We start from the raw sequence: 72,089 nt of genomic DNA on the forward strand, positions 1-72,089 counted from the left end.
AACTTATTTTTGAAGAGAAACAGAAACTTGCCAGGAAACTCATTAGGAAAAAGAAAAGGGATTTTATGAATTACAAATTAAAAAGAGCTGAGAATGACCGTACCACAGACTCCAGAGGATTTTTCAAGAGCATAAATATGTTTAAAAGTGGGAATATAAAAAATTATGGACAGTTCATAACAGACCCAGATGGCTCCTTGCTAACAGAAAGAAGTGACATTGCTAACAGATGGAAGGAATATTTTAATGAGTTACTAAATGCTCCAACTATAAGCGTCTCTCAGGAAGATGACAATGAATATCTTACTGCTGACCCATCGGACGAAGAGCCCAGCTTAGCAGAAATTAAAGAAAGCATCAAGAAGCTGAAGAGACATAAAGCTCCTGGAAGTGATGGTATAGACACAGATATATGGAAGCTCAGTAAATTTCCTTTTGTAAACTGCTTACACAAAATCATCACCAACATCTGGAAGCAGGAACAGGTCCCACATGATTGGAAAGAAGTAGTTGTGTGCCCTATATACAAGAAGGGGGACCCAACAAATTGTTCAAACTACAGAGGAATTGCGTTACTAAACACAACATATAAAATTCTGACAAATATACTGTTAGCAAGGATAAGCCCTTACGTTGAAGACTCCCTAGATGATGCCCAATGTGGATTTAGACCTAACAGATCGACTATTGACAATATATATGTCCTAAGGATGTTGGGTGAAAAGAAATATGAATTCAATCAAAATGTACATATGCTTTTCATTGATTTTAAAAAAGCTTTTGACAGTGTCAACAGGGAATATTTATGGAAGTGCATGAGGCAGATTGGCATCCCTAACAAATTGATAAATTTAATAAAATCTTGCACTTTAAACTCAAAATACAAAATAAAAGTAGCTAGCAAACTTTCTGAAGACTTTGAGGTTAAAACTGGAGTCAAACAAGGGGATTCACTCTCACCAGTTCTTTTTAACATAGTAATCAATAGAATAATCCAAAAAGTAAAGCTACTACAAATTGGAGCACAACTGGAAAGCAAAATTAACATTGTAGCATACGCTGATGACATTGCATTATTATCTGACAGTGAGAATGATTTGAAGCTTCTTACAGCACAATTAATTAAAGCCACAAATGGCACAGGCCTCCAGCTGAATACAGACAAAACAATGTACTTTATCTTATCCCGCTATCCATCAAATAATAATGTACTGCAAATTAATAACACAGCTTTCACAAAGACAAATGAATTTAATTACCTTGGTACAATAGTAACCTCTGACAACTCCATAAAAATTGAAATAGAATCACGAATTCAGAAGGCTAACAAATGCTACTATAGTCTCTTGACAGTTTTCAAAAGCAAGTTAATTTCTAGGAACACCAAACTACAAGTATACAAATCATTGATTATACCAGTACTCACCTATGGATCTGAAACCTGGACTCTCACAAAAAAAGAGGAAAACAGATTAAGAGTATTTGAACGAAAAATTTTGAGAAAAATATTTGGACCCATAAGAGATAGGATCAGTGATGAATGGAGATTGCTAAATAACAATGAAATTTACAAATTATATAAAGACTCCGATATAGTGGCCAAAATTAAAGCCAAAAGACTGAAATGGATAGGGCATGTCATCAGAGCACCACCAAACAGGACCATCAAGAAAGTGACTGAAGAGATTCCCACCGGAAGACGACCTCTTGGACGCCCACGCATGAGATACTTGGACAATATTCAAGACGATCTCAGAAAACTAGGACATGACAGACAGTGGCAAATTACTTGTAAAGACAGAGCAAAGTGGTTCAACATTGTCCATTCTGCAGCAAAAAGCCTTCATGGATTGTAATGCTTAATAATAATAATAATAATAATAATAAATTTCATGGCTTATGGAAGTTAAGATAGATCTACAGGCATTGGGACTAACAATCTATCTGATTACATTCTACAGACAAAGACAGAGGAAACATAAAAATCTTAAAAGATTGGTGCTCTGCAGCTTTCAGGCATTTACTACAGGATATCATCTATACACAATGACCTGCACTAGAAATTTCTAGTGCGGCTCTTGGCGGCTAGATGATGTCTTTTTATAAACACAGGAAACAGACATGAATTCAGGGAAAAGGTACAAAAAAATCAAAGGTTTTGAGAAGAAAACACGTAAGAAGAGAGGAGTAACATGGCCAGAAGGAAAAAGAGAACATCAGAGAGCAAGAATGAAGCCAAAAAATGGAAGCGAAAATGATGGCATCAATCAGATCAGATGTTCCATTCTAACCTGAGTTGCCCAAAATCAAATGGTAATAATAATAATAATAATTTTCCCGTGGAGGCCCAGGAAAAGAATAGGCCTCCGGTATGTTCCGCCAGTCGTAAAAGGCGATGAAAAGAACAAACCACTAATAGGGCTAACCCCCCTTTTAGTGTGATTAGTTGGTTCAGGACAGAACTAATGAAGCCTCAGACAAGCGCTGTCACGGTCGGGGACGACGCTTGAACCCTATCCCTATGCCTGTCCACAATGGTAACAACACTGCTAGCCACACGGAAAATGATTTAAATCCAAATAGAGGTGTTTTACAGGATATGCTTCCTGCAGCCACTCTAGAAGGAAAACAAAGACAGAGGATGAGATGGTCAGATGAAGTTAACTGACACCTCATGTTCTGTTATTACCAAGCAACAAACTTAGGAACCAACACAACTGGATACAGAGCACAAGTATACACAACATTTATTACCAGATACTCAGAATTAAAATTTTTAACAGAACAATGACTAGCTAATCAAGAATTAGAAAACATCAAACAACAAGTACAACAAATACTGGAACAAAATAATGTACAGTCAAAAGAAGAAGAAAATACAGTAATGGACTCAAACATCCCAGAGCAAACAAACAAAGACCAACACACATCAATTAAACAATCAGAACAAGCACAAATAGAACACGAAGTGACACACATGTTAGATATAGAAGAAAAATTTCAGCTGTCATATATAGAATACAAAGATACAAATACAGACATTAGACCATTCTTGCATAGACCACCAAATAACCCACAAGTCGAAACAACAATAACAACTATCAACACAATCATACACAACAAAATAAATGAAAATACAACTACGGAAGAGTTACAACTGCTGGTTTATATAGGAGCACTCACTACACTAAATATACACACTAGGCAGAGATCAGAACCAACCAACACACAGAAGAAACCCACAAAACCAGCATGACAACACAGGCTACAAATCAGAATAGAAAACTGAGAAAAGGCATCAGACAGCTAACACAATTTATAAGAAATGAAATATCAGACAAAAAACAAAAAAAGGTTTGGTAAAATATCACAACAAGAAGCAATAGAGCAATTAAATGAAAAGAAGCAGAAATTACAAGCAATGGCCAAACGACTTAGAAGATACAAAAAAAGTGAAAACAGAAGGAAACAAAACCAAACATTCAACACAAACCAAAAGAAATTTTACCAGACAATAGATAACACACACATTAAAATAGACAATCCACCAAACATAACAGACATGGAAAACTTCTGGAGCAACATATGGTCAAACCCGGTACAACATAACAGGCATGCACGGTGGATACAAGCAGAAACAGACACATACAAGATGATACCACAAATGCCTGAAGTGATAATTTTGCAACATGAAGTCACCCGAGCAATTAATTCTACTCACAATTGGAAAGCCCCTGGAAAAGGTAAAATAGGAAATTTCTGGCTAAAGAACTAAATTATTTAACAGTTACATTGCAGACCCATACACATTCCCTGATACACTTACACATGGAATAACTTATCTGAAACCTAAAGATCAAGCAGACACAGCAAACCCAGCTAAATATCACCCCATAACATACCTACCAACAATATACAAAATATTAACTTCAGTCATTACACAGAAATTAATGACACATACAACACAGAACAAAATTATAAATGAAGAACAAAAAAGCTGTTGCAAAGGAGCACGAGGATGTAAAGAGCAACTGATAATAGATGCAGAGGTGACATATCAAGCTAAAACTAAACAAAGGCCGCTACACTATGCATACATTGATTACCAAAAAGCTTTTGATAGTGTACCCCACTCATGGTTACTACAAATATTGGAAATATACAAAGTAGATCCTAAATTGATACAGCTCCTAAACATAGTAATGAAAAATTGGAAAATCAGACTTAATATCCAAACAAATTCAAATAATATCACATCACAGCCAGTACAGATTAAGTGTGGAATATACCAAGGAGACTCATTAAGCCCTTTCTGGTTCTGCCTTGCTCTGAACCCACTATCCAACATCCTAAATAATATAAATTATGGATATAATATTACTGGAACATACCAACAGAAGATCACACATTTGCTATACATGGATGATCTAAACCTACTGGCAGCAACCAATCAACAACTCAACCAATTACTAAAGATAACAGAAGTATTCAGCAATGATATAAATATGGCTTTTGGAACAGACAAATGTAAGAAAAATAGCACAGTCAAAGGAAAACACAACACTAAACAAGAAGATTACATATTGGATAACCACAGTGACTGCATAGAAGCGATGGAAAAAACAGATAAATATCTAGGATACAGACAAAAAATAAGAGTAGATGATACAAATATCAAAGAATAACTAAAAGAAAAATATAGACAAAGACTAACAAAAATACTGAAAACAGAATTGACAGCAAGAAACAAGACAAAAGCTATAAATACTTATGCTATAACAATATTGACCTATTCATTTGGAGTAGTGAAATGGAGTAACACAGAACTAGAAGCACTCAATATACTTACACGATCACAATGCCACAAATATAGAATACAGCACATACATTCAGCAACAGAAATATTCACATTAAGCAGAAAGGAAGGAGGAAGGGGATTTATCGACATAAAAAACCTACATTATGGACAGGTAGACAATTTAAGAAAATTCTTTATAGAACGAGCAGAAACTAGCAAAATACACAAAGCAATCACTCATATAAATACATCGGCTACACCATTGCAATTTCGTAACCACTTCTAGAACCCTTTAGATCACATAACATCAACAGATACAAAAAAAGTAAATTGGAAGAAGAAAACACTACATGGCAAGCATCCGTATCATCTAACACAGCCACGCATCGATCAAGACGCATCCAACACATGGCTAAGAAAAGGCAATATATACAGTGAGACGGAAGGATTCACGATTGCAATACAGGATCAAACAATAAACACCAGATATTACAGCAAGCATATTATTAAAGATCCCAATACCACAACCGATAAATGCAGACTTTGCAAACAACTAACAGAAACAGTAGATCACATCACAAGTGGATGTACAATACTAGCAAATACAGAATACACCAGAAGACATGACAATGTAGCAAAAATAATACATCAACAACTTGCCACACAACATAAACTAATAAAACAACATGTTCCCACATACAAGTATGCACCACAAAATGTACTGGAGAATGATGAATACAAATTATACTGGAACAGAACCATTATAACAGATAAAACAACACCACATAACAAACCTGACATCATACTCACCAATAAAAAGAAGAAATTAACACAACTAATCGAAATATCCATACCCAATACAACAAATATACAGAAGAAAACAGGAGAAAAAATTGAAACATACATCCAACTGGCTGAGGAAGTCAAGGACATGTGGCATCAGGATAAAGTTGACATTATACCAATTATACTATCAACTACAGGAGTCATACCACACAATATCCACCAGTACATCAACGCAATACAGCTACATCCAAACGTATATATACAACTACAGAAATCTGTAATTATTGATACATGTTCAATTACCTGAAAGTTCCTAAATGCAATGTAACATATACCGTACAGTTAAAAGGAAGTCACGCTTGATCGAGGTCCGCGTCACTTTCCATTTTTAACCAGACATAACGTCTGAGAAAGGAAAGAAATAATAATAATAATAATAATAATATCATACTGGAATAATGAGAGAGATGATAACAATAAGAAAAAGTTGTGTATTTTCAATGGCTGCAAAACAAGACAACAGAAAGAGAAGATGAATACAAGACACTAACAACAGAAGTGAAACATCTCTGCAGGTTAATTAAACGGTAGTTCAGGGACAGTTCCATTCCAGAAGTAGAAAACAATTTGCATATAATGAATTACTTGAATGACAATACTTGTTTGAGTCCCTCAAAAGGATGTTCAGCTGCTGATTGTAAGTTCTTTCAATTGGATGCCACTTCAGCAGCTTATGTGCCTTTAACCTACCCTAAGGACTTCAGTTTAAACTGAAATCCAACAAATGTGTCATTCCTGGTACATCTTTGTACCACTGAGAAGGGATGGCTAGTGTAAAGGCTGACTGAAAAATTACAGTGTCTGACCTGGATTCAACCCTATGACCTTACAATCTCCAGGTTTCCACTTTACCATTAGACTACTGAGACCAGTTTAATAGGGATACAAAAGAAAACATGGACATTGAAGTTATAAGTAAGTTGCACTGGTTAGATTATTACGAGTGTAAAACAAACGGAAACTTTGAGGAACAAGTTGTGACACTTGAAGAGAATGAAGTAAGTGTGGACAGAATAGGAATGACAGAATCATAGGATGTGCAATGAAACATAAGAAACAGGAAGACATGAGAAAGCGACAATAACGCCAAAATGATCGCGTATCCATCACCCCTTATGATATCTTACTCTTCGCTGGACAAGGAAATAAATTCCCAAAAGCTGGAAATCAGGCACGGTAGCACCTATATTTAAGAAAGGAGCTAGGAAACACTGTTAAAATTATTGGTGCATTTCTTTACTCAACACTGGATATAAAGTATTCCAACACATTTGTCATGGCCACACAACAGGCTTGCTCTGAACAGTAATTTATGAATACTCTTAGGTGGTGCACCACATTTTCATTTTCAGGGGCTTTTGTCCTGTCAATGTTGTACTCTCACTTAGCATTACAGTGAGCTTCTTGTGTTAACGTCATGAATATGATAGCTGAAATTGTAGTAGCTGAAACTGTGTAAATAAGTCTGACAACTCACTTTTTAAGCTACAATCATCACTGGTGTTTCTGGAGTTGAAGCACATTCCGACAGCCTACATTGCAACTTGTTTTAAAATGAGATTACTCACTATAAATATCCAATTTGCTATTACTTACATAGGATTCATGAAACATGGAAATTCCCTCTCGTCAGTAACAAAGATCTCATTTGGTATGGTACAATAATGTGCAATAAATTATGAAGACTACAAAGTATTACTTCTATGAATTGGCAACTGTTGTGGACATTTGTGAAAGTTTTGTTGTTCATTTTGAGACAGATCAACTTCAGACAAATAATGAAACAGTTGATATTTTTTTATAGAAGACACCATTGCCTTGATTAAAACAAGGGTACTGAGATTGGCCTTAGTTTGAAATTTTACCTGGGTCACCCTCTCTGTACACCTGCTTTAAGTGCAAGTCTGGTAACATCAGAGTTATTGATTCAGCATCTTCTTACTAGTAATAGACAGCACAGGTCATGCATACAAATCAGCACTCAGCTTATTTGCTGATCGTTATCGGTTGTCACCAAGTCATTTTTAATATTCTCCCTTTTAGTTCACAGTGGTGTAACTGGTAGCAAATTTGACAGCAGTTATAGACCTATTGTGATGTGATGGATTTCACCTCCAGCACTTTGAACTAGCCTTTGAATTCTACGGGAAAAGAACTACAAAAAGTTAGGTTTCCTTCACTGTCCCTTGATCACATGTTATCCTCTACAGTAAGGCTGGCTGGCTCTGAGCACTATGGGATGTAACATCTGTGGTCATCGGTCACCTAGAACTTACACTACTTAAACCTAACTAACCTAAGGGCAGCATACACATCCATGCCCAAGGCAGGATTCGAACCTGCGACCGTAGCGGTCACGCGGTTCCAGACTGAAGCGCCAGAACCGCACGGCCACACCGGCCGGCTCCACAGTAAGGGTTACAAGTTTCAATTAATGTAATGTTCTTTTTTTTACTTCCAGCTTTCTATTAATCCTTTTGGCCCATAAAAATTGTACTAAATTCCCTTAAATCCCAACTCAGGGGATATCAGCAATTAACTAATCTGTAAGTCTCCCCTGACCCACAATTCTGGGTAACTTTCCCAAAATCTACCCCTTCTCCTAGACCTCTCCAGTAGTTTCCCTTTACCCTTCTTCCTTCCCCTTTAACCCTTCTGCCAGAAGGAGCCACTGGCTCCAAAAGCTTGCCAATCACGTCTTTTATGCGTGTTCTGCCACCACTTTGTGAGTAGATTTTTTTATCTATCCAATTAAATAATTTTATCACTAATTGATTGTTTTCATACCCAGGTTGACAGGTAACGCTAGCCTGATGGGAGAGGGCTACACAGATAAAGGAACCTCATAACAAAGCTCCATAGGTACTATACTGAAGTGAAAGGCCTGGTTCAAGCTGTAAGATCAATTTTAACTTAATAAACCAACCAAACTAAAATTATCTGCCTCTTTAGCCTGGTGAGATACCAGATAATTATGTTGCCAAACAAGCCCATACACAGTTCACCAATAATTAATTCTCAGTCAAAAACAAAGGTTCACAGACCAGAGAGATGAGGTATTGGCCTACAATGAAGATATCCATGTAGTTACAAATGGATAATAAACTGAACGCTTATGTATTGTGTAATAAATTTTCACTTGTTTTGCACACAAAGCTGAAAATTGCTATACAAATTGCAGAAATACAGAGTTGCATTTATCTGCAACTCACCTCCAACAAAATGTATAAATTTAAAGCTGTCCTCAGACAGCCAGATACACTGAACTTCACTTTACATGTTGCTGCTTTGCAGTGATATACTGTAATAGACCGAAGTAACAAGTATGTTACTGTACCTGAAAATATGTACCCTCTACAGGAATATATTCACTTGTTACATACAAACCTAATGCTGAAATTAGATTTAGCAATAGGCACATTCCACTGTGCAGGAAACTGTAAAATAGTGTTCAAATTATTCTTGCTCAAGCCAACTGACTGTCGCACATCCCTGGCGATTAATCACACTGATGTCCACAAAATACTATGAACCACTAAATATGTCTTTCACTGAAGAGATTGAATTACTGTGAGATCAAGTGTAAAAGTGAAAAAATTTGTAATTATGGCATCTTTACCTGACTATGGTGTTTTACAAATGTCCTTATAACAAATGTGAAGATAAGTAACAATACATCACACAAGAAATACAGAACATGGGGGGAGTGGGGGTGCTGTGATCACACTGAATTCAGAAACTATTGTGGTTCATCCATTCAATGGGTGATATGAAAGACTAGTGCATATTGTACCCCAGCAAGAACAGACAACTCAAAAATGCAGTGCTACTACTGCTCAAAAGAATTGTATAAAACATTGAAATATTACAAGCTTCCTTTTCAGTTTGAAAGAAGTATTGTCAGCAGTAAATGGCATTTTTTTGGCACATTAGCATATTTCACACATTTTTCAAGGCAACAAACCTAAGATGCTGTTATGAGTTTTCATTCTCGCCATGGTGTGATAGCAACAGCAGATATACAGCAATTCATTCCAGCTCAGAAATGCAAGCACTGACAGGCAATTGATGAATGTAGGTGAAACGAATGTGCTCAAAATTTACCCTAAATCCAACTGCCTCAAACACCTTCAGCATTTCCATGGATGCAGATATATATTATGGCATCTAACACCAATACAGCTCTCCTACACAACACAAACCATTTGTGCACACGGGCTGCTTCACCATGCCTACAATTTTGCTTTTCTAGAATAGCACACACTACCCTCAGCATCCTTTTAACCAAATTTTTAGTTTCACACAGCTATAAACTGGGCACTGCACAAACATTTAATAATTTAGAATCTGGTTATTAAACACCACTGCACTACCATAGTTTTAGTATCACATTAAACATGAGCAAATTTGTTGAAGTGTGGCTATATTTCAAATTTAACTCAGAAGCATGGCATCTGTAGCAAATTTTTTTTAACTTTTTCTTTCTACACTACTGAATGCTTTGTGGCACAAATGACTACATCTACCTACATGTACCACACCCACATTTCCAACTGACACCTGCATTTTGCTATTAACTTTTTGTACCTTGGCATAAAGGAATTGGGCTAATGAGGCAGTGTGTACTTCTTAAAAGACCATCTTAATCAGGTTGAAACGGATTAATCAGTCATACCAAGATTAAAAATTTGGCACACCCCACTGCAGTGGAATTTTCTCACAAAAACCAGTCACTTAGAGTTAGCTACATTTCCATTACTAGTGCAATACATTAGTAAATTGTTAATGTAACAAATGTTATTTCCCCTACTTACAACGTTGAAGCCAACGTTTTTTTTTTTACCTCTAATACCCCTTTCCATTCCCAGTTTATGATAGATTAACACATTAAGGTAATCATGTATCACTTGCACACCACCCAATTATTTTACATTGTAGTGTTAAACATTTCATGAAGGCACTAATTTTTTCAATGGACCTTCGTAACTAATTTCCACTACTTTCAGACACATTCAATGCAAACTTATTTCAAAGTTTGATTTACCCAAGTCATAAAAGTTGCAGTTGACACTTGTTAACATCAAACTCATTGAAAGAATTCAATTAAAAAAGCAATTTACCACTTTCACAGGACAAAAATGAGAAAGGTACATGAAATAAAACATTCATGTTTTAAATAAGTTTTATTTTCCCACTAATTTCTTGTCTGCACATGGGAATAAGTTAATACTTTGGCTATTGACATTTACTCAGCACATCTTTAATCTCAAGACAATGCCAAGTTGCTTAGAAAGGAAACTTGCACAACTTGTGAATTGCTTAATAAATGCAATACAAAAGTCATTTCAAATACAAAACATTAAGAAATTTACATTCTGGTACAGGAAGCTTATCCACTTTCTTCAATTTTAACACAAGTTATACATCACATTTCAGTTACTCAGTCACAGAAACACCAGGATATAATGAGGTGATTCTTAAATAGAAAAATGCAGCCTACCTTCCTCAATTGTAAATTGTAACGAAAACACTTCGAATCTTATAATACAAGGAGTTTAAACTGTTCAACATAATACAATAAAGAAAGTCTTTTGGCCACACCTGGTGGTGCCTGAAATGGTCTGGCAATGATAGAAGTATAAATACTTCACCTGAACAAAATAATTAGGCAACTGCTTAGAAGCATTTCCTGTGGACAATTGATGGACCAGATTCATCATATTCTTGCTTAGAGATCCACATCTGCTGGAAGGTGGAAAGAGATGCCAAGATGGAACCTCCAATCCAGACTGAGTACTTCCTCTCAGGTGGGGCAATAATCTTAATCTTCATGGTGGAAGGTGCAAGGGCAGTGATTTCCTTCTGCATCCTGTCAGCAATGCCAGGGTACATGGTAGTACCACCAGAAAGTACTGTGTTGGCATACAGATCTTTCCTGATGTCTACATCACACTTCATGATAGAGTTGTAGGTAGTTTCGTGGATACCATTTGCTTCCATACCCAGGAATGAAGGCTGGAACAGTGCCTCAGGGCACCTGAATCGCTCGTTACCAATGGTAATTACCTGGCCATCAGGCAATTCATAGGATTTCTCTAGAGAACTGGAGGATGCAGCAGTAGCCATCTCCTGTTCAAAGTCTAGTGCAACATAGCACAACTTCTCCTTAATGTCCCTTACAATTTCTCGTTCAGCTGTAGTGGTAAAGCTGTAGCCCCTCTCAGTAAGAATCTTCATCAGGTAGTCTGTTAAATCACGGCCAGCCAAGTCCAATCTGAGGATGGCATGGGGCAGGGCATAACCTGTAACGAATTTACATTGTTTCAGATGCAACGAATGCAACAACTTTATAGAATATCTACTGCTGAATTTCAGTAAGATTCCTTTCAGGGAAACATTGTTCGAATAAACTGTAAGCATATACCCGTATTTTAAATTTGTAAAATTTACTTCCACATAACGATTAAATGTTAATGACAAGTGGTATATAGTATTCAAAGGAAGCTTACCTTCATAAATTGGCACAGTGTGCGAAACGCCATCACCAGAATCCAACACAATACCAGTTGTCCTACCAGAGGCGTACAGGGAGAGCACAGCCTGAATAGCTACGTACATGGCTGGGGTGTTGAAAGTTTCGAACATGATCTGCAAGCAAACATTAACGTTAGCAAAATGTTAATAATCACCATAAAATTTAGTTTAATAAACTCCTGTCGTATACTATTTATTAAAAGTTGTTCACTGCCGGGTGGCAGTGTTAGAATACTGCGACTTAAATGTCATGCTCCTGTGATAGGAAGAAAAGACACTCAAACGTCGCAGAATTTAACACTGCCACTTTTATCGAAAAAAAAAAAAAAAAAAAAAAAATAGACGTAGAATTTGATAATTACCTGAGTCATCTTCTCCCTGTTTGCCTTTGGGTTCAATGGGGCTTCAGTCAGAAGAACGGGATGTTCCTCGGGCGCCACCCTAAGCTCGTTGTAGAAAGTGTGGTGCCAAATTTTTTCCATGTCGTCCCAGTTTGTGACAATTCCGTGCTCAATTGGATACTTCAGAGTAAGGATACCTCTCTTAGACTGGGCTTCGTCACCAACATAGCTATCTTTCTGTCCCATGCCCACCATCACTCCCTGCGAAGAATGAAGTACGAAGTTAGTACTATATTCACACTACCGGTTACAAACTTCAGAACAGAATCATAAGTTCCGCCTTACCTGATGCCTTGGACGACCAACAATTGAAGGGAATACGGCCCTTGGTGCATCATCGCCGGCGAAGCCAGCCTTGCACATTCCGGATCCATTGTCCACAACGAGAGCAGCAACTTCTTCGTCACACATGTTGAATTATTGGAACTGTAACCGCGAAGATATAAATTACAAAAAATTCTAATTCACTTTATATTTACGATTCACGAATAGCAAAAGTTTTTATATTTCTGTTGAATCACTTCGAAAAAGCACTAAATTGAATACCGAAGAACTAAACACCTAAACTTCAACTGCCCACAACTTACTTGAAATAAATATGCACAAAAATCCTAATACACTACACAGCAAGCACACTCCACCAGCTGAACCACAAGACTGAACGGATGCCACCCAGCTGCTGCCCAGTAATATAGACAGCCGACCCCCCTTCCCCTCACGCCCCCCACCACCGCCAAACTAATAAGGGCATGGCAACCTCGACCAATGGCTGCTTTCTTTACCATATATGGTATTGAGTCGGCGGCGTGCTGCTATACGTAGCCTACCGGAACACGCCCGGCGAGAGGGAAAAATGAGGAAACACGGTCAACGGAATTTAGTAAAATCCAGCGACTAGTACGCTAGTACCCGGGCGATCGTTAACACACACAGAGAATAAACCTCACCGCAAAATGTTCACGCGACAGCTTATTTTCTACGATTTCTGATTTCGGTTTTGAACTTACCGCGTTTTCAGAGAGCCGCGGCGCACCAGTGAAAATGTGTTCTATATTTAAACGCTACAAACCACCTGCTACGGGGAAGAACTTTCTTCTGCGCTTTAAGAATCCACCCGACAAGCAAGTGTTTGATACGGACAAGACACCAAACCGGCACTTCACAAGTAATGAATTTAAACGCTTATATCACACTCTTGATGATCACGGAACAAAATTTATACATGAATTGTGCTGGAATACATTCGATACGACCTGAACTCAAGTACAATTGCTGCATTCAACAGAAGAACTTACCTTGACGGAGACCACTGCACACACCTTCCGTACTCCACAACAAACACGCTGCAAGTGAGCGATCTAACCGTTAGGGGAAAGTCTCGGCGGAATAATGGACTCTTCCACGGGTATGTTCTAACTTTTAATTCACGTTTTAGTTTGATGATGATGTATTGTAAACGCTTAGAAAATTGTTACTTTCTATGAAATTGTGAGTGCTTGCTATTTTGTCCGGTATATTTGTGATAAACTTATTAGATTTGAGAATGTATAGTGCCGAGCGTAGCGGACTCCCCTCGCGCGCTTGGACTCTTCCAACTTCTCCCTCCACGCCGCCAGCTTCTCTGCCACATATGGGCATAAAACGAATAGAGATTTCTGATTGGCTGACGGCTGGACGGTGCGGTTTGATTCAACTAAACGCGAGACACAGTTGGAAAGGTTCAAAGTATGCGGTTCCCGTTTTCTTTGAAATTTCTGCGTGTCATAATTACGGAAGAGCGTGAAATGTGAATATTTCGTTTGTAAAGCTATATAGAAATTCAGAATGTACCCTGTAATTTGACATCACTTACTGAATTGCGTACGTAAAACTAAGTTCATTTTAACAGTACCTGTATATATTGTTTTTAGCGTTGATGAAGGAAAATAAATAGAATTGACATTCCTCAACATATTAAAACCTGTCACTCTACCCGCACAAGCAAATAAATTGATCCTTTAACGTCAAAATGTGTGGCACAGTTAAGAATTCTAGAAAAAGCGAATTTTCGAAGCATGAGCACGGAACAAAGCAAAACACCGAGTGTGGATAGGATTTCAGTACAAAACTAAGATAGTAACATGTGTATTCGTCTACTAATTGTACGTTAAGTCACTTGAAAGCTACAGCAGATTAACTGTTCTTAGTCGTTACTTATAACAGTCTTTAAATTCACGAATGCCTTTCGAAGTCAATTTCTTGGAACTGTCAGCGTGTTACACAAAATATAACTCTGTAGCATCTCCACCGAAATGTATCTGTGGTTCTAACGGAGAGGACTTTCTTATGTAGACTGTCCAGTCAGTGATGTTAAACAGTTAAACATTGAAGTTGTCAGCTTGACAGAAAGCTCGCTTTATTCATCGAAACTACGTTAGTACCTCCTTAATGATTACTCCATCCATAAATATACGTGTACTTTGCAGACCAAATGAGCAGTTTTCTTTGAAAACTGTAAAAGTTTGCCTATCCCAAAGTGGCCAGTCGGGCAGGAATAAGTAGCGCTGATATTTTGCAGTACGTTTCGTAAAGCTTTAAAATCATCCCTTAATACAGATAATTCTATGAGCAAATTAAATCTTGTGACGAACTGTACTCACCCTGTAGTTAAACAGCTTTCGTAGTTACAAGAACGGTTACAAAAATGATTGCAACTTAACACTGAAATTTGTCTTTGCGATACTGTTTTGTTTAATTAAGTTTCTGTGCGCTGTTTTGACACTTCTGGTAGCATTTTCCATGCATTTGGAATCACTATTGTCGTGACTTTCCGCAACTTGTTGGACCAATATTTAACGTAGTTTCAGAAACGTAATTTAATTTCACGGTGGATGACATTCCGTATTAAAAATTTGTTAATATCGAGGCTGTAAACGAGAATTAGTTTTCCACGCTTTCAGAAAATTATACTCATTGTATGGCTTTATTGCCCTGTGAGTATTCGTAAGTCGTACATAGCGTTATCTTGGAGTGCAGCTTATGAAGGATATAAGATTCACTTCAATCAGATATTACCCAATATTTTGTGTTAGCGTTCGTTGCTTGTTATAAATTTGCTAATCTTAATACAACTGTTCTGCCAGTTTGTTGCGAAAATGTCACAAGTACAACCTAACCAATTTGATAGTGATTCTGTACTGTAGATAGAATACTCGCATTAGTCCTAGGAAAATACGTTTTGCAGAGAAAACAAAGCTAAGACACTAAAGTTTCCCGCGCATGCGATGTAAAGGCAAAGGTACAGTAGCATATGCACACGTTGCTGAGTAAGTTTGTTCAAAGCATGAGGCGGACTGCATCGGCATGACAGTAATCCGTGCATTGCGCCGGTGAATCAAATGGGTGTCTAAAATCTTCTTTGAGCATCATAAAATCAGTAATCACCGGCAAGAAAAAAGGCGCGGCTTAAATTCTTTTTTGCAGTTTACTTTAATCCCGTTACCATGAGTACTGGAACAAGTGCCTACAAACATTATAAAATACTACTATTTATTGTTTAGATACATGCCGCGAAAGAATCCAAGGAAAGATATTTTCTTATCGCGCAATTGTAGCACACTGTCTACCCAAACTAGTGCCGTCCCAATGTAGAAAATGCACCGAAACAGAGGTTATTTCCTGTGGGAGTTACCACCAACATTTGACATCGTTTGTCGGGCACGGAAATTCCGTGTTGGGCGTGTACTCAAAGCTATGCGTAATCGTTAAAGGGGTGTGTGGAGTGGAAAGCTGTGATTTTTTGACTAAATTAAAATTCAAAGTGTCACTTTAAAATAACAGGGTAATATTTCCCACTATCTTGATGGCAGTTACTTAAAGATGGAGGCCGTTAATTTATATCGTGAGTAGATCTCCACATGTTTAACAGTTAAAGCTGCGCAATTTATGATGGGTCATAAATGACGAAATATAATTACATTAACCTACACTAGAAATTTTGTTGCTGGCAGTTTTTGCCGGAACCAGCAAAGTGAAGAGGCGGCATTGCTTTATTGTACCCCCTTTACACACATTGTACTTGGATTACTTTAAATGATTTCCCTGGAAAATAGTTCTTCCGTGAGTCCGAGAGATCAGTCTGAGCTTCAAATAAAAGCTAATTAGACTTTCTAAGCAAGCAGAATGATCATTAAATGCTGATCTCGTCGATCATTAGTGAATGAAGTACAGGGGCAATTGCTTATTGTGCATAGGATTGAGCTTCTCATAACACTGTCATGCAGTAGTTTTGAGAGCTTGTGACTGGGGCTGAAGGACGACACGGTTGTCCCTTCTGGTAGGAATATCACTAATGACCTCATTGGTGCCACCACTTAATTTCTGCATAACATTAAAGTTCGTACGCTACGTGTAATTGGATAGTTCAAGCCTCAAATTATTTTTTACTTTTCTAGATATATAATGACCAAACGACCTCACTTTAAAAATCCCTTTGAGAACAGAAAAGCTGAAAGGAAGACAATACACGTTACATAATACAAAAAACAATTGGGCTGTTCGGTTAGCATATTACGGATTTCGCTCGCTTTGTATTCAATTACTGCGAGCTGCGCAAAGTAACTAAGAGAACAATTTTGTAAACAGTTCTAAAAAAAATTAATTCCAGCGGGCCACAATAACATGGCGAGACTACTAAGGTTTAACGAAAACAGTTAGGACAGATTGGTAAATACGTAAAGTGAAAAGTGTTTTGTGGCTAATATTCGTAACATTTTTATCCATAGATATTTCAGTCGTGATTTTCGAAATCGAATGGCATTAGAATTATCGGAGACATAATGGTTGTTAATGTGTGGTTCGAAACGTTTCCTAAAATAGCTTACCGATGTGGTGAAACCAGTTAAGACTGCCTCCAAAGTACAGGAAGGATGCAGGCGCGTAAATATCGGACAACGTGCTGAAACTGTGTAAAATACTAGCATCCTTCGGTCTGACATTTAACATATTTCAATAATTTTTAAATGCTCATGTAAACGCTCACTGTGTGGGTGTATTCTTTAGAGGTAGAATCCTCCTGCGAAAGGAATAACCCCTTCGATAAATCATTGTTAGTTCAGTAATTAAGGATTAGCACTGCAGAATCTTCCCCTTTGTGTAAAACTTCACGATGTTTCGAAATCTTGAATAAATTATGAAATATTAAGATTGACTTTTCCAGTAACACCCTGTACTTTGATTCGCCGTAGTAGTAGTAGTAGTAGTAGTAGTATTTTCTGAAGATAGAGTTAAGAGTCCATTGATTTCCGAGAAGGGGATTTATTCCGAAAACTCGATGTGTTTGTTCTACCTTCCGCCCAGCGAAACAGAAAAACTCGTTGCCCTTGGCTCATTGTAAGCCGTAAGGGAGTGCAGTCATTTTTTTTTTTTTTTTTTCTAATGCAAATAAATCCAAATTTCTTAGCATTTAACATAGATGGGGTGCCCGACCAAAACATTCTCGTCCCTGGTTCGTGTTGGATTTAGCCTGATTTCCCATAAATCTTTAGTTAGCTGAGACTTTGATAGTACGTATTAAGTAAATGACATTGTGCTACTACAGCGTGTACGTCAAATAAATAAAACTAGGAATGCTTCCTACCACATTTGCGCACTTCCAGCGTCACAACATTCTTTTCTGTCCATCTACATCTACAATTATACTCCGCAAGCCACCCAAAGGTGTGGCGGAGCGCACTTTAAGTGCCATTGTCATTACCTCCCTTTCCTGTTTCAGTCACGTATGGTTCGCGGGAAGAACGACTGCCGGAAAGCCTCCGTGCGCGCTCGAATCCCTCTAATTTTACATCCCTGTAAATATCCATAAAGGTAGAAATGTCGGCTAACACGCAGACCTTGCTTGCCTCCTACCAATTCCGCGCCCACCAGAAATTGCCGGTAAACAAAGCTGGCGCTAAACAGCTTGTAAATCATAAACAAGGCAAAGCAGTGCAAAGACCAAATGTTGATTTATCGGGAAAAAATGCGCTTAACACACCGGTTTTCAATTTCATTTGGTATCCCTAGATTAGATTTACTTTCATTCCAATTGATCGGTAGTGAATTTGTCCTCCAGGGTGTAGAACATGTCAGAAAAGCAATAATACATGAGAAATATTTACAACTAAAACAAATGAGCTAATGTACCTTCCACAGGTTTTTTTAGCTAGTGATATGTAACTTGTACAACTATTTTTGTTCGCATCTGTTACCACGTTCCACACGAGCATATTCCTTTGTAATGCTGTTTTGGGTCGGTAAGAAGTGACTGGGAGCGTTGGTTTGTTACCGTAACCCCTTTAGAGTTTATGCGGTATTCAGTGTTAGAAATTAGAATAGTTGCATAGGGTACTAGGAGGGTGGTTAAAATCCGTACAAATGAACTACTGAAATGGTCAATGGTTCATACGTGTCTCGCTTTCCGAACTACTAGAAGAGGGAAATTGTTGTAACCATTTTTTCTTTAAAAGGAGAAAAGTGATAGTTTGAATACGGCATCTAGAGGTGATATTTTTCATACACAATATAGGGCAACTTTTCTGTAATACATAGTCCACTTGATTAGTAGGCGACAACTCACACTGTGGGATTCGTAAAGGATCTTTAGGATCAATTGCACTTTGTGCTTAATTGATTCAATACATATCGACTTTCGTAGATTCCTTCACGGAGATACGTAATGTGATAAGAGTAAAAACGTTAAATGACAAGGGAAGTATAAAAATATTTGGCCAACTGCACTATCAATAACATACCTGGTAAAATTGACTTGTAGCACAGTTCTTAGATGGATAATAAACTTCTGCTTAGGAGGTCGTACTTCGTCATTTTTTTTTACCCGAGTGTCCAGAACACTTAGTGTTATATTACATTTTTCACGATGTTTACCCAAAAAGTAAGCTAGGTTGTTTAGTTGATATATAGCACAGGTGTTCATGATCGTAAACTAATTTCTCAACAATTAGTTAGGGGGCAGTGTGAAGCGACATGGTGATTGACAGAATGAGCCCGGGAAATTCAGTGCATGTATTAAAAAACAACGTGTAGACTACACGCCGAGCGTAATGAAAGTACTTCAGTATTTGGGTCGTTATCGAGCAATAACAGCGGAAGAGTAGAGACTCAGATACGGGCTTAGGTACTTGCTGGTATAGCCCATATGAAAGTGTACAGATGTTCAGTAAATTTGAGATAACTGTCAGAAGAGAGACTGCTCTCACGAAACACTGCACGAAACTCCTAGAAAATAGATACATGATTGTTTCACGCACTATTCTGCATCCATAGTTAATTTCCCACAGCGATTGTAAAAATATAGGCGCACGGCATACGGTAAGAAGTGGATAGGCATGTTTAAATATCAGATTCGGTACACGTGGGATCGATATCTGCATCTTAAGTTAGATTGATACCTCGATAGTATCGCAACAAAAATTTCGATACAGACGGTATCTTATTTAGAACAGAAAACGAAACAGGAAAACTGTGCGCAGTTTTAGTGAACAAACTGTAATGAAACACCAAATGCAAACTTAAATAGTAAGGGACAGACAAAATTTGACCTTGACATAAATTTTATGTTGCTCATACCAGCAATTATTTGTGTATCGTTACAAGCTTCCAAGACAAAAGCTCTCGTTTACAACAGGTTTGTCAAACCTAACTGTTCATTTTGAATAGCAGGCAAAATGTCGGAATTAATCTAAATTTTCATGATCCAACTCGAGAATAAAACCAGTACTCCAATTCACTTTTCCAAAGTAGTGGAAATATGTTGCCAAGTGTTATTATACGCTGCACATTGTAATTTTTACTACCGGTTACCGCATTCGTTTCCTGTCTACCACGTAGATAATGCATACTTTTTCGCATTTAGTGGTAGTGAAAGAATATTCCATAACAAAATCCTCCGAAACTTGTACTCTTTCTTTAGGTACAAAGATATTATCGAACGTGTAGTATCACCGGTGTTGCATGTACTCGCCTCAGTCGGCTGACACGATCTTGGTGGAGAGATTTGCTCGTTGTCGGAGAGAACTACATTTCTCGCGCTGCAGTTGAGTATTCCGGCACTGCGGAGGGCGTGTATCGTGCGTATACGCAGTGGGTGTCACCGCCGCACTTCCTGGCATCACAATCCCTCTCCTCTCCTTTTGTCGCAGCGGGATAGTTAAAGTACGCAGTGTTACGTCATTGTGCGTACACTGGAATATCCGTCTACTCCACAGCGGAGCACAGGGGAGACGAAACAACCTGAAAAGTCGTTGAAAAACACAGCGGCGGACTTCGGTATCTCTTCCAGGCTACTCAGCCAATTTATTCAGTTCGCGAAAAGTCTGAGAAAAATCAGTCACGCAAGTGACTGTGGTTAAGCTAGTTTTGTAATAAATAACGCCTAGGCTGCAATGTACAAGTAATTTAAAGTGAATATAGCTATTACCAACGTAACTATAAATGCATAAAGATCCTTCGATAAGAACTAGAAGTACTGTAAAAGTTTAGTTTTCTACAAGTACCTTATAGGTGCTACTTTATTTTTTTAATTTTTTTATTTGGCCTTTGAGTGTGTACTCAATTTAGCCATCGGCAACACATAGTGTAATGTACACATAATTGAATAAACAAATACAGAAATGCATATTTACAAGACTAAAAAGCTTAACTGTTAGTTTTGTACATAGTGTTTTAAAAATTGAATTGAATTGGAAAATAATTGTCTTGGCTTACAATTCACACCAATTCTGAAATATCTTCATCAGCAAGACATATTTATAATTTACGTACACTATTAAAACCTATAGATTGTAACCAGTAATCTTGAAGTCAACTATCACTTTATATAGACGAACGTCTTTAGTACACAAAAGAGAAGCTGATTGAGGGAGATGGTAGCCCATACTCAGCAATGTCTTCAGAAAGACCAACCGTTCACGGTCAAATTTGGGGCACATAAATAAGATGTGGTTGACATCAGCTTCCGACTCAGGATCACACTCACATGCTGGTGAACTGTAAACGTTGATCCTATGTAGATGTTGTGGGAAAGAGGCATGATTGAAGCGGAGTCTTGATGGTAGAAAGCGTGGATCGGTCCAGATGTGTCCTCATGAACCACGGTTGTGATAGGTTCTACTTATGACATGTGAGCGATAGTAAATTTCACGCACCGAGCGTGCTGGCGCAGTGGTTAGCACACTGGACTCGCATTCGGGAGGACGATGATTCAAATCAGCCTCCGGCCATCCAGGTTTAGGTTTTCCGTAATTTCTCTAAATCACTCCAGGCAAATGCTGTGATGATTCCATCGAAAGACGCCACTGATTCCCGTCCTCGTCCTAACAATCAGAGCTTGTGCTCAGTCCCTTAGGACATCGATGTCGACGGGACCTCAAACCCTAATCGTCCTTATTTCATTTCACGCCGCGCATTCCGAGGCACACGTTGAGTCGCCGAGCGCATTAGAAGTAATTGATTTTGAATTCTGGAATTGTTTTCGTCAAAGGTGGCGCACATATCACCAGAAAAAGAAATCGAGTGTCCGATTCGAAGATTCAGGAGGCTAACAGAACAACACGGCGCCGTATTCGGTACGATCGATCCAACGGTTTAGGACATGTTGATAAAAAAATTTGTCGCTTTCAGATTCACTGAACTTGTGCAACAATCGAAGTTTTGAGTTTTCTTTTATATTAAGGGGCTCCGGAACGCCCTATACTTGCAATGTTAAAATAACGCTTATAAATTACATCTTTCCTCACAAAGTATTTGAGGTAGGAAGTTGAACTTTTTACAGATTATTTATTGGAATATGGGCTATAACTTAACACAGGGATTTTACAAAATTTTAGTTCAGTTATTAAAGATGATTTTTTCAATTGTAATGAAAATTCACAACATTTTTTTGCAATTTTTTATTTATATATTCAAAAATATACAGTTTTTTTGGAAAAAGGCTGTGTTAAATTATGCAGAAGGTATTGTGTAACATTTACTGAAAGTTTGAAACAAATATGTTTGGAAGATCCTTAGAAAACATGTAATTAGTATGAGAAAATAAGTTTTGGGAATCGAGCGACAAAGATTGGATTAACTTTTTAGTGCATTCCAGGTCCATAGGATGGATTATCTTCATCCTCTGCAAACTCCTCCTCCAGCTTCCTCTTGTTCCTCCTCCTGTTTACTCTTGCTTGTATTTCTAGACTCTTTACAGCCCTGTCTGCAGCCCGAAGGCGTTCCTTGTCTAAAGCAAGCATCGCTCGTTGTTGTGTTCGTAGATTTTGCTACCATTTTCATCAGTTGCAGTTACTGCAACACTGTTCCAAAAGGTGGTCATGTATGAACACTTATCACATTTCAGTTGTATTTCACTAGCAAGTCCTACGTGCTTTATTATGGAGAGTTCCAGACCAACTTCACTACAATGAATACATCTTACACAGTTTGAAAAAATTCCCTTGAGAACCGACATATCAAATATTTCATTCACATCCGATTCGCCCATAAAACATTCATAGTTTTCACTCATTAAACCAAGCTTCTTCTGTGAAGTATTTTCTTTCCCACTTTGACTGCTATGGGCAGGTGTACTTGAGAGGTTAGGTTCACTCACTTGGTTATCGTCTTTATTGTTTACAGTAATAACACATACCTTTGGCTTTCCAACATTTCTCCTTTTCTTAAAAGCCTTCAAAGGATTTCTAATAACTTTACTTTTACTCATTATTATACTTCAACAAAACAGAGACTCAAGAAACAGAATTAATTACGAATATTTTCGAGATAACGACAGAGTAAATAAACATGAAACAATCGACAATCACACCAGCGATATATATTGAACCATCACAGGTTAGCCACAACACATACTTTACCTCACATCACTAAAATGTACCTGATGAACACGGAAGTTAATAATACCATTTGACAGCAGTTTAACAGCGCCACAGTGGGTCACGCCCATGTAGAACACATTTCAAAAAAAATTAAAAATAGTTGTAGTCTTCGGAATTGAATAAATTATATATCTATTAAAAGGTAATAGTCCGCAGATTCAGAAAACGCAAAAAAATAAAAATTGAACTTTTCATGATTTTGAGCCTTTCCGGAGCCCCTTAACTGTAATTCTTATCGACGTCCTTTTAGATTGCCCTTTATATCCCGATCAAGAGAAAACAGGCGGCGCCGAGCCATGTTGAAATGAAAAATATCGTTTCACGTACCAAAGTATAAACGCCTACAGTCAGTGTTGCTATCGTCTCTACAGGAAGAAAACGGAATTGTTGGTTTTCAGTGTGCTTGCAGGACGCTAAATTTATTACAGCTGCCGTCACGAAATTCGACACCTCAAGGTCGCACGAGCTCCATGCAATTCGCTGGCGCCAAGAGCTTTGATTCGCCCGCCTCATAGCTTTGTTGCTGCATGTGCCCTGTTAAAGAGCAGTAGACCAGTGCCAGCTGAATGTTCGTGGTTTCCAGGTGGTTTCACAAAACCACACGCAAAAATATATTTTGCTGGAACGGAAATATTGGCCTGAATGTACCTACGGCAACTTTTGTGTAACGTATATCGGCGATTTGGGTTATGGATGCAGTGACGGAGTCAGTAAGAGCTGCAAATAAAAACGTTCCGGAAGGTAGGGAATTTCTCGGTCGTATTAAGGCGTGTCGTCGGAACTAAAACCCTGGTGGCGGCATACAAGTACACACACACTGTCGCGCGCAGTCTCTCGTAAATGAAATGCGTTCACACATAATACGATACAATAATGAGGTGTCAGATGCTACCAAAATTATTTTTCTTAGCAACTTTCTCGCTGGAAGTTTCTAAAAGGTCCAAGAGAACACACATTCAGCAACGACGACATTTTTCGTTACGCAGACGGTACAATTTCACACCTCTCACGCTATTTTATTTTTAATCTCGGGATACTTCTGTTTTTTCACTATAAAATACATATTCCATGCGGCTTTTCGCGGATGATGCTGTAGTATACAGAGAAGTTGCAGCATTAGAAAATTGTAGCGAAATGCAGGAAGATCTGCAGCGGATAGGCACTTGGTGCAGGGAGTGGCAACTGACCCTTAACATAGACAAATGTAACGTATTGCGAATACATAGAAAGAAGGATCCTTTATTGTATGATTATATGATAGCGGAACAAACACTGGTAGCAGTTACTTCCGTAAAATATCTGGGAGTATGCGTCCGGAACGATTTGAAGTGGAATGATCATATAAAATTGTTGGTAATGCGGGTACCAGGTTGAGATTCATTGGGAGAGTGCTTAGAAAATGTAGTCCATCAACAAAGGAGGTGGCTTACAAAACACTCGTTCGACCTATACTTGAGTATTGCTCATCAGTGTGGGATCCGTACCAGATCGGTCTGACGGAGGAGATAGAGAAGATCCAAAGAAGAGCGGCGCGTTTCGTTACCGGGTTATTTGGTAACCGTGATAGCGTTACGGAGATGTTTAATAAACTCAAGTGGCAGACTCTGCAAGAGAGGCGCTCTGCATCGCGGTGTAGCTTGCCCGCCAGGTTTCGAGAGGGTGCGTTTCTGGATGAGGTATCGAATATATTGCTTCCCCCTACTTATACCTCCCGAGGAGATCACGAATGTAAAATTAGAGAGATTAGAGCGCGCACGGAGGCTTTCAGACAGTCGTTCTTCCCGCGAACCATACGCGACTGGAACAGGAAAGGGAGGTAATGACAGTGGCACGTAAAGTGCCCTCCGCCACACACCGTTGGGTGGCTTGCGGAGTATAAATGTAGATGTAGATCTAATACATCTATGAACTTTGATAATGTTCATATATTTTCAGTCCAAGTTTTTTCTTCAAAATTTATTGTAACGTTAGGTTTTTTTTTTGCGTGGCAGCTGGCATACATTTTCTTTTGAAAAGGGCGTTGTCACTTTCTAGACTACAAATAGAGATGTAGAATATTTTTTTCCTAATTTTTACTAACATTTGAAATTCACTAACACAATTGTATAGGACGATGAAATGACCTTGAGGTGCGTATTTTCGCGACATCCGCTATAGACACTGTCTTCCAAAAGTCTGAGTGCAGATGCGTACGGATACGCACTCTGACGACTATGGATGATGTGGCTGGTGTGATTTCCGGAAGAGAAAGAAATCAATGGCATAGATCAGAGAACAATTTTCTGGTCGCTGCGAACTTGAACTCAAGTGTCTAGTGCGTTTATATGTGAAAGCAGAGGTGGGTCGATTTATTGACATATTGAACCCACTGCCGGTTTAAGTTGACAGCATCCTTAAAGAGGAATGACTTTTTTAATTCAGCTACTCCGAATAGGCACCTCGCCAAGGTTTAGTACTTCTGTACTGTTTGCAATAGATGTTTACTCTCATTTCAAAAATAATTTACAGAATTTGACTTCAGGCTTCTGCAGAAAAAAAGCAACTTTACCGATGTTCATAAGTTGGTTATTGTTATGTAATATTTAACATTATATTAAACTGTGCATTTTAGAAGCACTTGGTTACAAGTTACAAAAAGGCACCAGACTTTTTCTCCCATTTGACCTATCATGGTACTCGTGAACAGGAAACTTGCAGTTTTTCCTCGTTCAACTACATACAATGAAAACCAGTGGCTTTGAGCTACACAAATTATTTACAAAATCTACATATATTGTATCTCGCCAATACTGGCGCTTTACAAATGGGCATACGGAGAATAATTTTCACAGAGTACCCCAAAGCTGGAAGTGGTAAACGTAGTATGCAAATTGGGAAAAGCTCGTATTTTACAAGTAACTGAAGTTGGTTCGCCGTAATTAGTTTTATCCACTCAATTGTTGGTCTCTGGCGAGCAATTGTTGCCTTGACTATGGACAAAAATTGTAGGCCCGCTCCTGTTTGAGTGCTTTCATGTGTAGCAGCAGCATATGTTTGTGTACTCGCTAGGGAAACTTTGTTTAAAAATGGATATTTCATCTAAGAAGTGGGTACAAACAGTTGCTATTCATGAACACACACCTATGAATGTCAGACATTGCCTCTGATGTTGTTGGAGGGTAAAATCTAGTTTCAAGACTTCTTATGGAATATAGTGATACTGCCTCATTGTGCTCGCCTCCCGTGCAGCGGGCCCGGGTTCGATTCCCGGCCGGGTTGGCGATTTTCTCCGCTCGTTGACTGGGTGTTGTGTTCTTATCATTTCATCCTCATCACCCACGCAAGTCGCCCAATGTTGCATCGACTGCAATAAGACTTGCACTCGGCGGCCGAACTTCCCCGGATGGAGCCTCCTGGCCAACAATGTCATACTCATTTTCATTTCGTATCCAAAGAGAAAAGGCAGATGTGGACGGACACGAAAAACAACCCCCAGTACTGACAAAACTCTACTTAGCAACATTAAACTTCTTCCTCACATGACAAGTAAGGACTTTCAGCGATTGAAACTGACTCTTCAACGATACGGCGTAGGCTTAATGATTGCTAGTAGAAGGCAATAACGAAGCGGTTGTTAATACGGTACCTCCGTAAAGAAAACAGATTGTCATGGGCAAAACATTTAAAAACCTTGGTCCTCCAGTGATTGGACATTGTTCCCAGTGATGAGTTACATTTTATTCTTAAAAGTTAGAGCAATTGATGCCATGTTGAATTCAAGAAAATACATGGAAATCCGTAGGCGCTGGATTGTGCGATTCTTACAGACTTCTGCAGATGGTAAAAGAACATTCCAATGTGATCTGGTACCACGCCACACTTTTAAAACAGTCAAGACATTCATGGAAGAAAACATTGTTTCACTAGCCTGGTAATTCACCAGATTTAAATCCCATCGAGATGCGCAAAGGCGTCTTGGAAAAATACTGTTCAACAAAAGAACACATGTCAGATATGTGGTAAATGTGTAAAAATTCTGAATACATTGTGGCATTCGACCAGATTAGAGCAAAAGGACACATCAGTTATGAAGTAAGCTACTAACTGTATTTACATATAGTAATACATATGCACACTTAGTTTAATCGCCTTTTCCAAATTCATTTGCACACACTACTGCATATGTAGAAATCAGTTAGGCTGCTGATCTCGTGTTAATGTGTGCTCAATGAAACATTAATACTCTGATTTTAAAGTTACACTGAATGTACTGACATCAAGACAGCTAGTTTAATTACACTACAGGCAAATACGATGAACCTTGTCTCGTTCTTTGTAACAATTTACAGCCAAATATATCATGATTCCGTGTGGCTTGCAAAAGTATTTAAATTGAGTGACAGGTCGTTTACGCCATTTACACTAGCGGGAAAAGGGGACCGAATCACTGACAGGTGAAAGCTAGATTAGGAGCACACTGAAATACGCCATGGTGTGAACATGCCCTTCGTTTGGTTTCCCAAAACTGAACAAGAGCGATACAAAACTTGGGCATGGGACGGTTGGGAAGATCGAACCTCACCCAAAGGATCGACTCTATAACAATGGACAGTTAACTGTATCAGGCGGGCCGCTTGAATTTCCGCGCAACGCCTTGATTGGCCAACTTCAGTGCTAATTAACTCGGAAGCTGCGCAATGTCCAGAATCTTTTTCTTAACAATACTCTCTCAGCACAAACTACCCTGGAACATCTTTACAAGCTTTTAGAACTGTTTCTCACCACCTGTAAACACACGTGAAACTGAGGGCCATGCGATATTACACTTCCATATTACTCAAATTTAAGATTGTGGAATACATCAAAAGTTTGGTGTCAATTTTAGTAGTATTTGTGAGTGTGCTCAGTGTCTTAAAAACACGTGTTTTAAAATTTCAAAATGAAAGTTTCCTGTGAAACATCAGTAATTACAAATCTTTTTCACTCGTGGTGCCTTTTAGCTTCCTTTGTTCCTATGAATTGGTATTACGTATAAAGCAGTATGGTTCTGTGGAGGAGCAAAATTAATTTTAAATATTTTTTCCGTTTTTAGAGGGGAACCAGAATATACGCGGGAATGAAACGGTGTTGAAGAGTTTGAAATAAATTGTCTTTATTTTAGAAACCTTAGCGATGTGTGCACGTAGTGCATGGTACAGACATGTTCCAAAACGCCGTGCACGAATATGCTATTTTGCAGGGGTTCATATCTCGGGTTCTATTGCTCGGAGATAAGTGGTAGTGTTCGTGTTTGGGCTAGCCCTTGGCCTAGGGACCATTTGTATGCCTATCGGGAGAACGGGCATACTGTAGCTATCCTACCGTGCAGGGTCAAAATTTAAACATTACGCACTTCTTTCAGCCCAGGCAAATTGAGCAAAATGGTCGGTTCTTTTGCAGTAAGTGTAGTCTAGGGTGAACATTACGCGACTTAGCTGTTTAAAGGACCAATTGTTTCTGGGCTGTTAATGAGAAAGCCCCGAAAAATCATGATTTTTTTTGGGTAAGAAAAGTACCAATTTTGGGGATGGCAATTTGTATAGTTTCTGTTCATGGGAGATTGTAGGAATTTTTAAAATATATTCTGAACATGTTCTCGGAAAATCTTAAAACTTTTTTCCGATATCAGTATCCATTGCGGAGATCCAGAGGTTGTTACCGTACTTATGCGTATAAAATATGCACTTAATGCCCTGTCTGAGGCGTAAATGAAGTTCTGACTGGCAAGCGTTCTAGTGCCATCCCAGGTGTTCTGTGGTCACCAAACCGTTTTCAGTCGGCATTTTTTTCACCACTAGGACTATGACGCGCTTTATGTATAATGGGCACTTCATGCCAATACAAATATGCTCAAAGTGATACTACAGTGACAGAAAATGAGCTGAAAAGGGTCTTAACATGCCTGAAAAGAACTTAAAATGACTACCAAAAATTACGTAAGGCCGGGAAGACTGCATATTCAGTGAAGTATTTGTAACAACATTTTTACACTTTAAGATACAAATCATAAGCCGGGCGTTTTCGATGAATTGCGATCGACGTACAAAATGCCCATAAAAATGTAAAACAAACGAAGACTCTGGTAGAAAAGTGGGGAACCAGCTCCTTTATTCCTCATTACGCTTTGAACACCAAAAATTTGGACATGTTAACGTATTCGCGCTTTCTTGTGCTGAAAGAGTGGCGCACAGAGCCAGTGACGTTGGAAGAGATTTGACAGTGCCAGTGGGAGAGGAAGGTGGTGTGAGTGAGTGAGTTGAGCGAGTGAGTGAGGGAGGGAGGGGTGGTGAGAGCAGACAATGGGAATGGAAAGTACAGACGATAGGGGACTGTGCATCATAGGTTGGGTGGCTCTGGAACCTGCCAGAACGACGGGTGGAAATTTTGAACATGTCCATATAAAGGAAAAAATACTCTCAGATTTTTTGAACTGCTGAGGTATAGTGGAGCCAGTGGCAGTGGGAAAGAAAGACAAGTGTGAGAGAGGATAAAGTGGCTGAGCTATACTGTAAATCAGTGGAAGAAAATGGAGACAGTGCGAGTGACATGTATAGACAATTGCAGAGAGGGAGATCCTGAGTATGAAAGCTTCACTGCAGAGAGAGAGACTGGGTAAAACATTTGTCTTAAAAGAGCGCGAATACGTTCGCATGTCAAAATTTTTTGTGAGGAAGGCGGTATGGTGGCTGAGGCTGCTGGCTCCCCACTTTCCTCAGTCTTCTAAAGAGGAGCACATTCGCCTTTTTTATGAACAGGCAGCAATATTTGGTGCAAACTTTTTTTTTTTTTTTTTTTTTTTTTTTTTTTTTTTTTTTTTTTTTTTTTTTTTTTTTTTTTTTGCAAAATATACCACAGTAAAAAGTGCCGTCATATTCGAAATTATTAGTCTTAGCCCAGAGTAATCATTGTTTACACCAAATCAGATCGGGAGGGTTGGGGGATGGAGGAGACGCACCACGAAGTTGTTTACAAGTTTCAACAACATTCAGTGCAAAGAATTAAACTCACTCAATTGTTTGACGTACGACCATAGGAAAAAATGTGTAGGGTCTTACCCAACCCATACCATTTATCCCCTGCCTGATGGCTTCGGACACACCGCTACACTACCATTCCATAACTATTCGAATCGGACACGGCATTGGAAGCAGCACAATTTAGATAATCCGTCAGAAATACGATAGTTAACATTCTTGACAGCGAGGACTGAATATTGTTGTGCGCTATGCAGCCACCTGAGGTAGCAGTCACAAAATGTTTCGTTGCCTCTGAAGCAGAGGGGTCAGAGAACATTTTGTGTGAAGTGATGACACTCTTTTCACCGTCGCGCTTCTCTCACAACTCACTGACCGCAAACGAATGCGTCAGAGAGTGCTGCAAACTTCGCTGCCATTGTTCTATCGAGGTGGTGTTGCTGAGTGACAAATGATCTGAGGCTGGAACTGGAGCGTTGACGCGAAGGGATTTATGGCGCATGTTATTGCTTTGGGTATTTCGATGCGGCAGTGAAATTCGATGAAAGTGGTCTGATGTAAGCTTATTTGCTGGTTTAGGCGCGGACCGTAAAGATTAGATGGGAAAATGTCCGTTAAATATCTGATGATCCTTTCCCATAGTTTGTCTAACGACACACTGTGATGCTGTTTTGTCCGGAAGCCATTTAGCAATCTTGCTAGAGCAGATGGCCTGACGTGTTGGTATGACATACAGTATGTGTGTTGTGTTAAGACTTTGGTATAACTTGTGGGACTCCCTCTACTGGTTCCTGTCTGTGCGTAATCAGTGGCATAACAGTAAACTAAAAGGGTGGGGTGGGCAAAAATTCGGTAACATAGCAGGAAATCCGTGCTTGAACGTAAGTGCAGATGTTAGCCAAGGCTGCACTGTTGTATTTGACCACTAACGGTAACTATGCAGCGTCCTCAGGAAGTTTGTCATGGTCAGTTGGCGCATCAAGGGGGACCGAGCCAAGTGACATAACGTAGGCAAGCTACCATCGTGCTGCTTTCGTAAGCAAGGTAGCCGAAGTGTTTGATATTTCAAAAGACACCGTATGAACGATTTATACCGCATACAGGGAACTGCAGGGAGAGTTGGTGGTGGTCAGATATAAGAATTTAGTTGTACGTGTAAAAAATAGATAGATGTTACATGGTATAGCGAGTACTGGGGAAAGGAAACTTAAGTAGAATGTATCAGCTAAGACTACTGGGAAATAAGGATTTTATTGAAAAAGAATATGAACAGGAGTAACGAGTGCGTACAGGGACAAAGTTAGTGATTATTATTGCCTCAGTAGATATGTCATTAACTGTCATCTGAAGATCCTGCTGCTGAGAACTTCCGAGAAGTGGGTGAACTATGATGATGTGTGACAAAGGATTCTGCTCTGATGGGAACAGGTGTTTCTCCCACGTTGTTCATACAAGAGATTTGAGGTCGCGGACAAATATGATGGACAGTGTGCGTTTTTAAGACAATAGAAGACACAGAGCATTGACATCTCTGCGCTTGTCTCCACTCAGCCAGGATAGCTGTGCGTATGATGTATGATCAAAGACTCTAACATCACACATATAACGAACTCAGGCATTCATAACAAGTTCCAGGCGCCGTGAGCTTTTCTGAGAAATACCTCGCTGTAACCAATAATTGGAAGTGCTTGTAAAAGTTTTACTGTGTGTGTGAGGAGGGGGTTATGTGTGAGGTCAGGGACTCCTACACATAATGTAAGGCATTTATCTCCTCCGAACACAGGGAACAGGCAGCTAAACAGGTGATTTAATATTAAAAACTAGTTACGAGTTATTGCTACCCACTTAGGGATGACATGAATCGCGTTTACTGAAATGGATTTATCATTGGCGTCTTTGGATCCAGTCACAGGAGCGACAGTAGACGGCTGTTAGCCGAAGGGTGTTTGGCACGAGTTGTTAACACTCGGCGTGCCAGCGCTTCCGGAGTACGGGCGCAAATGAATGTGCCCTACGGTCAGGAAACGAGCTCTTCTAGCTTCATCGCTCCATCGTCTCGTCCAGTGACTAAGCCGTTACGTCACTGGCAATATCCTATGCAAGTTTTACGGCTGAAACGTTTTAAATGCTTCCGTTCGGAGGCACTTTTACTTCGGTCCATACTGCTGAGAACTGCACTGTTGGTGCCCATTATCGCTGCAGTAATGCAGGCAGGTGATGCTGAAAGAATAAACCTGGAAATGAGACGCTGAAGCTCGTTTTGCTGTTTGGACAGAGTGATAACTGACGACAGCAGAAGTAAGGGAGATATAAAATGTAGATCAGTAGCATCATCTTCCTGGTACAGAGACGTATAAACAGTGAATATAACTTTGTTTCGAAGAATTTTCTGAAATTTTGTGTTGGAGTGTAGCCATATGTGGAAGCAAAACCTGGATATTAAACAGCACAGACATAATATATCATACAGTGTGTTGATCATAATAATGTTAATCGGTACTTTGTTTTCGGGACTGTAAGTATAGATTTTGTCAAAATTGAATTTTTCTATGTTAGTCTATTACAGACTGATATTTCTCCAGTTCATAATTTCAACTTGTAAATATTCCGTTGTGCTATATCTACTTACAAAACCGGCATGGTCCTTAGCCTGAAAAAAAATGTTTTATCCGTGGCGTTTTTCTATTGTTTCGAATTTGTTTTTTGCATTCCCCTGTTGTTTCTCCCCTCTGCTGCTGCTTCTAGCACAAAGTTAAATAACCCACGTTGCAGTACCAAATATCCCGTTAACCTACCTCCTCTCGTGAGTCTGCTTTACTTACCTGTTGTCTTCAGCAAAGCTCATTTTTTATATTACCTCTCAAATCCGGTTTCAGCATTCTTCAACAGCGCCCCATTCACACGCTGTTTCTTCCTCCAGATTCCTGATGGTTCCACACCATTAGAACTGTGAGAATTTCCGTTTGCATCAATGCACGTCGGCCATTTATTCTGGCCTTCATGTCTAATGATACCGCCTAGATACCTTCTTCTGCCATTCCTGCCACTGTTTAGCACTCAGTTTTTAGGTCAAGTAAATTGTTGTTATTTCTACTGCTCACCTTAGATTTGTGTATCTTTAATATATTTTGGCGCAAAGTGTGGTCGACAAGTCTTCTAAATCTGACTTACTTTCGGCTGGAAGGTGTTTCTTTGGTATCTGTTCTTGCAAAAATATTTTACAGACGTCAGGTAGGTGGTGATAAATGTGTGTGTGTGTGTGTGTGTGTGTGTGTGTGTGTGTGTGTGTGTGTGTGTGCGCGCGCGCGGAGGGGGGGGGGGGGGGGGGGGGCAAGGCGGCATGGAGATATTCCAAATGGCTCTGAGCACTATGGGACTTAACTATGTCATCAGTCGCCTAGAACTTAGAACTACTTAAACCTAATTAACCTAAGGACATCACACACATCCATGCCCGAGGCAGGATTCAAACCTGCGTCCGTAGCAGCAGCGCGGTTCCAGACTGAAGCGCCTAGAATCGCTCGGCCACAGCGGCTGGCTGGAGATATTCCAGGGACGTTGACGAAGTGATAAGAAATGTTTCTAAAGAAGGAACAGATAGAGTAGCATGGAGAGCTGTATCAAACCAGTCTCTGGACTGAAGAAGACGACAACAACAACAACAACAATGCAGTTCTTCAAAATTATTCAAAAACTTAAACCTGTTTCCAAACCACACTGCGTGGATATTCCTAGCTTGGTATTTTAGTACTACTACTTAAATTTTAATAAACGAAAGTTCCCAATCAGATCGATTCGCAAACCGAGACAAGAGAGTTGTCAATAACGTGAAGACGGAATCGTTTTGTAAAATTCGGTAGTTCGCTCACAGTGATGTGCCGTCTGCCCGTAATAGAAATTCTTATATCCGAGACAGCGAACAGGTTAACTGATACTCCAGCACACCTGCAATAGTTAGCATCCTAGTCCAGGATGCAAATATCATTGATGTAGACATTAGTAAAAGTTCTCTTCACATCCGATTCTTCGCCAGGCGCAGTATGGACTCACAGGGAAAGTCTTTCACTAATCCCTCACTCAAGGAATAAACAGATTCCCGTCTATGATAGGATACAACTCGAGATTCACACTGTCAACCGTTGATAAACACTGGAATATAAAGTTAATATTTTGTGCGTCTGTGAAAGTTCTGTCTTCACTTAACTATCTTTTTTCCCTCGACAGGTTGAGCAGCAGCATGCCCGTACACATGTGCGGGTGTGTTTGGCCTGGGCAGCATTGGGCCGATACTAAATGACGAGGAGTACCTGCCATTTTGTGATGTGGTGAGTAAAATGAGTTAGGTGGCTGCTACAGAAGTTGTAATAGGATACAGAAGGGTTCTTCCTCTATTGCGGACCTTATGTGGTATTTACATTTAGACTGTCCTGACATTCAATATATCAGTGGTAGTAGTCCGATAGTGCTGCTGCATTTATAATCCAACCCAGTGTCAAAACATCACTCATAAATGAGACCGAAAAAAGGATTAGGTATCTCCTTTGACATAAACTTTGTCGGAAAGGTGGCCCAATGCTACAAAATTCTAAAGAAGCACTTAGAGGGGAAAATAATTGATAGCGGAATGGATTTTAAAGTCTACTGCAGTTGCTTCTTTGTACCATCACCATACGTTCCAAGGAATAGTTTTTGAACGGAAAGAGGCAGTGAACTATATGTGGCCAACAGGTAACCACATGAAAATCGTCGTAGGATGTCATACAATAGACCCGTTAAATATCACAGCATATATCGTGAATCTGGTCAGTGACAGTGGGAAGACTGTACAATAATGCAGAAAATGTAAGAGTTCTGAGTGGAGATTTATGATAACGCGTGTTTAAAAAATACCAGTTATGTATGAAAAATTTTAATTAGTGAATAATGTAATAATAATTGAACTGCACAATTGCGAACTGATGAGGATGTACTGGTCCCATATTGGACGAAGGTGTAGTGTTGCTGACTTGTCTGGAGTGGATGATGAATATCGCAGAAACTTTCGATGCGCGTGAATCGCCGCACAGCCACCACAGGTAGTAACGTCGCCGTCGCATTGGCTCATGGGCGTCGACTGTCTTCTGTTGAGTCGAATCGGCGCCAGTTTGAATGTGGGGCTTCAGCAAACATCAAGGCTGTTCAGACAAATGCACCGTACAGGCTTATTTTGGAAGTGCACGTCAGACATTCGATGTTTTGAGGCGCGAGTCTTATTGCTGATGCAAAGTCTCGCCACGTGACATGTACGTCAATAAAAAACCGTACACTCCTCCACGAAGATATTGTCGCCATGGTATTGGCAGAGCATCAGTGAGCACATTATTACTAGAGTTTTTTCAGTGAATGCTCACGTTAGTTGTTTATTGGCCATATGGGCTTAAACGCTCGTCGTTGCATAATGGAAATTCCTTGTTCAGTATGATGCACATGATGCAGATCTTGCAGCTGCAGTAATTGCTTGAAATATAATACCACCAGTTACACTTTGTTTCGATCACCACGACCGGTTTTGTATACTAAGGCCATTTGCCACTGATAGTGAGTCTATCGGTGATGGAGTATACTGTCTGTACTATCACTGTAATATATTACGCCTCCCCATGCTGAGATAACTCCTTGCGTTTAGTATTGTAGTTTTAGGTATCGTTTACATCTTTCCCTCGTAAAATATTCTTTATTACCGATTAGGCGCTCACTTGAGACTTTCTCTCTTCCTCCGTCTCGTTTTCAGCTGTCTCGAAATAAATGAAGCGTGTCAGACTTAATTTGTCGACTGTTGGTAGTGTGGAATTGAGCTGACGCAAAGTGGTGTGCTCATGTTTTTCCACCGTTTTTCCTTAAAATTAACGGTGAATCTAATAAGTTGGTGTGGACCACATTCAACTCAACTAGTTCAAAACCAGACGGAAGCTGAGAATATCGAACAAGGCAATTAAGATTTTTTCCAAGAGTCTGTCGCAGCAACGGCAGTAATAAAAGGCCACGACGATAGACTCGTAATCAGTGGACTGATAGAAAATAAGTTGAACTGGTGCTGTTATTTGGTTCGATTGTAGAATTGACGGCAAATAATTGTTAAAGGGCTGTTGTTAATGATAGGTCAGTCGAAACCGTTCTAACCACTAAAGAATTTGAGAGCTTCATCTGACCTAAAAGCGTTAGCCTCCGTAGGAACTCGATTTTCGCGAGTTGCCCATGGAGTAAGAAATCTGTTGCCGGACTTATTGGCACGTGTGCTCTGGTAACTGCTAGAGTAAACATTTGTCATGCACAGAGCTTATCTTGTAGCTTCTGCTATTGGTATTCAACGAACATATCCACTACGTTAATGTGTCGCTGTTCTGTGGATTTTGTATCTCTCTACAATTAATCCCATGTGGTAAAGAGATTATGGAGGAATATTCGTGAACAGAGCGAGAATTTTAGGTGCTACATGTTTTGTAGATGAATTAAATTTCGTTAGGGTTCTCCGAATGAGTCTCTACTTGGCACCTACTTCTGCCACAACCAGTTGTTGTGGCCGTTTTTAGGTCGCTTCAGATGGACAGTCCCATACATTTTAAGGTGGTGCTGCGTCCAGTAATGCATCAGCAGTCGTTTAGTAGAAAAGTAACATCTATTTACGCGCTTTAAAGCGTCTATTTACGTTTGCCAACTGTCAGTCCCTGTCCCAGCCATTTTGCTGTAATTTATATAACAATTGTGAATGGTAAGTCATATGACACGCCCGTTGGGTGCATCCGAAATTGTTGATCAGTCTGCTAGGCTAACGTGACACCAGTCACAATGCTAGACTAATACTCGGTAAGCTTTTCTTTTGTTCACCGGACGACAGCCAAAAACTATATCGTACGCCTTCCAGAAGTCATGACTGCAGCGTCGATCTGAGCCTATTTAACTGCTGGATGCATCTAGAGGACCAACTATATTTCACAAGATAGCTGTCTGCAGAATCCATGTTGGTCTCTGGAGAACATGTGTTTCCTTGTTGAGCCATTTTACTTGTCCAGTGATAATCGTGAAGCACGCTTGTCCTCTGCGCGGAGAAACTGGGCAACCACTCTTTGCTAGTCCGAACTAGTCATCAAGCACTCTGTCGTGAACGACTACGAAACTGAAAAACTGATGAGAACGAGTGAAGAAGCAGACATGAAAGAACTGGGGTCGAAAAGAAGCGGCGTAGCACCTATAAAGTTAAAGACTGACGAAATATTATTGTATAATGTTTCAAGATTGTCTGTCTGAAGCACATTGAAACTTTAGGCTACTTTGCAAAGGGGACCCACAGATGAACGTTAAGCCCAAATCACTTAACGTTTCTGTCTGATCTTCACATAACTGAAATACGAAGGCTGGGTTAAAGCCTGACGGAAGAATATCCATGATTCAACCCTGATTAGATCATGCGAGCTCTAAATTGACATCCACGCTCTTTGCTACAAGGCCCAACGCGTAACAGTGGTGAGACAATTGAGAAAATTATTTTTATTGTTGTGTACTTCTCATCCCTGTGTTCTATAAATATATTGGCCGTTTATAACGTGGTTAATCAGTGAAACTGAACAAAAATTTGAATAAGCGATATAAAAGCGATATAATCAGTTTGATACATCGCACTAGTATATTGTTGTAGATAATACCACGCCCGACGCAAGGTTAATTCCCATCCCATATTTGTCAGTTACCGCTTGCTTACTGAAGAGATTTGAATAGCAAGGGATTTTCTACAACCCTTTTTAACTTTCTTCTCAACTGAAACTACCCCTTCATGTCCTTAGACTCTTGTAACTATAGTCTAATTTCTATAGAAGTCGTGGATGGCATTTCCGCCTAGCATCCAGCGCATTTGTAGCGTTTTATAATAGTTAAAATTGTTCGTAACAGTGTTTTCGGTATAAGTTTTCTAGAATAATATGCCATAGGATTTTTTTCTGCCATCTGGATTAATAAGGTGGTGTGATTATATTCTGGGTGGTGCTACACAGGTCCAGATCTAGGGCGGCGGCGGCGGCGGCGGCGGCGGCGGCGGCGGCAAACCGAGGTGTCTACCCGGGCGAAAAGTTCAGGTGGCGCCAAATTCGTATTCCTGAAGGAAAAACTGTTTCACGTAGCGCCTAGCATCCAGCGCACGATGGGCTTATCGATTGTTAATGTGATTTTGAAATGCATCCCTCTTGGTTTTTGAAGTTTTTGAACACATTCTAAGTTGATTTCTGAACGAATCATAGGTTGACTTTTGAATGGGTGGATAGTGCACGTTATGTCTGTCACGGGAATCCCCGTCGCATCTAGAAATAGAAACCTTTCCCACAGACAAAAGGGAACGGGATTATACGAGCTGATGCGAATAAACCCGATAGGGTGAACGCTAATCGCTGTTTCTGTGGTTTATCGGGTATGCGAATGATAAGCTATTACAATTATTAGCGAAATCCATAGATTCAGACTACCAGAGTGGAAGCAAACGACTAACAGGAATAACAGGTAAGATAGATTACATATTATCTTCTCGGTGTATCCAAGAAAATATTTTGACAGGAAACATTTGCCACATCGCTACACTACTAAGGGCCAATTGTACAGTCCCGGGTAGCAGCCGCGTTAAGTTGTATTTCCGGAACAGCGCGGAAATCGCATTGTACGGCCGCGTAACCGGAGAATAAACGCGGTATAATTGAACCGGTGATTCTGGCAGGATTTGTGGAGATAACCAGGGAATTTTTGACAAGGTTTAGCGGCAAATAATCCCACCCACAGTTGGGTTTATTTTAAGGGGGCGGGGGAGGGTAGGAAGTCAAATCGGCCGATTTGGAGCAAGAGATGCTCCACAAAAAATTTAATTTCCACTGTCCTGACTGTAGGTTAGATGGCTTCCATGAGGGCACACTTGAGACCAAATAACATGTTACATTTCCTCGACACACATGTTTTATGTGTTAAGCTCTTCGCAAAGATGTGCGCAGCGAATTGAACGTAATTTTGGAAAATGTATCTTTTAAAATTTTTGACGTTCAATCTCAAACACCCGAAGGGGAAGTGGGGGCGCCACTATCTAGGTTTTTGACCCGGTTCGGAAATATCGTAGATGCTGGTGCTAGAGCGAATGTAAGAGCAGCAGATGAATAGCTGCTGGTGCGTAGTGCAAGGTTGGTCCACGTGCGTAAGCCCTGGAATGTGGAATCGTGGTGCCGAGAGAGAGAGAGAGAGAGAGAGAGAGAGAGAGAGAGAGAGAGAGAGAGAATGTGGCTCGGCGCGCGCCAAGTAGGCTGTGGCCGGCCTCTGTGACTGACCCACTTACAGCGGCCCTCAACTTGATCTTCCTCTCTCTCTTTCTCTCTGTCCCTCCTGCATCCGTTGCAGTCGCCGCGGCAGTTCTGTGAACGAGCCACCAGTTTCTAGTCACCTTGCTTTCCATTCTTCACGTGGTCCTTAAACCGTCAGAGACGTTGCTCTCCAATACGTGCGGCCGCTGTCCAGTACGACTCTGCGGGGCCCCTGTCGCTTAGCGACAGACTCTGCTCGCTCCTGAGCCGAGGATAGTTACGTGGATGTGAAATAACACGTGTATTCGAAAAGTAAGGAGCGCTCGATCCTAGGAAGATTCTTTACAAAAAGGTGTAATAATTGAGATTTAATTTAGATTACGGTGTAACGAGATCTCGCACTTCATCTTACGCTACGCCTGTTGCAACTTAAGTTTGGTGTTTTCATCTTTTTTCTGGTTTTCCAGTGCATATTTCATCTCGCGGAATATTTTGCCAAAAAATGTTGTATATATCTTGCATCTCCATTCGCAACAGAAGGGATATCCATCTTCGCTTATTCTCTTCGGTTCGATTCCAGGAAGTGTCGGAGATTATGTTCTCGGGCACTGGGTGTTTTTTAAATTCTTTATTCAAAACAACTGATAAATGATCAACCCACTACGGATGTTCGTATTGTCCTCATCATTTCAGTTCATATCATCTCATCTTCATCGACCCGCAAGTCGCCGAAGTTGCGCCAAATAAAGGCCTGCACGCGGCGGCCGAGCAACCCCGGTCTTACGATCATTCCATTTTTTCCAACTTTCTCATTTATACCAAATATTTTAAATTCCATCTTAATGTCTGTATCCTATCACCTTCGGAATCCTGTTAAATTTTTGTGGAATTTCATTTCAATGGCCTTAAATCTTAGTTCTTTGATCCACTACCCGAGATTCGCTCCCATACAGCAATGTTGGTACCGACGTAACTTTATAAAATGTAAGGTAAGTTTCTATTCTTACTGTATTTCGGAGAGATCTTCTAATGGTACCGTTTAGGTATTTAACTTCTCAGCGTTGTGTTTTTGTCCCCTCTGTGCGTTATAGTGGTCCCTAAAAATTTAAATGTATGTACGTGATCTATAATCTTGTTCTAATTTTTTGTCTTTACTATGTTTTCACACAAGATGCCATGGATTTTATTTTTTGTGCCAATGTTGACATTTTGTGTAGTTAACAGCTCAGAGATTAAAATTTGATTTGCGCAGACATAAATGTGTGTGACGCGGTCAGGTTGTCCCTAGGCCGTCCGCACGCGATTCCACGAAATGATTTCGAATCGCCCGGAAAGTCTAAGAAATTAGTTTTGTACTTTAGTTATTCCTTTGGCTCTGGCTTGCAGAGCAAAGCTTGTCGAAGGAGGTTTTAATCTTAGAAATACACTTGGAATTCTTTTTCTATGTTTATAACTGAGATTTATATTTCGTTTCCAAAGCAGCCAACGCAGAAAATCCGTTTTAGCAGCTAGGTAGGATGTTGAAAATGGTCTTGCTATCAATGCGTGAAACTCGTCAATCCACCTTGCCCTAATTTTAAAAAGCGATTCATTATTCAATTATTTTTTGGTTTCGCGAGCTGCCGTGAAGCCTATGAAGACTTCTTCTTTGGCAGTTGAGACCTTCGGGAGTATTTTCGCGCCCATCTGTAGGACGGAGAGCAATAGGGGCTCATCGGTATTGTGAAAGAGCAATAAATTTACTTATTCTTGGTAATTTATAAAGCTTGTAGCTATGAAGCTTTGGGCTTTTGTGTCAAAGTACTCTGTATTCATGAAGATGCAAAGCTAGCTCTTTTTGCTGATAAGAGTATAGTAATCGCACCCAACAAGCAGGAATCAGTGAGGAAATTGTAAATGTCTTCCAGAAAGTTAAGTGGCTGTCTGCAAATTGACTTTCACTAAATTTTGAGAAAACACAATTTATACAAGTCTGTACAGTAAGTGGCATAACAGCATTGATAAATATAGACTAAGTTTGTTTCTAAGGCAGAACATTCAAAATTTCTGGTTGTGTGCGTTGACGAGAAATAGTTAGAAGAAACACATCGATGATCTGCTGAAACGGTTAGGTTCGGCTACTTATGCTATTAGAATTATTGCAAATTTTGGTGATAAACATATCATAAATTAGCCTACTATGTCTATTTTCATCCACTGCTTTTAGAGCACTTAGTCATTAAGAGGGAAAGTATTCATTGCACTAAAACTTGTAATCAGAATAATAGCTGGAGCCCACCCAAGATCACCTTGCAGACATTTATTTAAGGAACTCGGGATATCCACAGTACCTTCGCAATACATATTCACTTAGGAAATTTGTCATTAATAACCCATCGCAATTAAAAAAAAAAAAAAAAAAAAAACAGCGGAGTGCATAGCTACAACTCTAGAAGAAAGGATGATCTTCACTATTCTGGATTAAATCTCACTTTGGCACAGAAAGGGGTGATGTATGCTGCCACAAAAATCTTTGGTCATTTGCCAAATAGTAGTAATAGTCTGACACACAGCCAACCAACATTTATAAGCAAATTAACAGAATCTGTCCCAGGAGCAATGATCAATATTCAAGGCTCTAACAGGAACGACCATTCTAAGCAAAAAGGCTAGTAAGCAGGGGCTCTGAACTGCATACCTTAAGGGCTGTGAGCACTTCAGTAGGGATGTTTCACAGTAGCGAAGGTGAAAATGAGCTCATAACACTTACAGTATATGTTTGAATCTCTGTTTATTAGACTTTCTTTACTTCGAATGATCGTTCCTGTCACATCCCGGGAAACTGACATTCTTCTAGGACACCCTGTTGATCGGTTGTTGTATCTGGCGTCCGTTGTAGGCACTAACTTTATGGTCTTGATGTTTTCTTTGTGGTCCGATGGTCGCCCCACATTGCAAATGTAATTCTCCCGATCCGATGTAGAAGTAGCCAAAGACAACCGACCGATAAAGCGTTTCTTTGCATGAGTCTTGATTATACTATGTAAACGAATAGCTGACCAGTCCCATGAGGTGCGTTTGTGATAAAGCAGCATAGACTGTCAGATGTCGACTAGCCTTCAGCGACTGCCGCTAGTAAGATATCGGGGTTCGTTGCTCACCCGGCGGATGCCTTGTGGTGCTTCGAACCTCCGCCCTCAAGGCAAGACCGTCGCTCACCTTGAACACTGCACTGCGGCGCCGCGGTGTGGCCATATTCGGTATCTTTGGTTGTATCTCTGGTCGGCCCGTGACCCACTTCCTGCCGTTCCAAACAATCTAGACCTCAAGCACACAGACGCCCTCGCTTCGTCTACGACACCAGGTGTTTCCAGGCGCCTTTCCTCGCCGCAGCAGGATCGTGAATCGTGAGCGACCAATATAAACTATCGGGGAGGAGCAGGAAGAAAGAGATTAGATTAGAGCTTTAAGGCTAACCTCATTAGCTCTCGCCTGGCACATGGCCATAAGCGTGTATAATTGGCAACTGCCAAGGTGAACCACGGCCGTGTAGACATGGGTTTCAATTATGCAAATATGTATTCCACGCGTGCGATGCAGTCGTGAGTGATGACTTCACGTCGGCATTGAATGCTACGCAGCTCACTGTGAAGTGCGTGGCGGAGGGTTCCTTGAGCCAATGTTAGCCACTAGCTGCCCCATTTTGCATAAGGAGCAAGGGAAAACTTCGTCTCCGTGTCTCGGTACGCGCCAGAAAGTGTTTCCTTACTTTCATGATCCATACACAAGATAAAGTAGCCAAATTATTGCATAGCCTGCCACATACTTAAATTAAGGTAAGAAGTAAGTAATAAATAGGGAACTTGTTGATTAGGAATGGCCGGGGTCGATAATTTCCAAAGAGTAACACGCACGAGTTAAAGAACCGCCGTCAACCGTCGTCTCTCTTGCGGCTTTAGCCTAAAACATTAAAGGTATTATCCGCCATTACTCAGACGGCTCTTGTCTTGTAATCCAAATAGCACGGACGCTGATCAATGTATGTGTAGTCATACTGCCCCCATATTGTATTGCCTTAATTTAAGAAATAATTTTGTAGCCTATTTCAATTCGACCTCAGAGTTATTCTACACTGCCACTAATACCTGCTTTAAAGTTTTTCCAGAAACTAAATTTTTATTTATTTGGTTTAAAGAGCCTGCACCACATAACTGGTCGAATTAAGAGATTAAGAATTATCCGTTCACTGTTATTTTAATCGTAATATTTCCCATTTTACATTCGCAAAAATACATTAAATATAGACAAACATATTCAGAAATTGTACTTTAAACTGGCGACTTTGACAAGATTACCAGAAAAAAGTAGGTTGAGTAATGGGAGGAGGGAGGATAATAACTTTTATAAAATATTTGTTTCACTGGAACACTAACGGCTTTTGCAAATAATTGACATGAAACTGTTAAAAATACGGAGTGCTGTATGTAAATACACTTCCATTCGCTGCATATTTGTTTGAGAACTCTATCCTACTCTGCGAAATTTTAAAGGATTTGTGACAGTTGTGTAAGACGCTCCGTATGATGTCTGTGCTGATAGACTTCCAGGGCTAATAGTCGCTGTAGAGCCATAGCACTCACGAGAAAGGATACTAAGGGTTGTCATTGGTATCATAAATTACTTCCAGAAGTTTTTCCTGAACTGATCCTGATTATGTTAAGCAAAACCACTGTGAAAATTCTGAATTCTTTCTTATTTTAAGCTAGATTATGAAGTTAATGTATTGCAGGAAGGGAGATACTTCTCGGTGCATTTGCACTGACTGCACTGACTTCTTAGGACTGACTTAGGTACTGATCAAGTTTTTTTTTTTTTTTTTAATTCGCGGTGTCAAGATGGCAAAAGCTTTCACAAAGCTGAGCTAAAACTCTCAATTAGTTCGTGACAACTTTCTCAGAATTTAGTTCCTCTGTGTTTGTATCTTCGCGGAGTGCTATAAAACACTGTATCTGGAAATTTTTGCCAACGATTCTTTGGCTTTCGAAAGCGTTTTAAGTACTGCTGTGTAGCCATTCAATTGGCGTTTGCTTATAAACTTTACAATATATCAAGATGTGGCATGTTAAAATATCCTCATTCAAAAGTGAAATCTTGGATTCTTTCATATGAGCCCTTCAAATAGTTTGTCAAGATGAAAGTTCAGTTTACTCCTAACATTTATAATTTGCACTAAATTTCGTATAGAAATCCTACAGTTTTTGGTGTAAGATTCCATCTCGCGAGGGAAACACGAGAAATTGCCGTAGTAACTAAATCAGTTACTGTGTTAGTTGCCTGTGAAGGACTAGAAAAATAGAAAAAAAACTAAGAGTCTCATTGAGATAAGGAGAAAGTAAACGTCCGTATTCTGACTGCTCTGTCCAAAATCAGATCCAACCTTTCTACAGGTTGGAAATCTCAAATGTAGATACAGTTAACATTCCTATCATAAAATACCTCCGTTGTGTGTCGCATGAAGTAAGGTGGTGGTGGTGGTGGTGGTGGTGGTGGTGGTGGTGGTGGTGGTGGTGGTGGTGACGACCTCTCCTATGTACTGGGATCTCTAATATCTTAGCAATTTCTTTCCAATCCTACAAGCTCCCTTATTGACCGCCTGTTCTTCTCGCATATTTCGTCAATGATCACTTGTAAATATCAACCCTCCGAAACATTGGGAATCGTTAAAATTCCCTGACCGACATATCCCGAAAGATAAAGTACAACAGTAGATACTGTTGTCGACAGTCTCCTTCTGTTGGTGCTTCTACGGAGCGAAGACAGTTTAGCTCAAGGGAATGCGAGTAGCGGAGAACCAATGATGGCCTACGCGTTTAGTGGTGATGTGAGAGGGGGGGGGGGGGGGGGGTGTTTACGTGTTTCTCGCTACTGGCAACCCACGGATGCGCTCGCGTCGTACCGATCGCTGGCAGTGGTATAAATGACACACGAAAGCACCAAGGACTCGCGAAATCTGATTAGAGACGTTCATGTTTAAAGACACTCCTTACATTATTTCTCATTTAACTCTAACAACAGAACAAGATTTCGCGACGCTTCAAACGAGCTAGCACAGATACATCGCCTAGCTTGGGAGCAATCGAAAACAGGGTACAGTCAACACGAAAGGTTCAGATTTATGTAGTCATCTGTAATGGTACCTACTATACAGCCGAGCGTTCAGGTATCTCTTCATGTAAAAGTAAGCAAATCATGCTAGTTTTTTGTTATATTTATACCTCCATTGTCACCCATTCCAAGAGAACGCGGTGTAGTCGAGAAATTGAAATTTATTGCGAACGAATCTCCCTTAAATCTCTTGAAATCGTCGGATGTTGGTCATCTCCCCTAAAACAAAGATCGTATGTTGATCGTCTTGGTGGTGATGGGATATAGTAATTAATGTTGCTATCATGACTATGACATAGCTGACAATTGACTTCCACGGCGTCAGTACTGAAACTGGTGTGAAAATCTGTAACGCGTGTTTGTGTAGTACAGCTTCTTGCTTCAAAACGCAGTAGGTAATAAATTCTGTTAGAAAAACCAACACAAGAAGTTATAAATATACGATAAACGACAGAAAACATAACTGAGAACTGCCGTCATGGTTGCAATACCTACGATTACTCTTAATCTGGGAACTCACAGTTGCATTATGTTCTTCTCAGTTATAAGTGGACAGCCGATCAGCAAGAACTATTTTTTTTGTTCTTAAATACAATAACAATAATAAGAATTCACGGTCGAAGAATACTCAAACGTCATCTCTCCGGGTTAAACTGGATGGGCGAGTGAACAGATAAAGTTAGAAAACAAAACTATGTTAGTCGATGTTAGACATACAAATACATTGCGACGAAAAAAACTATTGTAACAATATGATCATAGTTATTAAATTTCATTTGTCAACGCATGTCGAACTCTGTAACTGACGCTCTCCTATTGCTGAGTCTTACTTGGTTTTGAGGTTGCAAATGTATCGTCAGTTGAGGCTCGTTCGAAGACATCTCATTCTGCCTCTGGTCATAATTAGGAGCTGATCTCGCATATGTGAGGTATTGTGTGGGAAGTTTGGAATGCTGTCAACACGTAGAGAAGATGGTTGGCTCTAAGTCATTTACTCTATTATGTTAATGCTCTTCCATAGATCACAGTAACGGAGGTCCCGTGGCCTCGCAACGTGGCAGACTGGTTTGAACATCGGCCCGCCCCTCTGCGCCTAGGCGAACGGTCCCTCGCCAGGGTCTTACAGGAAAGTGGCCGGGTCCCAGTAATGCGTTAACCCGTACTCAGACTCTTTCACCACATGAGTCCTGCATTGCAGTCATAAACATGTTATGTTATTTGAGAGGCAAGTGCAAACAAAGTTTAAAATATGTTCAAAAGACTTTCTTTTTGTGCCTAAATTGCTCCTAAAGTCTTTAAACCTAAAGATAAAAAATGACTGAAGACGGTGCATACTAGTAAAAATACCCCTAACCTAGGAGCAATTAGTTTCCTTTTATTTTTTGTCTTTATTAACACTTTTCTAGTTCTTTTCAGTGCTTCGCAGTTTATTTATGCATCCTCCTCTGAAAGGCTCTTTTATGGCCTTGCAAATGTTTGTGCTCCATATAATACTGTAAAGACACAGCATTTAAATACGTGTTGTACTAAAGAACTGAACACGTAGTTCTCTTATTTTCACAATTACAACGGTTTAACAACAGACGTCGGTATGTGTTGAGAACGGTATATGTCATAATTATTAGCCCTTTGCATGAGAAGGCTGTGTTTATAGGCGCGACAAGGCTGTGCCCTCGTGGATAGTGCGCTAATTTGTCACGTTTGTCAGCTTGGCAGGTCCCGATATACGTCTCTGCACTGTCTGCAAGTCGCGGAAACTGCAAGTCACATAACACCACAATACCGAAAACGGCGCACTGCATTTACACTTACCCCTTCCATCCCTATTTTGCGTGAGTCTGTTGGTAAAGTGTATTTATTTGTAAAACCCACTACTGCAATTTCGACTGTATGGCTGTTATCAAGTGGATATTATGTTCTAATTACGGTCTTCTGGTGTGTATTGCACTCTTTGAATTCCACTGTAAATGTGTTGCTCGTACTCCAATTTTTGCTCTCATTCTTAGTGTGGGGTGAAAATCCATATTTTTTTGTTGCACGCGGAACAGAAGCTGGTTTCATTGGATAGTATTATGTGGACTCGTGTCTGTGTTGCCTCTTCAGAATCCGTGTGCGAACTGCTCGATTTAAATGCATTGTAAGTATATTGCTCGTTTTCTACGTTAAGTTTGTCGCCGTCCGTTTTCCGTACTCCAGCATTTAATGGGGCCCACTGAAATTTTCATAGAATTCTGCTAAAATGTACTGTTTGTAGTACTTGTTAATAACGTGTGAAAATTCGCGTAACTGCTGTCACAGTTTTAGCATTTGCAATGAAGAATGCGGTCACAGAGATTACATTGTATACTCATGTACATCCCTACTCTGAAAGCCATTGTGAAATGCATGGCACTCACCCGTCAGTGGCAAGAAGCAATACCATTCAAAGCAGAATTACGAATTCACTCTGTGACAACGTGTAATAAAGTTGAATACCAGTACCGTCAGAACCTGGTAACACGGAGTCCATTAAATGCGAGAAACTGCAGAAAACAGATGCAAACAAATGTAGAAAACAGCAGTATATTTAACATGAATTTTTAAATCTAACAGTTCACACACAGATTCTAAACAGTAACAAATACACAAGTCCACAGAACATCAAATGGCAAACCAACTTCAGTTTTGTACAAAACAAAACCAAATATGGAATCCTTTATCCTACACGGTATTACGGATGCGAGCGGCTCTCTGAATACGAGCAACATATTTACCATGCAATTCAGTGTTCAATACACACGAGAAGTCGTAATTAAAAGCACAATGCCGTGAAGCCAGCTTTTAACTACAAAATGAAAACACACGGACGACTAAAAATCAGCCAATAGGAAAGCGAGTTGGACTCTTAAACCTGCACACACCCAGTGGCCTGGTAGCGAGCCAAGGTCGTATTACCAGAAGTTCCCATCACTCCGTTTACGTGTGGCTCCCAAAGCGGGATTTCGTAGACTGATTTCCCAATTAAGCTTCTGCGTGGTCTTGTAAACACTTAAAAATAGGTTCTTGAAACCCGCTTGTGGTTGCCGGTTTTCCAATTCAGGAATCGATTTTCACCCCCATGTAAACGCAACCGGTTTTGAAACGCCCTTTGGCTGTCAGGTTTTGTTTGTTTGTAAAACTTTTCCGCTTATATGGACAGAGTGACTCTTTGTACTGTGAAGGATCAGTAGAAATATTACACTGAAGCTCTTTACACCTCATCTAACTGAAGAGAAACAGCGATTGTGCTCACTAAATCATAAACTGTAGGCCTATCAGTTGTTTTCCAGGCGCCATATTTAACTGGGCTAGCAAATCCGCTTCAGACCTTAACATGTAAACACGACGGCGAAAAGCGGTTTCCAAAATTCTGTTTTCGCCTTTCGGAAGATGACACATGTAAACGTAGCGTGTGTTTCACCTGTATTGCTAATCGTGTTGAGAGTATAACGTGAAGTCTCACGCTGTGCAACTGCCAAGCATAGATATTCCTTCACAAAACATTCCACACTACTTCGTAGGCACATATTGCTATGCCTTCTCGGTCGATTCGTGTTTTTACAGATAGACGAGTTCGACGCAATCCTCTTAGGCTTACGCGGTATTTAAGAGGATGAAAGATCATCGGACTGGAAACTTTAATTTTAAATCATGCAGTAATTTCGCAATTATTCTGGCGTTAGATTTTTCCCTCCTTTGTTTGGGTTACTTAAACGGTCTACCATAATGGAAATGCATTCTTAAAATCCAATTGTTTTTACCAGATCGTACCAGCTGTGGTCAGTGGATCATACAATGAAGATTTTTAAAATTTATGAGCATAACGCCATTAGATTCAGTTGTAACGATCACCATCCGCAACAGATCCACGGCCATTGACATTGTAGGCGATTAAACCATAAACATCTTCACCACTTTATCATTTTCTGCGACTTAGTGAATTAGTGACTATTTTCGTTGAAAATACGAACGATTCTCTTTAGTCGTCGCTGGTCCCGTTCTGGCAGGATCTTTTTCCGGCCGCAGCGACGTCGGAGATTTGATGTTTTACCGGATTGCTCATATTCACGTTACACTCGTGAAATGGTTGTACGGGAAAATCTCCACTTCATCGCTTCCTCTGAGTTGCTGTGTCCCATCGCTCGTGCGCAGACTATAACACCACGTTCAAACTCACTTAAATCTCGACAATCTGTCATTGTAGCAGCAGTGACCGATCTAACTACTGCGCCAGACACTTGCCGTATATAGGCGCTGCCGACCGCAGCGCATTATTCTGCCTGTTTACATATCTCTTGTATTTGAATATGCACGTCTATACCAGTTTCTTTGGCGCTTCAGTGTACTTTGTCTGCAGCTGCTTTTGTTAGAAAGCACCACTTCTTCGTGCAATCCTTTTTACCACTTCTTGCATTTCCCTGCATCTGGTCTACTTCCCAGACGGCAAAATTCGTCCACCTCGTGAAAATTCCGTGGTCTAAAGTTCAGCATCCAGCCATTCGGCGTGACTGCGTGCTGCGCACACCTCTACCTGTTCAACCGCCTAGTCATCAGCAGTTGTGTGTTGACACGTTGTCCCCTTTCTTTTTCCAGGTATCAGAACCGCCGGAAGGCGCTGAGCGCTGACGGACCTCCCTCGCCGTCTCATGACGTCAGGATCATCTCGTTTTCTGGGGTCGCAGCGCGCAGTCAGCGGTCGCGGCACGGGCAGTGGAGAATGCGTGGACGCCACGCGGCGATTCAGCCGCTTACATTTCGTGGTGCTGAATGGTGACTACTAGAGAGAGATCGGAAGTGTAAATTCAAACAGCATTTGCTGTCCAGACAGCTGTAACGCTGCATCTGCAGTGGTTACTTGTTGGAGCGTCTTTTCATACCATGTTTATGGACGTAATCATTGTATGCATGTAAATTTTCTGTGATGAATAAATAGAACGAAACAGTCAATTATGGATTCATTTAACCTCTAAACCGTTACGTCGACTAGTTAATGTACTTTGATATTGAAATATGCAGTACGTCACTCTGACAACTTTGCATATCACCATCCGTAATAAATACTGATATTACTCCATTAAAATATATCAAATGCCTAAAATCACACACACACACCCCTACCTTCTGGTACAAATCTAACAAATTCAAAAAAATTGTTAGCTGTACAGAAATTTATTAAACAGTTAATACATTAGAAATTTAATATTTCATTCGGTGCTTTGTGTAGAATTTAATATGCACTCGGTTTTCTAATTTTCCAACAAGAAGCTAAGACTACAGATCTAACTACTGTTGATATGTCACGAGGTACTTTCCGCGTTAAGGTCTGCTAGATTTCCTGACGAAGTGTCCATTCTTTTGTAGTGTTAGAAGTGTCTAAAGTCGCATGAAATAGCGTATCACTACGTCATAGAATAACTGGAACCCGACAGTGGTGTAGTAATATTTGGCTTCCATAAATACAGACTAATGTAAAGACAGTCATTTATTAATCCGTACATACTACAAAAATGTGCGTTTTTATGTTCATCTCCTCTTAAACCACTGGAACAATTTCAACCAAACTTAATACACACATCCCTTAAAAGTTAGAAATAGAAATATTGTTCTGTCAGGCTTTTTTTCTCCCACGACGTGCTTTGAGAGTTTATACTCCAATCTTCAGCGATCTCTTTTTACATGTGTACCAGCTGGATTCAACTAGTTTTTGCTTTGGTTTCATTGTGCTACGTCACCTACCGTCAGGCAACAATCGCCTTTGGGGGAAGAACCACCTATCATAGTTCAGGAGATATGACGCCATAATGGGATGCGTGAAAAACTGCCGCATTGTGTATGATGTTTAAATTTCTTACTTCTTTGCTACTAACTTAATTTAAATCGTAGCTCCTGGACATGTAACTAGAAATATTGTGTATTATGAAGTTCTGAGTTGAATAAACATAATAGAGAATTTGTATTTTGCGTACTGTATCTTAATTTGTAAGCAGTATTTGTATATTATGGTAATTTTTTTTTTGTACGGCTGTTTCAAATTTTAGATACGTTCGCCCGAATACACGGAAATCATTTTCTTTCAATGTTACACTACACAATTCATTTTTTTGGTAACTGTTCCTAACAAAGTTGGCAAAAACGAATACCTGGCCAATGAAAAGTTTGTCAACTAGCTATAAATAAAATAGCCTCTGGCGGCAGTATAGTTTCGTAGCTTTTATTGCATGATCGATTTCGAGAATTCCATCTTCAGCTGCATCTGTGCAGGTAGGAAAAATTTTCTAAAAGTTACAGCTTTGCATATACAACATAAGAGCATTTCACCTAAAGTAGATGTTACGTTGTTAAGTCTATGACGGGATAAAAGACCAGGTTAAAGTTATTATGCTTAAGTCTGAATACGCATGAAATGACAGTTAATCGTAGCACAAACTGAATATTTTGTCTCTAGTGTTAATGTCATTACATAATGCTGGTAATCCCTTAGAGTTGAATTAAAACCTGTTACAGTGGAAATCTGTAACCACACTCTTCAAGCAATAAACAATGATGTTGACAACATACTTCTGTTCTTCAAATTTCAAAGACCTTTGGCGTGACGATAGCAGCTGGCTACGAAGTGTTCCCCTGCGATGCATTCAGACGAGTTGTCACGAACACAAGATGTTTCTTCAGGTCAACGCGTCAAAAGATTCGATGAGATCCATTACTCACAAGGAATGCGGATCGAAACATTTTACGATTGACGTAATAAGTCTGCTTGTTGCGAGCCGTTCCAGGCAGTGGAAAGGTTTCCACGGAGGAGAGAGAAACTGGTTCTGAGAAGAGCGGTTGGAATAACCACGAAGTCGGCGCAGACGCGACATCTTTGCAGCATGACGTAATTGGCCTCAGCGAGTAACGGCTGGAGGAGCTGAGATAGTGACGCAGCGCGGAAATTACTCCCGCATTCACTGCGGCGCGTATCTGTGATTCGCAAACATCGTGGAAGCTGGATGCCAGGTGGTGGTTGCTTATGTCGCTGTGAGCTCAGACCGCACTGCGTGGACTCGTCGGATAGAAAGCAAAAGCTGCTTATGGCAGTAACAGATTCTGAATCCGTGGAAGGGGATGGGCATTTGCAGTAAGATTTTCGATACGGAAAGGCGCAAGCTAACTTACGATAATTATTTTTTTTTTCTCTCTTCACTACGGCAAGGGGTACTTCTCACTGTCTTTGTGAATTACCTGAGTTAGACTGTGATTTGTCGCCCTGTTTACGAAATGCACAAATAGGAGGGGAGACGCGAGACACTGCGGAATTCTATCAAGGAACTGCAGGAAACTAAAAATATTAGCACTGGTCTGTTGGAGATACAGTTTGAGACTCAGACGAATGGACAGTGCTCTCCTCTAGCCCACTCTGAGTACATCCTCGCCATATGCTTAACCCAGGAAAACCGTAATACCGTGTGTCGCTGATGCCCGCGTTTTGTTTCGCTTTGTTATACTCCGGGACCCTGTCTGTTGAGACTCAATTTCTCGCGTATCGGCTGCTAGTATAACAAGATTCGTTGTTCCTTGTGACCATACGAGTCTATGCGCTCTGAAAAATCGAAATTTCGTAATATCAGCTATACAAGAGTTCGTACGTCGTCAAAAGCAAAGCATGAAAAGACATCTTTTTTAGGCTTTACCATAACTCCATCCGAGAATGTTGGTTTTAAAAATAGCATTATGGTAAGTACAGGAGTAGTTCTCAAAGGATGGCACACATCTTCAGTGCTTCTCTAAGCAACGAAGTAGTGAAAGTGGTACAAAATCTATTCCCAAAACCTCAATCATTTACTTACCTGAAACACAAAAGGACTAACGAGTGAGGCACCATACATTACATATTGTAAACGTACATTGTACATACTTGAAGGAACAACATACGGAAATGCACATTGTATCGATTCGTATTGTGGCAGAGGCGTAGAAACAAAACATACAAGACGAAGGAAATCTAGAACGAGGAGACTAGGAATCTTCGTAACGTGTCATTTTAGTGGTGCCACATTGAGAGATTGCAGTTAATGACTACAGTTTCTGTCGGTTAAAATCAATAACCAACCTTCCTTTTTTTTGTTAAAAATAAAAACGGTTAGCTCGTTTTTGCAGTTTATACGCTGCGAGTCTGTTGTGTAGTTGACTAACGATGGGCAGCTTCACATGAACACTTTTATGAGAGAGAAGGGAGAGTTGTGTGGAATAGTAGAAGGATGCAGTTTGTGTCTTTGTTCCGTACACTGTTTTGTTAACCCCAGGTTACCAACTCCTTGTAAAACTTAAGATTGTGGTTGGTACGAATTCTCTATTCCCGCCAATCTGGTATCGTCTGTACAGCGTGTAAAAACGGACATTCTGTACTTTTGTGTGCGTATCATTGGATATCTTAATGTAATTAAGTAGTGCACGAACTACAAATTATGGCGGCCTTTGAATAAAACATGAAGTAGTAAAAGTTATGATGGCTTGGGAAACGACGGAACATCCCCCTTCCGTGGTCTAAGGTTAGGTGTCAGAAAAAAAAAACTAGCTATTGTTAGCAAGTCTAAACCTCGAAGTTTGGATTAATTATCTACTACCTACTCACGAAGACACACCTGGCGTTAATTACACAGCCCGTAACGGACTAAAAGTTGGAGCATGTACGGCAACTACTACTCATTAGTGAGCTGATTTGACTTGACACAGTGACCACAGTCTCATCCTGTCGTGTTCCCGCGGCAGGCATCCGTTGGCCTTAACGGCTGCGCAGGGCCTCGTCGGCAGCTGTGCAGATTTCGCGCGCACGTCGCGCCGCCGCGGCCGTTGGCTAGTCCCGCCTGGCGACCTGCTGACGTCATGTGCTTTTCGCGCCGTCTTACTTCACCGGGCGCGGCGCCCTCGCCGTCGCAGCTGATCTCAAGCCACAGTGGGACTGGTGCTGGCCCGGCGCTGCTGTAGTGGCGGCAGCCTGTGGTCGTGTGGATTGTATACTGCAGTGTAGCGCGCGAGCGCGGCAACTGGCTATGCCCGATGACGTCAGCAGGTGCGCAGCCGTTGGGCGGTCGCGAATTGTGTGTGTGTGTGTGTGTGTGTGTGTGTGTGTGTGTGTGTCTACACTTGGCAGACTTCCACAGGCTCGCCCATCCCCACCCGCAAACATTTACTTTAAGTGAAGAAATAATTTGATGCATATTTTGCATTGGGCTGCGACAGCTGTTCAGCACTTGAAGGTATATGCGAAGCTCAGCTTTTTCCTGTTTTATATACGGAATGATTTCGCGAAGATGTTACAAAAGTTTCAGGGATGATGGAGATGGGTAAATGTCAATTTGAGGTTAACGACCCTGGTCTGGAAACGACACAGTCGAAAGTTACAAGCGAAAATAGTTCTGATACCTCTGGCAACGGGATACGTGCACCCAGTGCTTTTTTCTAAAAAAATGTTTGAGGGTGCTAAGACAGCAAACGCAAACGAATAAAGAACAACAAAACAAAGATGACAATTAATCGCGAAGGATCATGGTAGCGGGACCGTAGAGACGTCTATCGGTTGCTCGGCGGATGAGCGTACACATATCCGTTTAACACTACCATCGCCCACTATTAGCGGGCGAAGGTACTACATTTTTGTCAAACTGGCTGCCAGCAATTCAGTTGTCGAAAACTGTTGCAGCAGCTTCGAAATGCTTGAAACAATGACATCGCTTTCCACCAAAAACTGCACTGGTATCGTTCGTATTGCAAATACCAACGCTAAAAAATGAAGTAGCAAATTTACTTCCGTGAAATAAATCTTTGACACTCTTCCAAGTTCTCAACATCTCAAAAATAATACTTTGTCGACGAAAAAGTTCAGGTGTACGCTTCCGGACCTTTCCCCCAGAAAAACCACTGCATGTACCGTTACTGTTGTTCCGAAGACTGGTTGCTAAGGCAGCTTGCAGGAGCGAAACAACTAAAATGTCCAGTAAATATGGACTCTAAAACGGGTATCTTAAGAATTACGTGCACTTATTCAGTAGAAATGTCACGGTATCGAAGATGAACAGGTGCTCATAGCTGTTAAGGTATACATTTTATAACACAGTTTCACAAGACATTTTATTCTTCTCTTGGTTCATGCTACCACTTCTGATAGTTGCCTACCTTACAACGTCAGTAACAACAGTATGTATGTACATGTATTCTTATCATAGGTATTAGACCGATTTTCGCTTACAACTTGGTCGTACCCTCACCCAGAATCCGCGAAAATTTGTTACATCACGGCATCACCTTGTATATTACGTATTCCAGACCGAGGCCAAATAATGTGTTTCATGATATATTACCAAGTCATCCGTTTACAAAGAAAGAGTGGGATAATAACGGAAGTACTAGGAAACTAAATTACAAATAAAATTAACTTCTACACACAGCAATACGTACTTCAATACGTCACTTACTAACTCTTCAGCTGAGGCAGAGAGAAGCACTCAAGATTTTAACGTACAAAGGGCCATAGTTAGTACCGACATATCTAACTGGGACCTATTCGGGACACACTCAAATGGGGATGAAGAAAAGAAGTAATTAAACTTATTACTTTTATTTAGAACAAAATTACGTGGAACTTTTTGCGGCTGCAGTAGTTCATATTTTTCGGAAAATTTCATCTTTTCAGAAAGTCTTTTTTTATGTATTTATAAAACTCCATCAAGTCAGCTTGTAGTTAAATTGGCACTGTAAGACTGATTCCATACTCCCTGGCAGCAGTCGTAGTTCTTTCATCAGTCCACTGAGCCGCCATCAGCGAAAATACTCCCTCCACAGTGTCGTTGTGTGGGGGAGTAGAAAACCAGTTCTCGCATAATTTTAGCAGTTGACATTTGCGTTCAGGATTTTTCGGTTTCCTTAAGAAACTAAATCCATCTCTCTTCTACGGCATGTTCAGACTTCCATTCCTGCTGGTCACACGTAGTTTCTGAAAAGCTCTTCAGATACATACATTCCTGAAAACAATTGTCGCCTGAAATCTTCACATCATTTTTAGTCAGGTAGATAATAGTGTTTTCAATCATCACCCAACCTGTAGTTTCATACAGCGTCATCCAGTCAAATACTTGATATGTATTCAAAGAAATAGCCCATTACTCTAGGTAATCAAATGCTATGGGTTTAGAAAGCCGTTTTCTCTTCCTCAAATTTCGACGTCGAATTATTTCTTGGCTAGGGTTCTCATTCTTTAACTTGTTCAAATACATCTTGGTTTGCATTCCAATGAAACGGACAGTCTTCCTTTCATTCACCCATCTTTGAGTGTCGATTAATATATTTGTTTCAGTTATAGAGACTTTATTCTTAACGTTTTTTATACTTTTCATATAGAACCAAATCTGACTGCAGAAACATGAAGTAAATTCCGCTCATCCGTCTACGGGAAACAATCAAATCATTTTAGGTAGCCTGTCTTAGTCACCAAATAATTGTTTCAATGGAAAGCAAAGCTTAAGAATTCTCTCAACTGCGGCCATTGACAGCCACCTTTTTTTCTTTTTTTAGTGAGATAGAAAGGTCTGATTGACATCAACGTATAAACACGGCTTTCAGTGTCTCTGTCCTTACCGTGTATATTGCAAAATAATTAAATATTTTCATGGCGGTTGTTTTAAAGTCGACAGTTAAGACTCCAGCAGCGTTTGATACAGCTTTGTGGAGAATAAAGCCGGTGCTTCCAATCACTTCTACATTTTTTCTTAGTTCTTGTTTAATCTAGTGAAAAACATTCCGCTGGCAGCGTCGATGAAGCCTTCCGAAGTAGGTAATGGTATTGTATCCACAAAAAGCGATTAATTTATTAAATGGAATTTGCTGTTGTCTTAAAATGTATAGCCAAAACTTCGCAATTGTCTCAAACGTTTCGTTATTCAGCGAATCAAACTGCAACCGCTTATGTTGGATCCCGTCAGTTTTGGTAAAGTAGTGAACAACTAAAGTAAATACCTTTTCAGCCTAGTGGTTCGATGCGTCAGTACTTATGCCGTAAGATGAAATTTCTTGCAATTGTTTAATGCATTCTGACACTGTGTTGACAATATTTATAACAATCGCTGTAGCTTTGGTCATGGCTGTAGGCTGCTTTACAGTCGCGATATATCGCGGCATTCAGTTTACGGTAGTCAAGAGAACTGAAGTATTGCTGATGCTTGACAACTTCATAAACTCTGCAGCAGCAACGAGCAATTCTTCCAGTGTATCTTCTTTAATCATGAATGATGTCGATTTCACCGCTGATCTGAGTGTATGACTCTTTGTAGAAATGTGACGCCTCACATCTGCCTTACCTCCGTGAGTTACTAAGAAAATCTCACACAACGCTTCCTGATCCGTACGTTATTTCTTGACAAAATACCACTCTTTTGTGTAATCGTCCAAAAAGTGACACTTTCTCTTTCCATCCTTTAGTCACTATACACTTCATGCTCTGTATACGCGCAGTGAACATATCAAACAGAATCGACATCTGCTCGTTGTTCGTATTAAGTTTAGAAAGAATCGCCTTATCAGATAGCTATAGAAATGGGAACTGCTCGGTTCTTCGGCGTGGCGCTAGTGAAGTAGTACCACCCCGGTACTACTGGAGAAGCCTGGCATTTTCTCGAATGATGGCGCTAGATCTAGAAGGTGCGTCCATCGCAATGCCATCTGTGAGACAACCTAGTCAACACAAACGACATAAATACAACGGAGACGGCATTTACATGTTGCGCTGACAATGGCGTTACTTCAGTACCTGAGCCAAGCTCGTAACAGCATTTTGCAAAATCGGGACAAAATTGGGTCATGTCCGGACAAGAAGGTCCATAAAGGTGACGGTCCCGATGTACGGGGACGGTTGGCAACTCTAACCATAGTGAAAGTCGTGAGCAACCCACTGCTAAAATTCCAATTCCAGTAATATAACAAAAACGGCTGCTGGATCGTAATCTATAGACTTTACACAACATGATAACATATTGTTGATGTGGTAGCGTCTATCACATGACCACAGCAGTCTAACACTCATTGTTATAAACTGCGTGATCTGTAAAGGAGCTTTTAAAACAGGGAGCATACGAAGAGCCATAAATATCGGCAATAGCTGAGACATTTCTTTTACTTTACTAAGGACACAGGGAAGTACGAAACTGTTGATTACAGGGCAGTTTATTTACAATACTCTTGTAGCCTGCACAAAATTTCTGAATGTCGCTTTCTTTCAAGACCAAAACTGGCTATTAAACAGCAGAAGACCTGTCCTTTTGCAGAAATACGTCGGCTATCTACTAGACAACGTGTAGTTCTGTTCTCTACGGTTCATCAAATCAGTAAATGTGGAACGTAGGAAACGTGTATGGAATGCAAAAACTACACTATTTAACGCACCAAATAAACCACCACAACTGTAGTTGAAGGATAAACTACACAGGCGTGATGAAATGTGAAAAGCAATAAAACTGTTTCCCAACACTGAAGAAACCAGTTGCACAGTTGTTGCTACATATGAGGCACAAACGGCAACAATCTTGCACAGATTAGCTTTTGTACCAAAAACATTTACTAAGTCCAGTCAAGTGTAAGAATATGTGAATCGTTAGACTCTATCCACGGTTGTTAAGTGTCAAAGAAAGTGTCAGTCATAATAAAAAAACAACAGAAATATGCACCGATGAGTCAAAACATTATGACCACTTCTGTTGATTCACCTCTGGAACACAGTTCAGTAGTGATTGAGCGTGCCAAGGATTCGACAAGTACTTTATAGGTTTCCAGAGGTTTGAGGCAGCAGATGCCTACGTACAGTATATGTACATCGAAGTGGAGGGGGGGGGGGGGGAGGAGGAGGAAAGGAAAGGAATTACTGATGTCAGCCGCATCGGCACACAACGCGGAATCAGCGGTGAAGTGCGGAAATGTGTGCCGTACCGGGATTCGAACCCAGGATCTCCTGTATACGAGATTTTTGGACAACATGGTTGTGGAGATGAAGTAGCGATTAGTATGATTAATCAATTATTCATAAAAGTCTTGATCGCATTTATTACTATTATACCGCCATCCGGTTTCAACCCGACGTAAGGGTCTTCTTTTGGGCGTTTACGCCATTGGTCAACTGCTGGTCATAGTTTTCTGCCGTTATGTGGACACGAGTGACACCACCAGCAGTCGACCAATGGTGTAAACGCCCCGAAGATGACCCCTACGTCAGGTTGAAACCGGTTGGCGGTACAATAATAATAATAATAATAATAATAATAATAATAATAAATGCGATTAAGACTGTTTTATGAATAATTGGTCCTGTATACTAGGCAGCTGCAGTAGCCACTGCAACAGCCTGGATGCAGTGGTCGTCGCATATGCGCAGACTACCTTGGCGCGCCTCACAGCCGACCCACACTCTCACCGAGCACCATCTATCCGCAAGTCGGACGTACCTGTGCATCCGCACCCAAGAAGGTGGATTCATTGCCCAGCCAAGCGAATCAATCATATGAATGCGTGGTATCTGTTCTTTCAGACAAATCCGAAAAAAAAGACACCATGCATTCATACAATTGATTCGCCTCTGCAAAGGTCACACACTTCCCGTAATTTACGGGCAATTTGTTTGTGGGCGGGGAGGTGGCACCCAGTAGGTGGGTTTCATCAGATTCATGTAAACTGAATTTGATGGCCAAGACATCAACTTGAATTCACTGTCGTGATCCTCAAACCACTGCAGCACGATTCTGGCTTTGTGACACGGATGATTATCCTATTGGAAGATGCCATCCCTGTCGGGTAATGCATGAAGCATAAGGAGTTACAGGTGGTCCAAAATAATGTTGACTTCGGCCACAGCTAACATGGTACCTTCGATTGTTACCAAAGATCCCACAGAAGCTCACGCGGAGGTCCCCCATAAGGTAATACTGCTCCCATCGGCCTGCTTCCGTGGTGTGCTGCATGTTTCGAGAAGTCGTTTGCCTGGATGACAGCATATTTCAACTCGGCCACAGATCTCGTTTAACAATAAACGGGATTCATCCGACTAGGTTATACGATTCCATTGATCCGTGGTCCAATCTCGATAGTCCCGTGCCCACTGTAATCGTAACTGACGATGTTGGGGTCAACATGGGAACATGCACGCGACCTCCCCAGCAGAACATCACGTTCAACACTGTACGCTGAACGGTGAGCTCCAAAACACCAGTGTCTGCACCAGCACTGTACTCCATAGTCAGATCGACGCCTGTCCTGCTTCAGAGAGAGCGGGCAAGCCTCCTATCCCTGTGTTCTGTGTCGAGGTACGGATGTCCACCTCCTTGTCGCCTACTCGTGGTTTCAGGATTCTTCAGCCACTTTCCGTGGACGCTCGCGACAGTAGCACGCGAACAACCGACCAGCTTCGCCGTTTGCGAGATGCTCGCTCCCAGGCACTGGCCAACAACAATATGGCTTTTGTCAAAGTCGCTTAAGGATACAGCGTACTTTTCCGGCTCAATATTATGTAAAAATCAACTCCTTTTTCTTTCAGACACTGTTTATAATGTCTATGTTTTACTGATTTTTTTGTTGATATCAGGAAATGCAGCACACTTTCTTAACAAATTAGAAGTATTGTAAATATTTTTGAACCTGCTTAGGGCTATTAAAAAAATTACAAAGAAATTGATGCAATTTCTTTCCAAAATTCTTCCTCAAATTGAGGTACCATTTAATCCAATGTTATACATTTGAAGAAGACCAAATTTTTACCAGATACGCATAACATGATGGCTGAGGTACTAGACCTATTTAATTCCACCTATTATGTATATTACAAGGATAAAAATATCATATCTTACATTTTAATTTTTATAATTTTGTTGATTCTGCAATAGAGCTTAGGTCTACTACATAAGTATGGACTATTGCAAGTTAAAGAAAAAAATTAGAGCAACGCTTTATAAACTTTAAGAAATATTTATACCTGAATTCTGAAAAATACAACTTGTGGGAAACTGCGAAAGATATGAGTCCAATTAAATTGTGCCTCAGAACTTTCTGAAGCGTAGTCTTGATGGTGCAGCATTTCTTCATCTTCAAGCTTCCTCTTGGCATTCCTTTCAGCACTTCTTGCTTCTTTGGTAACTTGAAGAGCGAATCTTTCAGCTTCATGCACCCGCTGCCTGTCTCACGCAAGCAATTGATCTTCCATATTATAGCCACATTTTATACCTAAATTTCTCAGGACTTCCAACCTTCCTATTACGCCGTCATTGATACATATCACTGCATCTAGTAAAGCAACTTTTAATGCATTTTGTCCTACAAAAAACATTCCTGGGTAATCTTTCCCATATGCAATGGTTGAAACTTTCATTTGTATTGTGAGTGCCCCCATGAAGACATTTACTAAGCAAATCAGGGTCACTCAGGTCTCTTAAAGTTGGTTTTATTTCATTCATAACAGGGTCAGGGAGAGAATGCTTATGATGTTATATTTGACCACATTCTTTTGCTTTTTGGTAACCACAGCAAGAATCTGCTCCTTTAGGGCATACATGACCGTAACTTTAAAATTTGGTGTATACAGGGTGGTCCATTTATCGTGACCGGGCCAAATATCTCACGAAATAAGCGTCAAACGAAAAAATTACAAAGAACGAAACTTGTGTAGCTTGAGGGGGAAACCAGATGGCGCTATAGTTGGCCCGCCAGATGGCGCTGCCATAGGTCAAACGGATGTCAACTGCGTTTTTTTAAATAGGAACCCCCACTTTTAAGTACATGTTCGTGTATTACGTAAATAAATATGAATGTTTTAGTTGGACCAATTTTTTTCGCTTTGTGATAGATGACACTGTAATAGTCACAAACATATGGCTCACAATTTTAGACGAACAGTTGGTAACAGGTAGGTTTTCTAATTTAAAATACAGAACGTAGGTACATTTGAACATGTGCCTTTGTGAACTTATCATTTCTGAGAACGCATTACCTGTAAATACCACATTAATGCCATAAATGCTCAAAATGATGTTCGTCAACCTCAATGCATTTGGCAATACGTGTAACGACATTCCTCTCAACAGCGAATAGTTCGCCTTCCGTTATGTTCGCACATGCATTGACAATGCATTGACGCATGTTGTCAGGCGCTGTCGGTGGATCACGATGGCAAATATCCTTCAACTTTCCCCACAGAAAGAAATCCGGGGACGTCGGATCCTGTGAACGTGCGGGCCATGGTATGGTGCTTCGACGACCAATCCACCTGTCATGAAATACGCTATTCAATACCGCTTCAACCGCACGCGAGCTATGTGCCGGACATCCAACATGTTGGAAGTACATCGCCATTCTGTCATGCAGTGAAACATCTTGTAGTAACATCGGTAGAACATTACGTAGGAAATCAGCATACATTGCACCATTTAAATTGCCACCGATAAAATGGGGGCCAATTTACCTTCCTCCCATAATGCCGCACCATACATTAACCCGCCAAGGTAGCTGATGTTCCACTTGTCGCAGCCATCGTGGATTTTCCGTTGCCCAATGGTGCATATTATGCCGGTTTACGTTACCGCTGTTGGTGAATGACGCTTCGTTGCTAAATTGAACGCGTGCAAAAAATCTGTCATCGTCCCGTAATTTCTCTTGTGCCCAGTGGCAGAACTGTACACGACATTCAAAGTCGTCGCCATGCAATTCCTGGTGCATATAAATATGGTACGGGTGCAATCGATGTTGATGTAGCATTCTTAACACCGACGTTTTTGAGATTCCCGATTCTCGCGCAGTTTGGCTGCTACTGATGTGCGGATTAGCCGCGACAGCAGCTAAAACACACAACTGGCCATCATTTGTTGCACGTCGTGGTTGACGTTTCACATGTGGCTGGACACTTCCTGTTTCCTTAAATAACGTAACTATCCGGCGAACGGTCCGGATACTTGGGTGATGTCGTCCAGGATACCGAGCAGCATACATAGCACACGCCTGTTGTGCATTTTGATCACAATAGCCATACATCAACACGATATCGACCTTTTCCGCAATTGGTAAACGGTCCATTTTAACACGGGTTATATATCGCGAAGCAAATACCGTCCGCACTGACGGAATGTTACGTGGTACCACGTACTTTTACGTTTGTGACTATTACGGCGCCATCTATCACAAAGCGAAAAAAGTGGTCCAACTAAAACATTCATATTTCTTTACGTACTACACGAATATGTAATAAAAAATGGGGGTTCCTATTTTAAAAAACGCGGTTGATATCCGTTTGACCTATGGGAGCGCCATCTAGTGGGCCAACCATGGCGCCATCTGGTTTCCCCCTTCAAGCTAGACGAGTTTCGTTCTTTGTAGTTTTTTCGTTTGATGCTTATTGCGTGAGATATTTGGCCCGGTCACTATCAATGGACCACCCTGTATAGGTAATTTTTAATTTGAACCCATATAATGTATATATCAATGTAATCAGGAAAGACTATAGACTTTTAATAAAATCTTCTAAAAATTTCGATTTTTCACCATTTAGAAGTACCCTGTATCCCCAAGTTGTCGGATTTCCGCATTTACTCCACTTACCGTAGCTAGAATGATTCCGCATTCCTGTCTGCTCCGCTCATATTCTCTGAGCGCATCACGCAGCGTCACCAGGCAGCACACTACCTCGCGGTGGGTGGTGGTCACATAGTTTTGGCTCGCCAGTGTATGCTTCTCGTGCATAAAATGTGTGCGCACATTTTCTTGCTTTCACCCCAGTAAGCTGCAGTTACGCACACATTTGAAAGTATTTCTTCATGAGTAAACTGTAGCTCATGTCACTGAATCAGTGAGATTAGACTTTTTATTTCACGTCCATTCATGTCTCTTGATAATTTACGAATACTTGGAACGCAAAACTCGAACTATATCCTTAACTGAGCAGAAAAATACTAAAAAACTAACATTAATCTTCGGCTGGCTTTCTCGTCATTATGGACGCTAGCGCCCTTCCAACGGAAGTTCTGGCTGTAGAGAAGTACTATCACACGCGCTTGTTCAGAGAAGCTGTAGAAATACAAAAACACGCGAACAGTTTGAACAAGAAAGAGGAAAGCCTTAAGGTCAACGGATCCTGGCTTCCCGTACTGCAGACAAGACCGTCGCAGGTAGCAAGAGGAGAACCGCACCGGAAATGACCGCGGAGAAGCCCTCGGACGTTGGCGCGCCAGGTACATATAGTCTGCGCCAGCGAGCTCGGCTCCAGTTCACCACCGGCAATGGAGGGTGAAGCTTTGACAACGTCAGAAAAATCATTAGATGAACGTCGGCCGAAGACCCCGAGACAGAAGCCAATAGGCAGTTTGTCAACAAGTGGCCACGAAAGCCTTAACAATTTTGAACTGCTAGAGAGTAACAACTTTCACAGTGTGTGTTCATTCACACTGCGTGGTTTAGCGGCGAACGTATAACTTTATTAATACTGTTTCAATGTTTATATACGTTTCCATTTATACTATCGACATTACCCAAACTGACAGCTTCCTGACCACGATTTCTGTAGCTCCAAACTCAAGATCACATGTTAATTAGAATTTCGTATTAGAATGACAATCAGTGGCTGCATAAACTGACCAGCCAGAAATGCGCCCTATGCAGGAAGGCGCGAAACACTGAAGCTAGGCCACGAAAGGCACCAAACATGTGCAGTGGACGGAATATTCATTGAAATGCCAAAGAAACTGATCACTTGCCTAATATCGTGTAGGACCCCCGCGAGCATGCAGAAGTGCCGCAACACGATGTGGCATGGACTCGACTGATTTCTGAAGTAGTGATGGAGGGAACTGACATCATGAATCATGCACGGCTGTCCATGAATCAGTGAGAGTACGAGGGGGTGGAGATCTCTTCTGAACAGCACGTTGCAAGGCATCTCAGTTATGTTCAATAATGTGCCTGCCTTGGGAGTTTGGTGGCCAACGGAAGTGTTTAAAATCTGAATAGTGTTCGGGGAACTACTCTGTAGCAATTCAGGACGTATGGGGTGTCACCTTGTCCTGCTGGAATTGCCCAAGTCCGTCGGAATGCACAATGGACATGAATGGATGCAGGTGATCAGACAGGATGCTTACGTACGTGTCATCTGTCAGAGTCGTATCTAGACATATCAGGGTTCCCATATCACTCCAACTGCACACGTCCCACACCATTACAGAGCCTCCACCAGCTTGAACAGGCCCCTGCTAACGTACAGGGTCCATGGATGTCTCCATATCCGTATATATCCTTGGATTCTTGAGGTTGTCTCCATATCCGTAGACATTCATCCGCTCAATACAATTTGAAACGAGACTCGTCCGACCAGGCAACATGTTTCCAGTCATCAACAGTCCAATGTCGGTTCTGAAGGAGCCCAGGCGAGGCTTAAAGCTTTGTGTCGTGCAGTCATCAAGGGTACACGAATGGGCCTTCCACTCCGAAAGACCATATCGATGATGTTTCATTGAATGGTTCGCACGCTGACACTTGTTGATGGCCCAGCATTGAAATCAGCAGCAATTTGCGGAAGGGCTGCACTCCCGTCACGCTGAACAATTCTCTTCAGTCGTCGTTTGTCCCATTCTTGCAGGATCTTTTTTCGGCCGCAGCGATGTTGGAGAATTGATGTTTTACCTGACCCCTGATATTCAGGATACACTCGTGAAATGATCGTACGGGAAGAACCCCACTTCAACGCTACCTCGGAGACGCTATGTCCCATCGCTCGTGCGCCGACTGTAACACCACATCCAAACTCACTTTAATCTTGATAACCTGCCATTGTATCATCAGTAAGCGATCTAACAACTGCGCCAGACAATTGTTGACTCATAAAGGCGTTGCCGACCGCAGCGCCGTATTCTGTCTCTGTATTTGAATACGTATGCCTATTCCAGTTTCTTTGGCGCTTCAGTGTATTTTCACATAAAAGTGATTTAGTGATTAAAAGTTCTCGGAGAACGTTTACGTGCGAATTTGCGAGTGTGCTACTTTGAACGGTAATTTAAGTCCCGTGGAAATAATTTTATGAACTTGCGGTGGTGCTCAAGAAGCGTAGATTAGATTCGACGAACTTAGGCTCTTGTAATACCTTTTGACTGTACTTAAAGAATAATTTTTCATTATTTTTATTAAAAAACAGGGCGGCATCCTCGTCTTCCGAGTCTTTGTTTGACGTAGCATGGAGATTTTCCCAATTGGCATTCCATCGCTCACAGTCGACTGTGTGCTTGTTTGGACCCAAGACCGGCGTGGAAGACGAGCAGCTGGAACAGCGAGACAGCTTTACAAGACACGAGATAAGCCAACCTCTTAATGGTGAATCAGGGAACTTGCAGCTGTGCTGGACCAGCTCTTAACGAGCCGACCAACGCACTTCACCACATGCAACATTTCGCAAGTGACAAATCGCGCTGTCATCATATCCGACGCAGTATTGTGTCATAACAGGAACACTCCATATCTCACCCTAATTAATTAGTTACGCTGTGGGATATTACTGGGTTATTATAATTAATGTACAGCAGCTCACAGATGTCCAGTGTTTAGTGTAATTATCGTATGGCAGCGAAACGTGATAGACATTCTAATGCGTAAATGCGGAACAGATTTATGTTGGAAATATATGGTTCCAATTTTGGCCATCAGGTGCAAATCTGGCACTGTGAATGCGATGTTACATGTAATGGATAGGAGCGGTGCGTTGGCAAAAAAGGCCGAACAAGTGAGAAAGGCATAATGTTGATTTTATAATTAACCGCTCCTTACACAATTTGTTCTGTATGAGAACTGGAGACGTCGACAGGATGCTGCATACGTAAGACGGAGTGATCAACAGTTGCTCGCAGCAGTTCTGATGGAATCTGTGCAACCTGTTCTGTAAACCCTACCTTCAGATCAGATAGAGACCAAACGTGTCCGTGGCAAACGCGTTATTTTAGATATCTCCAGAGCTAAAGTCATGTGGATTCAGATCGGGAGATCTTGTAGGCCACACATCTGAAAGACCTGTGGAGATAACACGTTTGTGGAAGGTAGCATTAAGCAGATCTTTCACGGGACGAGCGACATGAGGTGTTGCCCCATCTTACATGAAAACTATTGTTTCCACACAGTTGCTCTCTTCCAAAGCAAGAATAACGTGCTATACAAGGAGGTCTCGATAATGTGCAGACGTCAAGTTACACATGACAGGCCCTCTGGGTGTGTTCTCTTGAAAGAAGAACGGACCGAAAATGAAGGTGCTTGTGAATTCAGTCCATAGTCACATACGAGAGCGCAATTCCTCTTCGGGCACAACACGCCGTTTAACAGTACGCCAAATCCGGCAGTTCTGCGTATTCACTGCACCCTGGAGTGTAAAATGTGTCACTACTCCATAGTATATTGCCCAGGCACATATCATCAACTTCACCCCGTGCCAGAGACCGAAGAGCAAATTGAGAATGTTGCTGCGGATCGTGAGGTTTCAGTTGCTGCACCGTCTGGACCTTGTACGGGTACCAATGTAAAATAGACTGCAAAATTTTCCGCACTGTTGACCATGGGGTGGACAATTCTCGTGGTACTGCACGAGCACTAGCACTACCAGGGGCATGTGCTGCACGGTCAGTTACAGCAACAGCTACCTCGTCAATAATTTCCACAGGGATAGGACGCCTTCCTCTTCCAGGTGCCTTACCAAGCTCACCCGTGCTTTTGAACTTCATTATCTTCTTTAAACCATTTAACGACATCGGTACTCTCCTTAGACATTTCAGTCGGCGATATTCTCTCAACGCTGCTGTTCACATAAAACAGTTTCACAGACAGCGCATTGCCTCTGTTCTCGATAGCCATACTGTCCACTCACGTTATGGCTAGTCAAATGACACCGTGGATGTCACTCCATCTTACAAACAGCGTACAGCGCCAGATTTGCACCTGGTGGCCAAAACTGGAACTAATTTTTCGCAGCGTAAATCGGTTCTTCATTAATGCATTAGCTGTCCACGAAATTTCGCTGTCGTACGATAATTGCAGCCCACACTGGACCGCCATGAGCAGCTACACGTCATTTATAACCATCTGTTATTTCAGAAGGAGCCGCTACACTCGCTACTCGTGCTTTTCAAAACCAGACTACTGATATAGTGACAAATACACGAGTTAGTAGTAGGCTATTTGATACTTTAAATCCACCATGAAAAGCAACTGACTGCAAAAGAATCGGGTCACATGCCATATTGCGAACAGTATCTAGATCGACATAACTTTGTCAAATTTTGTGTCTATTGCTAAGTAAATGTTACCGAAAGCTTTATCGTGAAGTGTACAATAAGTGTGACTAGACAAAGGTTGCGAGTAGCACTCTGAATCTTCAAACAACGCAACAGCATGTGATTTAAAAGAAAGGCACGAAAACACAGGAAGGACAAACACATACGGATTCTGTGCAGTGGACTCGTTCACAGTCAGCTGTTGCAAATCGATGAACAAAAGAAAGTAGCTACAGTTATTATTGATTTTACTCTCGTACTTCTTGCAGGCAATTGGGCATATTACCCACAACATCGCTTGTCCGAGACATAAATTAAAAATATTTTCAATCCGCCGGTTCCGACCAAGGTTTTCAGGAGCTTTCAGAGAATTCTCAGTCGGGATTCTCTCTTCCCCCTGTTGTAACATTCGACAGAAAAGGGTGAAGTCCTTCAATAGTCCAATGTGCTCTTATTAAGTAGAGATTGAAAGATATGAAAAAAGCACATTTATTCACTCATGAAATTTGTTGTCAACAATCGAATAGAGTTTGACAACAATAAACATATTAACTATCACAGTTCCGAACGAAAAAACGACCTGCATAATTTTCTAGAGAATCTAACCTCGTACAGAAAGGAGTGTAAATTCAGGTATGAAACTCGTTGATAATGTGTGCATTGAAATAAAACGCGGAAGTGTTCCCAAAGTTAAAGTTGTTTTTCCTTCTACACCATATAAGAATTCCAGAACAGACATAGTATGTCAATTGCAAATCTATACATCTATAAATGGTCAACATGTAGCCATATATACAAATACATCCTCTGCAAACTTCCAACTGACAAGTTCCACATCAGAAAGTTTATCGTGAATATGGTTCACGATACATGGAACTAATTAACTAACTGGCAACCACAGATCATTTTAGAGTGATGTTAGACACGTCAGCTTGGTGCAACAATAAAACATAATCAAAAGTTGACAAACACGCAGTTACATAATTGTTTCCAGGTGTAGTTAATTCCAGAATTTAGCTAACGCAGACATCGCCTGCAGTGCGGACGGTGACCGTTGTAATAATTAATATACAGACAAGCAGTAACGGGTCGCGGGGTATTTCACTTGTATTGACCGGATTCGCGAGGCAGACGCGAGCATTCTCAGTTAGTCGTTGTCCAGGTGCCAACACGCGTCGTAACTTAAAAGCACCGATCGGCATAGTTGACAACGCGAAGTACCGGCTTTAATAAATAAAAAGCGACAAGTGGCTGTCTTCTGTACATTAATTCCGCAACCAATGTTACACTATGTACGTCTCACCACGAAGATTCTACACACACGGCACACATCTCCTTGTGGCTGACACCAGGTGATGAAGATACCTCTGATTCACCATTCTATGCTCCTTACATTCCCATTTGTCTGTCTTAAAATCTGGGTCAGCTTCCATCGATAATGCAGGAGATGTTGACCTCTGGAAGACGAAAGGACGTTAACATTTACCATCGCTAACTTTTGGCTTACAAATTTCCAGTTACATGTACTACTAATTTTTGTCAATTAACATATTTTCGTCAACCCTACTTTGTCTTACTTTAGAAACTCTTTACCGTGTAGTACATATTATGCAAGAGGATGCAGCAATCAATCGAAACTACTGGATGAAAGACACATTATGTGTGTCCACAGGATATCTGGCATGTAAGTGAAAAAGTGTCATGGTGATCTCTCCATTAGCCAAAGTCTCCGGACTAGTCTCTCATTCCGATCACCAGCGAGAGAACTGCCAAGTTGTTGTTTTTTTTTGTTTTTTTTTAGGTGGGGGGGGGGCCTAACCGCGAGAAAAAGACTGAATACCGAACAAAAGGGTAACGTTCCACGAGTCGGAACGTGGAATGTCACAAGATTGAACGTGGCAGGCAAGTTAGAAAATCCGAAAACGGAAATGATGATACGCAGCGTAGATGTAGTCGGGTTCAGTGTAGTGAAATGGGAAGAAATAAGGATTTCTGGCCAGACGAGTACAGCGTAATACCAATAACAACAGAAAATGATATAATGGAAGTAGGATTCGTTATGAATAGGGAAGTAGGACAGAGAGTGAGTTTTTGGTAACAATTCAGTGACAGGGTTGTTCCAGCAGATTAAACAGCAAACCAACAACAGCAAAAATAGTACAGGTGTACATACCGAAGTCAGGCGCAGAAGATGAAATAAAGTATACGAGGATACTGAACGGGTAATTCGGTACGTGAAGCGAAATGATAATCTAATAATCGTATGGGTATTAGAACTGGAAGTTTGTGAAAAAAGAAGACGGAGTTACGGGAGAACTCACAATCCCATAGATAGTAAGAGCACATTAAGTGCGAGAACTGTCACACAATCACCGTAACAGGTCATGCATGCAACTTGTTGACAGGAATAACGCGCAGAAGAATGGAAATAAAATTGAGGATCTCCTAGATGGCGATCAGTTTTGGTTCGGGAAAGGTAAAGACACCGGGAGAGGCAATGCTGAAGTTGCACTTGATAATGGAAACCAGACTTGAAAAATAAATAAATGTATATATATTCAAGCCACGTTCCTACGTTTTGTCCACATTGAAAACGCGTTCGACAATGTAAAATGGCACAAGATGTTCGAAATACTGAGAAAAATACGGGTAAGTTAAAGGGAAAGGCAGGTAGCCCGTACTACTGTATATAAAGACAGATAGTTTACGTTGTAACAAAAAATCTTGAGAAGTTCGTGACCAATTTACTTCAAACTTTACAGGATACTCTAAATCGATTTACTTCCAATTTTTACAAAGTACTCTAATAAACCCTGTGAGGGACATAGACTACAGAATTTTCTTTAGCAAAAATCT

At 40.7% G+C, this 72,089-nt stretch overlaps 1 protein-coding gene and 1 long non-coding RNA gene across 3 annotated transcripts; one reads left to right on the plus strand and one right to left on the minus strand.

Moving 5' to 3' along the window:
* Positions 1–10,808: 10,808 nt before the first annotated feature.
* LOC124593737 (actin, cytoplasmic A3a) lies at positions 10,809–14,189 on the minus strand. 2 transcript variants are annotated; one of them, XM_047132068.1, is made up of 5 exons: positions 13,875–14,189; positions 12,865–13,005; positions 12,541–12,780; positions 12,154–12,292; positions 10,809–11,946 (listed from the first exon to the last, which is right to left on the minus strand). In XM_047132068.1, the coding sequence occupies exons 2-5, from the start codon at positions 12,988–12,990 to the stop codon at positions 11,321–11,323; spliced, it is 1,131 nt and encodes a 376-aa protein (XP_046988024.1). In that variant the 5' UTR covers positions 12,991–13,005; positions 13,875–14,189; the 3' UTR covers positions 10,809–11,320. The 2 variants fall into 2 exon arrangements, with proteins under 2 accessions (XP_046988024.1, XP_046988023.1); XM_047132067.1 differs by lacking the exon at positions 13,875–14,189 and adding an exon at positions 13,167–13,309.
* Positions 13,421–50,863, plus strand: LOC124593738. Its single transcript, XR_006978143.1, has 3 exons — positions 13,421–13,984; positions 34,703–34,803; positions 50,536–50,863. It is a non-coding gene; the product is annotated as an uncharacterized LOC124593738 (long non-coding RNA).
* Positions 50,864–72,089: the final 21,226 nt, after the last annotated feature.

Source organism: Schistocerca americana, chromosome 2 (assembly GCF_021461395.2).
Source record: "Schistocerca americana isolate TAMUIC-IGC-003095 chromosome 2, iqSchAmer2.1, whole genome shotgun sequence".
NCBI lineage: Eukaryota > Metazoa > Arthropoda > Insecta > Orthoptera > Acrididae > Schistocerca > Schistocerca americana.

What these genes read in the sequence shown, in the direction of transcription:
- LOC124593737 (XM_047132068.1), bottom strand. Translation starts at nt 12,990, where the DNA reads ATGTGTGACGAAGAAGTTGCTGCTCTCGTTGTGGACAATGGATCCGGA. An exon ending in ACAGGGAGAAGATGACTCAG is followed by an intron (nt 12,293 to 12,540) that starts GTAATTATCAAA and finishes GTTTGCTTGCAG; the next exon opens with ATCATGTTCGAAACTTTCAA. An exon ending in CACTGTGCCAATTTATGAAG is followed by an intron (nt 11,947 to 12,153) that starts GTAAGCTTCCTT and finishes AATTCGTTACAG; the next exon opens with GTTATGCCCTGCCCCATGCC.